The following is a 72089-nucleotide window of genomic DNA, read 5'->3' on the forward strand; positions in this document are numbered from 1 at the left end:
ATCGCACAGTGTTCTGCCTTGGGGCCTACACTTAATGTGTTGTCTGCTTGTATCTATAACTGATGATGAGAGAAACAGGTTGCTTTTCTGCAATCACTATTACATGACTAGGTGCAAGACAACTCTGATAAGACTGCAGCATTGGAACTCTGCCTGTTTCCTGTGCCCCCGGGCCCCTTAAACTCACTTGCTGTAGCAATGATATAATGGAAATTCATTGCAAAGGATACTCAACACATCTTCTCCTTATTAGAAACAAAAACAAATAATAAAAATATAACAGCAAACATGACAACAACAAATAACTAATAAATAAAAAACCTAACTGACAAGTTTAGATTGAATATTTCCAGTCTAATTCTCAACATCCTCAATGAGTCTTTGTGGCTTTCTGATAGCTCTGCCACTAGATGCATATCTGTTAACAATTGATGATTCTGACAGAGACTCTTCAGAGTCATTTAGATCATTGTGAATGCTTCTCTACTCTATCAAGTTCTTCCACGTCAGCTTCATGAACTGGCAATATGTCAGGTGGTGTTCTTTCATCTTCAGCCCCCAATATTTTGTCTGTATCACTAAACAATTCCATGACTGCTGGAAGCATTCTGGACCCTGCACATTTTGGTTTCTTCAGTAAATGTAAGATTTTGTATGAGGACTAAACCTTCTGTGGTTTTCACTTCAAATGACCGTACTGCCACTTTACACATTACAATAGCTTTATTGTCTCAGTTTTTGTCCTGTCCCGACTTTCACAACATCCCCAACATGCAGCTCACTGTGATCTTTTGCACCCCTGTCATAGCTTCTCTTCGGATGTTCTCTTTCTTTTTCCAATACATTTAGTGTAATTTGAAGTTTGGTACTGGGTAAGAGCCAACTGAGGTAATTTAGTTTTTATCTGCCTGCCAAAAAGCAGTCCTGCTGGAGACTTTCCCCATTCCAGTGGTGTAGCTTGATAGTTAAGTAAAGCTGTTTTTTGGATTCTCTCCTGAGTAACGAGCCTTTGCAAGCAACCTCTTTATAACTTTGACTCCAGCCTCTGCTAATCCATTACTCTGGCGATACCTGGGGCTGGATGTCATACGAGTAAATCCAAACTGCTCAGAAAAAAGCTTGAAAATGTTTACATGAAAACTAAGGGACATTGACGAACTTTAAGACATTTGGAATTGCATACCTTGAAAACACTGCTCGTAATTTGTTACATACCTTTTCTGAAGAAGTATTTCTCAGTTTGTAACTTCTGGGTATGTGGAGTAAGCTTCTAATATGGCTATGTAATCCTGGCCATTTGGTGAAGAGAGATCCACGCCCACTGTATGCCATGGAATCCTCCTCACTATTTCTTCCTGCATCAGAGTTTCTTTAGGGAGAGCAGATTGAAAGGACTGACAAGTGGGACATGCAGAGCTGAAGGTTGTGATATCATTCATATTTGGCCAGGAACTTCCCTAGCTCTCCTGCATTTTTTGTATTCCTAAATTCCCTTCATGTATTTTAGTTAACATTTTTTCTTCTCAGTGATACAGGAATTACCAGTCTATTGCCATTTAGAAGCACACCATCAACACACTGAAAGCTCTTCTCTATGTGGCAAATACTGCTTGTGCATGTATAACTTTTTACTTACACAATTAATGGTTTATATTACATTTGAACAGTTTCATCTGCAGCAGTTGCCTTTTGTAATCTCTGCATTATAGTTGATAAAAAGGCACCAGACTTTTTTTACACTATTGATATGCACCTAATATGAGTCTGTTTCATCATCGGGTGATCTGTGACTTTCTTTTTGTATGAAGTAATTATGATCAGTTTCATCTGTGAATAGAATACCATAAACAAAATTATGAAAAGCTTCACAGCCAAATGCAATGCCAAATATTTCTATCTGAGCATACTTGTATTCTGTGTCAGCATAAGCTCTGGCAGCATATGCAATAGGACTCCAGCCCTTGCCATCATGTTGTAGGACTGCTCCTAGTCCAGCTTTAGATGCATCTGTGGAAATCTTCATTTTGCGTGACACGTCAAAACAATGCAAAGTAGGTGCTGTGTTGAGCAGTTTTTTTTTAAGTAATACAAATTCTGCTTCATGTTATTTTTCCCATCACCATTCATCCTTCAATATTAAACATCTCATATGTTTTGTTTTTTGCAGATAGATTACCTATAAATTTGCCCAAGTAAGTTACCATGCCAAGAAATCTTGGAAATTATTTCTTGCTAGCAGGGGATTCCATTTTAAAACAATGGTTTTTATCTTATTATAGTAACAAATGCCTTCAAATCGTATCACAGTTCTTAAACGGAGCCAGTCAATAGCGACTGAAAACTTGCCACTCTATGACACACTCACCCCTTTACGATCGGCACTTGACTCTTCAACGGACCACAGTATATAGCCCGCTCCTAACGCTCTCATCTGTAACAACTCTGCTTTTGTTTTTTGTTCCTGTGAATACTTCACTTACAACTTTTAATGTTGGATTTAATAAAGTTTAGACCTTTACTTTTAACCTTCAGCAATCCTCCTTCCCTTTTGTTGCATTCTCAAGTCTGTTATGTTCAATTTCTGTAGTATCCCAAATTAGTTTAAAGGGACAGTATACTGTAAAATAGTTTTCCTTAATGTGTTTACAATTGCTTTTTTACCAACTGCAGAGTAAAACATTTATGAAAATTAGCTTTTTAAGGTTTATTTCTGTATATTAAAGCTCTGATTTTGTGTTATGAAGCCACAACCTAATAAAATGGGTTGAGCTTGTAGGTATAATTAGATCTCATTACTGTATCACATTGTGCACATATACCTGCTTCTTTATCTTATATCTGTACATAAAACAATCACCAATACTTTGAGAGAACAATGGAAAATCAACATTTTACTACCTTATCTCTGCTTTATCACACTGGGAGTTGTAATTTCTTCTGCTGGCTGTGTTTACAAAGCTTATTTATAGCTGGTACGCACGGCCACAAACTTTCAGAATAGGTGGGGATACCACATGCTAAATTAACAATTTCAAATGCCAATATAAGGGTAAAGGAGCTACTTGTAAACAATTTAATACACTCCAGCAGGTAAAGTGGATCATTGGGAACAAATTAAAGGGGAGAAATTTTTTGAGTAAACTGTCCCTTTAAGTGTAAACTTGTACACCTTTCCACCCCATCAAATAATCGCTGTATGGTTCGATGAAATATTTCAGGGGCTGAACATAGTCCAGAATGGAGACGTTTAAAACTGTACCTCCCAAATGGTGTATTAAAAGTGCAAATGCATGATTTATTTTGCTAAAGGTACCTGCCAAAATCCATTTGAGGCATCAAGGATTAAAAACATCTGGGCACCTTCCATCTCTCCTTGAATTTAATTTCTTGTTGCCATTGACTCGTTATAAATGCCTCCATAACAAGCTCACAGTTGTTACAATACGCTTATAATTGAAAAACGTTATAAATGTCTAGAACCTCTGGCCCAGCAACAGTTAAAAGCAACGCTACTTTCGGATCAACTGGGAGTGAAGAGGTGTTTGTGGCTTTTCATTTACAGTGTAAACCTTTGTTTAAACGTTCCCCACAAATATGAGCTTAGGTGGTGGTTTGAGGCTGGCAACACTGTGAAAATGTATTTGCTCTTGTGCTGGATGAAGTTGCCTTGTAACTGCTCTATGCTGCGTATCCATGTTTATTTTCTTGTATTATTGCTGGGAGAAACATCCACTCCTGGTACCATGTGTTGTCTGCTTGTATCTATAACTGATGACGACATGGAGAGGCTGCTTTTCAGCAATCACTTTACTACATGACAAGCTGCAAGACAACTCTGATAAGACTGCATTGGAACTCTTCCAGTTTCCTATACCCCGTGCAAATTCATTGCAAACGATACTCAACACGCTTAACGACCAATTAAACTGAAAACCACAAAAAACAGAGAACACACAACTGTGTGAACCAACTCCCCATTTAAACTTATGAGTGATTTATATGGATAAAATAATAATAGCCTCTATGCTAGGAAATAAAAGGCTATATATTTTAAAGCATTCAAGACTAACAAATAATATATAATAAATATAATAATTTGTTCTTTGCTACAGAAGCACCAGACAATTATCTAATAATTATGGTGAAATCTTTCATCACAGTTTGTTATCTCCAGTAACCCCTTCCTAAAAAAAATGTTTGCCAAGGATGTTATTCTGTTTTGTTTGAGGAGGATCCTTTAACAATCCATTGTGTTCTCCACTGCAAAGGAGAGACTGCTAGCAAAGCTTACATTTACATCAGAAGCTGATCACAACTTTATGAGATTCTTTTAAGAGAGACATTTTTATAATGTAATGAGCAGAAACACAAACACACAGGAACACCCATTAAATTGCAAAAGAAAAAAATAAGGAAACTCTATATGTTCAGAGGATGTAGATGCAATATATATATATATATTTTTAAACATTTGCAGACTTCAATTCTGAGGTCCTTTAACCACAAAACCCTGACAAAAAGTGAACGAACCAAAAGCTGCACAGTAACGCATAATAGATATATAGCTGTAAAAAAACTTAACTTCCTTCAGATTCTTAAGTCTAAGCTTTCTAATAATGAAGTCACTTAGTTCTGGCCAAGAAACCACAAGCTAGCCTAGAAACACAATATATACAGAAGCTAATTATTTTGTTATATTTTTGGTCAATTTAAAAAAAAAATCTATCATATCACAAGATACATGGACACTGGGCCATTTTCAGGCATAGTTTTATAATGCCCATGAGAAGAGAACACAAAACTTGTGGTTTGCCTGAAGCCCTATATACTCCCGATGCAATCATGATTCACACCTTTACATTACTAACCCTGTGGGTTTAATTTAGTTGGAGCTGCCAAGAATATTCATACTTAATTGTATAGCATAAGTACAGATTACCATGTAGAAGCGACAGATTTAAATACATTTCTTATAGGAGAATATAAAATTAATTCAGATGAAAAACAAACATATTGGAAAATGCTTCTGAACTAAATGTAATATTAATTACCACTTTGTTAATAATAATTAAAAAAAAACACAGGAGAAATAATACACTAGCTAGATCCATTTTTGGAACTAAATTCCAAATCTTGAAAAAAAATTAGCCGGACATGAAACAAGTCACTACAGGCCTGAGAAAAAAATGCCAAGGTTCTTTTCAAATATAAATAAAATAAATAATTCCTCCACAAGTGAGTGAAGCAAAAAGAAAACTAAAAATGACAGATTTTTAGACTTTGTGTTAAGCTTCTGCAATCCTCATAAAGCTCTTTTCTTGATTAATTGGTTTAAAATTAGCGTTTATTATCTGTTCCAAAGAAAAACATAATTTATGCTTACCTGATAAATTTATTTCTCTTGTAGTGTGTTCAGTCCACGGGTCATCCATTACTTATGGGATATATACTCCTTCCCAACAGGAAGTTGCAAGAGGATCACCCAAGCAGAGCTGCTATATAGCTCCTCCCCTCACATGTCATATCCAGTCATTCGACCGAAACAAGACGAGAAAGGAGAAACTATAAGGTGCAGTGGTGACTGGAGTTATAATTTTAAAATTTAGAACCTGCCTCAAAAAAAGACAGGGCGGGCCGTGGACTTAACACACTACAAGAGAAATAAATTTATAAGGTAAGCATAAATTATGTTTTCTCTTGTTAAGTGTGTTCAGTTCCACGGGTCATCCATTACTTATGGGATACCAATACCAAAGCTAAGTACACGGATGATGGGAGGGACAAGGCAGGAATATTAAACAGAAGGAACCACTGCCTGTAGAACCTTTCTCCCAAAACCAGCCTCTGAAGAAGCGAAAGTGTCAAATTTGTAAAATTTGGAAAAAGTATGAAGTGAAGACCAAGTTGCAGCCTTGCAAATCTGTTCAACAGAGGCCTCATTCTTAAAGGCCCAGGTGGAAGCCACAGCTCTAGTGGAATGAGCTGTAATTCTTTCAGGAGGCTGCTGTCCAGCAGTCTCATAGGCTAAACGTATTATGCTACGAAGCCAAAAAGAGAGAGAGGTAGCCGAAGCCTTTTGACCTCTCCTCTGTCCAGAGTAAACGACAAACAGAGAAGAAGTTTGTCTAAAATCTTTAGTTGCCTGTAAGTAGAACTTCAGAGCACGGACCACGTCTAGATTATGCAAAAGACGTTCCTTCTTTGAAGAAGGATTAGGACATAATGATGGAACAACAATCTCTTGATTGATATTCCTGTTAGAAACAACCTTAGGTAAAAACCCAGGTTTAGTACGCAGAACTACCTTATCTGAATGAAAGATCAGATAAGGAGAATCACAATGTAAGGCAGATAACTCAGATACTCTTCGAGCCGAGGAAATAGCCATCAAAAACAAAACTTTCCAAGATAAAAGCTTAATATCAATGGAATGAAGGGGTTCAAACGGAACACCCTGAAGAACTTTAAGAACCAAGTTTAAGCTCCACGGAGGAGCAACAGCTTTAAACACAGGCTTAATTCTAGCCAAAGCCTGACAAAAGGCCTGGACGTCTGGAAGCTCTGCCAGACGTTTGTGTAAAAGAATAGACAGAGCTGAAATCTGTCCCTTTAGCGAACTAGCGGATAAACCCTTTTCTAAACCCTCTTGTAGAAAAGCTAATATCCTAGGAATCCTAACCTTACTCCATGAGTAACTCTTGGATTCGCACCAATATAAATATTTACGCCATATCTTATGGTAAATTTTTCTTGTCACAGTTTCCGAGCCTGTATTAATGTATCAATAACCGAATCCGAAAACCCACGCTTTGATAGAATCAAGCATTCAATTTCCAGGCAGTCAGCCTCAGAGAAATTAGGTTTGGATGGTTGAAAGGGACCCTGAATTAGAAGATCCTGCCTCAGAGGAAGAGACCATGGAGGACAGGACGACATGTCCACTAGGTCTGCATACCAGGTCCTGCGTGGCCACGCAGGCGCTATCAGAATTACCGATGCCCTCTCCTGTTTGATCCTGGCAATCAGCCGAGGTAGCAACGGAAATGGTGGAAACACATAAGCTATGTTGAAAACCCAAGGGGCTGCTAATGCATCTACCAGCACCGCTCCCGGGTCCCTGGACCTGGATCCGTAACAAGGAAGCTTCGCGTTCTGGCGAGATGCCATGAGATCCAGATCCGGTTTGCCCCAACGACGAATCAGTTGAGCAAATACCTCCGCGTGAAGTTCACACTCTCCCGGATGAAAAGTCTGGCGACTTAGGAAATCCGCCTCCCAGTTCTCTACGCCTGGGATGTGAATCGCTGACAGGTGGCAAGAGTGAGACTCTGCCCAGCGAATTATCTTCGAGACTTCCAACATCGCTAGGGAACTCCTGGTTCCCCCTTGACGATTGATGTAAGCCACAGTCGTGATATTGTCCGACTGAAATCTGATGAACCTCAGCTTTGCTAACTGAGGCCAAGCCAGAAGAGCATTGAATATTGCTCTTAATTCTAGAATGTTTATTGGGAGGAGTTTCTCCTCCTGAGTCCACGATCCCTGAGCCTTCAGGGAATTCCAGACTGCTCCCCAGCCTAGAAGGCAGGCATCCGTTGTTACAATCGTCCAATCTGGCCTGCGAAAGGTCATTCCTTTGGACAGATGAACCGGTGACAACCACCAGAGAAGCGAATCTCTGGTCTCCTGGTCCAGATTTAGCAAAGGGGACAGATCTGAGTAATCCCCGTTCCATTGACTGAGCATGCATAGTTGCAGCGGTCTGAGATGCAGGGGCGCAAAATGGCACTATGTCCATTGCCGCTACCATTAAGCCGATTACCTCCATGCACTGAGCTACCGATGGGCTTGGAATGGAATGAAGGACACGGCAAGCATTGAGAATCTTTGATAACCTGGACTCCGTCAGGTAAATCTTCATCTCTACAGAATCTATAAGAGTCCCTAGAAAAGGAACCCGTGTGAGTGGTAACAGAGAACTCTTTTCCACGTTCACTTTCCACCCATGCGACCTCAGAAATGCTAGAACTATCTCTGTATGAGACTTTGCATTCTGAAAACTTGACTCTTGTATCAGAATGTCATCTAGGTACGGAGCCACCGCTATGCCTCGTGGTCTTAGTACCGCCAGAAGTGAGCCCAGAACCTTCGTAAAAATTCTCGGGGCCGTGGCTAACCCGAAGGGAAGAGCCACAAACTGGTAATGCCTGTCTAGAAAGGCAAACCTCAGGTACCGATAATGATCTTTGTGAATCGGTATAGGAAGGTAAGCATCCTTTAAGTCCACCGTGGTCATATATTAACCCTCTTGGATCATGGGTAGGATGGTTCGAATGGTTTCCATCTTGAACGATGGTACCCTTAGGAATTTTTTAAGATCTTTAAGTCCAAGATTGGTCTGAAGGTTCCCTCTTTTTTGGGAACCACAAATAGATTTGAGTAAAATCCTTGTCCCTGTTCCGATCGCGGAACTGAGTGGATCACCCCCATGATTAAGAGGTCTTGTACACATTGTAGAAATGCCTCTCTCTTTACTAGGTTTGTCGATAACCTCGAAAGATGGAACCTCCCTTGTGGAGGAGAGGATTTGAAATCCAGAAGGTATCCCTGAGATATAATCTTTAACGTCCAGGGATCCTGCACATCTCTTGCCCAAGCCTGGGCAAAGAGAGAAAGTCTGCCCCCCACTAAATCCGTCTCTGGATAGGGGGCCCTGACTTGATGCTGTCTTAGGGGCGGGAGTAGGCTTTCTGGCCTGCTTGCCCTTGTTTCATGACTGGTTGCCTTTCCAACCTTGTCTGTAACGAGCAGTAGTTCCTTCCTGTTTTGGAGCGGAGGAAGTCGATGCTGCTCCTGCCTTGAAGTTACGAAAGGCACGAAAATTAGACTGTTTGGCCTTTGGTTTGGCCCTGTCCTGAGGAAGGGCGTGGCCCTTACCTCCCGTAATGTCAGCAATAATTTCCTTCAAGCCGGGCCCGAATAAGGTCTGCCCTTTGAAAGGAATGTTAAGTATTTTAGACTTGGAAGTTACATCCGCTGACCAGGATTTAAGCCAGAGCGCTCTGCGCGCCTGTATGGCGAATCCGGAATTTTTAGCCGTAAGTTTGGTTAGATGTACTACGGCATCTGAAACAAACGCATTAGCTTGCTTAAGGGTTCTAACTTTGCTCAAGGCCTCATCCAACGGCTCTGTGCGAATCGCCTCTTCCAGAGACTCAAACCAGAATGCCGCTGCAGCCGTGACAGGCGCAATGCATGCAAGAGGCTGCAATATAAAACCCTGTTGAACAAACATTTTCTTAAGATAACCCTCTAATTTTTTATCCATTGGATCTGAGAAAGCACAGCTATCCTCCACCGGGATAGTGGGTACGCTTGGCTAACGTAGAAACTGCTCCCTCCACCTTAGGGACCGTCTGCCATAAGTCTCGTGTGGTGGCGTCTATAGGGAACATTTTTCTAAATATCGGGGGAGGGGAAAAAGGCACACCGGGTCTATCCCACTCCTTACTGATAATTTCTGTAAGTCTTTTTGGTATAGGAAAAACGTCAGTACACACCGGTACCGCATAGTATCTATCCAACCTACACAATTTCTCTGGAATTGCCACCGTGTCGCAATCATTCAGAGCCGCTAATACCTCCCCTAGTAACACACGGAGGTTCTCAAGCTTAAATTTTAAATTTCTGAATCCGGTCTCCCCGAATCAGAACCGTCACCGACAGAATGAAGCTCACCGTCCTCATGTTCTGCAAGTTGTGACGCAGTATCAGACATGGCTCTCGTGTCATCAGCGCGCTCTGTCCTTAACCCAGAGCTATCGCGTTTGCCCCTTAATTCGGGCATATTATATAATACTTCTTTCATAACATTAGCCATATCATGTAAAGTGATTTGTAAGGGCCTAGATGTACTAGGTGTCTCAATCCTACGCATCTCCCGAGCGGGAGACGCAGGTACTGACACGTGAGGAGAGTTAGGCGGCATAACTTCCCCCTCGTTGTCTGGTGATAGCTTCTTTATCGGTACAGATTGACTTTTATTCAAAGCAATATCAATACAATTGGTACACATCGTTCTATTGGGCTCCACATTGGCTTTTGAACATGATGAACAAACAGTTTCCTCTGAATCAGACATGTTTAAAACAGACTTAGCAATGAAACTAACAAGCTTGGAAATCACTTTCAATAAGTTTTACAAGCAATATAAAAAACGCTACAGCGCTTCAAAAATACAGATATAATTAAACAATTCTTAACAAGAAGTGTACTATTAGCAGAGGATTGCACCCATTAGCAAAAGGATGATTAACCCCTCGATACCCAAAACGGATAAAACAGATATCAATTAAGATTTAACGCTTTTAATCACAGTCAGCACACTGTCACAGATCTGCTGTGACTGATTACCTCCCTCACAAATGAAATTTGCAGACCCCTGAGCTCTCTAGAGACGTCCTGGATCAAGGAGGAAGAAGCAGAAAGACTGTGCAATAATTTTAACTGCGCAACAAGGCGCTAAAAAACAAGGGCCCTCCCACTCCAATCACAACAGTGGGAGCCCTGATATAACGGTTTCCATGCAGAAAAAGATTTATCACCAAAGTACCGCACAAAAAACGAATAACATGCCAGTAAACGTTTTATTAAAAAACAACATTTTTCAATGTCATGCAAAGCTATCACTAAACCTGCTACCAGTCGCTACCACTGCAGAGAAGGCTTAACTATTATTTCAGTGTTAACAGTATTTTCTCAGTCAAATTCAAGTCCCTAGAATATAACTCGACTGCGCATACATTTATCAGCCTGATACCAGTTGCTACTACTGCATTTAAGGCTGTACTTACATCATACGGTAACAGCAGTATTTTCTTAGTCAATTCCATTCCCAGAAAATAAAGTACCGCACATACCTCATTTGCGGAGGACCCCGCATGCTATTCCCAGTCTGAAGTTACCCCACTCCTCAGAATGTCGAGAACAGCCAGTGGATCTTAGTTACGCCTGCTAAGATCATAGATAAAAAACGCAGGCAGTTTCTTCTTCCAAATACTGCCTGAGATAGAAAAACAGCACACTCCGGTGCCATTTAAAATAACAAACTTTTGATTGAAGAATAGTTAATTAAAAACTCCAGCTCCTCTCGCGACCTCCTTCTTTGTTGAGGGTTGCAAGAGAATGACTGGATATGACATGTGAGGGGAGGAGCTATATAGCAGCTCTGCTTGGGTGATCCTCTTGCAACTTCCTGTTGGGAAGGAGAATATATCCCATAAGTAATGGATGACCCGTGGACTGAACACACTTAACAAGAGAAAAACAGGTTTTCAAACGTTTAACATAAAAGAGTATGAGGTCAATACTTTCTTACCCTTAAGTCCTTCTGATAAGTGCTTAGTTGCAGGAACGGAGTGATAAACCAAAAAAGAGGCCAACATACTTTGGTGAGATTCTTCAACTGGTTGGCCAGCTAAATAGGAATGCAGTGCTACATCACCACCAGCTGCAATGACACAAACCGTATACAGGCAAACATAAATATGTTATAAGGAAGTGTATATTACATTGCAGCTAAAAAGCTTTTCAAAACTTTACAAGAAAATTTGCCACCAAGATAAGTTATTTAACAGATTCCTTTATTATCCATGTGCAACATTTTGTTGTAAGACACAAAAAATTGTAACAATTATTTATACTGTGGTTGGTCTAAAAACTAAAATGCTTTAGCATTATAATACCATAGGGGCTTTCTTACCTTGCAACCACTGATCTAGAGTGTTATCAATGGCACATTTCATGACCGGTAAAAACTCTGAATTCATGAACAATTCACGATTCAGATTCTTCCTCATTCTTTCTTGCAAGAGTTTGGAGCTGAAGAAATCCAGAACCAGCTTTATCTGCCATAGTTCAAAAGTTTCAGAAGTTTCTCTTCTCTCTAACCTCCTTACAGCCTTTAAAAAGAACACAAACACTAGAACATAGACATACTACAATGGTACTGATATACATCCAATACAATAATGATTAAACTGCTAAACTTGATCTAGTTTATACTAATCATGGGCCAGCATCTCAGTACTCTTGTTGGCTTTAAATTTATCAACCTACCTAGTGGAGTCTTCATTCAGAGGGGCATTTGTTGGATTGGTCATGTGACACTATTCTGAGAAACACTGCTGCTGCCTAACATGCAGTATGCTGTAAAACTGTCCACTCATTACAGTAATTTGGAGGATTTAATTAAATAGTTTTTTTTTGTGTAAATATAAATACTGTGCACCTGTTAAAACAAAGTTGCAATCCTTAGTTCTCTAGCCTTGGTAATGGGAGGAAACCTCAAATGTTTAGGAGCAGATAACCAATTCACCAATTATTAAGTTTCATCATGCTAATCAAAAACATAATTTATGTAAGAAATTACCTGATAAATTCATTTCTTTCATATTGGCAAGATGAGCTAGTGACAAATGGATAATAATAACAACTGTTTTATCAGCTGCTTATTTGGTTAACTACGAGTGTAAGCACTGAAAAAGCATTTTTTTGTATCCTTCTGGGAGAAAAAACGCGATATAATTACTAGTTATTAGTCTGCATGAAGGTGCGGTTGTTGTGATATTGTCCGAGTGTAAGCACTGAAAAAACAGAATTTATGCTTACCTGATAAATTACTTTCTCCAACGGTGTGTCCGGTCCACGTCGTCATTCTTACTTATGGGATATTCTCTTCCCCAACAGGAAATGGCAAAGAGCCCAGCAAAGCTGGTCACATGATCCCTCCTAGGCTCCGCCTACCCCAGTCATTCGACCGACGTACAGGAGGAAATATGCATAGGAGAAACCATATGATACCGTGGTGACTGTAGTTAGAGAAAATAATTCATCAGACCTGATTAAAAAAACCAGGGCGGGCCGTGGACCGGACACACCGTTGGAGAAAGTAATTTATCAGGTAAGCATAAATTCTGTTTTCTCCAACATAGGTGTGTCCGGTCCACGGCGTCATCCTTACTTATGGGAACCAATACCAAAGCTTTAGGACACGGATGAAGGGAGGGAGCAAATCAGGTCACCTAAATGGAAGGCACCACGGCTTGCAAAACCTTTCTCCCAAAAATAGCCTCCGAAGAAGCAAAAGTATCAAATTTGTAAAATTTCGCAAAAGTGTGCAGTGAAGACCAAGTCGCTGCCTTACATATCTGGTCAACAGAAGCCTCGTTCTTGAAGGCCCATGTGGAAGCCACAGCCCTAGTGGAGTGAGCTGTGATTCTTTCAGGAGGCTGCCGTCCGGCAGTCTCATAAGCCAATCGGATAATGCTTTTAAGCCAAAAAGAAAGAGAGGTAGAAGTTGCTTTTTGACCTCTCCTTTTACCAGAATAAACAACAAACAAAGAAGATGTTTGTCTGAAATCTTTAGTGGCCTCTAAATAGAATTTTAGAGCACGGACTACGTCCAGATTGTGTAACAAACGTTCCTTCTTTGAAACTGGATTCGGACACAAAGAAGGTACAACTATCTCCTGGTTAATATTTTTGTTGGAAACAACTTTCGGAAGAAAACCAGGCTTAGTACGCAAAACCACCTTATCTGCATGGAACACCAGATAGGGCGGAGAACACTGCAGAGCAGATAACTCTGAAACTCTTCTAGCAGAAGAAATTGCAACCAAAAACAAAACTTTCCAAGATAATAACTTAATATCTACGGAATGTAAGGGTTCAAACGGAACCCCTTGAAGAACTGAAAGAACTAGATTTAGACTCCAGGGAGGAGTCAAAGGTCTGTAAACAGGCTTGATTCTAACCAGAGCCTGAACAAACGCTTGAACGTCTGGCACAGCTGCCAGCCTTTTGTGAAGTAGAACAGATAAAGCAGAGATCTGTCCCTTCAGAGAACTTGCAGATAATCCTTTCTCCAAACCTTCTTGTAGAAAGGATAGAATCTTAGGAATTTTTATCTTGTTCCATGGGAATCCTTTAGATTCACACCAACAGATATATTTTTTCCATGTTTTATGGTAAATCTTTCTAGTTACAGGCTTTCTAGCCTGAATCAGAGTATCTATTACAGAATCTGAAAACCCACGCTTTGATAAAATCAAGCGTTCAATCTCCAAGCAGTCAGTTGGAGGGAAACCAGATTCGGATGTTCGAATGGACCTTGAACAAGAAGGTCCTGTCTCAAAGGTAGCTTCCATGGTGGAGCCGATGACATATTCACCAGGTCTGCATACCAAGTCCTGCGTGGCCACGCAGGAGCTATCAAGATCACCGAAGCCCTCTCCTGATTGATCCTGGCTACCAGCCTGGGAATGAGAGGAAACGGTGGGAATACATAAGCTAGGTTGAAGGTCCAAGGTGCTACTAGTGCATCTACTAGAGTCGCCTTGGGATCCCTGGATCTGGACCCGTAACAAGGAACCTTGAAGTTCTGACGAGAGGCCATCAGATCCATGTCTGGAATGCCCCATAATTGAGTTATTTGGGCAAAGATTTCCGGATGGAGTTCCCACTCCCCCCGGATGGAATGTCTGACGACTCAGAAAATCCGCTTCCCAATTTTCCACTCCTGGGATGTGGATTGCAGACAAGTGGCAGGAGTGATCCTCCGCCCATTGAATTATCTTGGTCACTTCCTCCATCGCCAGGGAACTCCTTGTTCCCCCCTGATGGTTGATATATGCAACAGTCGTCATGTTGTCTGATTGAAACCTTATGAATTTGGCCCTTGCTAGATGAGGCCAAGCTTTGAGAGCATTGAATATCGCTCTCAGTTCCAGAATGTTTATCGGGAGAAGAGATTCTTCCCGAGACCATAGACCCTGAGCTTTCAGGGGTTCCCAGACCGCGCCCCAGCCCACCAGACTGGCGTCGGTCGTGACAATGACCCACTCTGGTCTGCGGAAGCTCATTCCCTGTGACAGGTTGTCCAGGATCAGCCACCAACGGAGTGAATCTCTGGTCTTTTGATCTACTTGAATCGTCGGAGACAAGTCTGTATAATCCCCATTCCACTGTCTGAGCATGCACAGTTGTAATGGTCTTAGATGAATTCGTGCAAAAGGAACTATGTCCATTGCTGCAACCATCAATCCTATTACTTCCATGCACTGCGCTATGGAAGGACGAAGAACAGAATGAAGTACTTGACAAGAGCTTAGAAGTTTTGATTTTCTGACCTCTGTCAGAAAAATCCTCATTTCTAAGGAATCTATTATTGTTCCCAAGAAGGGAACTCTTGTTGACGGGGACAAAGAACTTTTTTCTTTGTTCACTTTCCATCCGTGAGATCTGAGAAAGGCTAGGACGATGTCCGTATGAGCCTTTGCTTTTGACAGAGACGACGCTTGAATCAGGATGTCGTCCAAGTAAGGTACTACTGCAATGCCCCTTGGTCTTAGAACCGCTAGAAGGGACCCTAGTACCTTTGTGAAAATTCTCGGAGCAGTGGCTAATCCGAATGGAAGTGCCACAAACTGGTAATGCTTGTCCGGAAAAGCGAACCTTAGGAACTGATGATGTTCCTTGTGGATAGGAATATGTAGGTACGCATCCTTTAAATCCACCGTGGTCATAAATTGACCTTCCTGGATGGTAGGAAGGATCGTTCGAATGGTTTCCATTTTGAACGATGGAACCCTGAGAAATTTGTTTAGGATCTTGAGATCTAAAATTGGTCTGAATGTTCCCTCTTTATTGGGAACTATGAACAGGTTGGAGTAAAACCCCATCCCTTGTTCTCCGATTGGAACTGGATGAATTACTCCCATCTTTAACAGGTCTTCTACACAATGTAAGAATGCCTGTCTTTTTATTTGGTTTGAAGATAATTGAGACCTGTGGAATCTTCCCCTTGGGGGTAGTTCCTTGAATTCCAGGAGATAACCCTGAGAAACTATTTCTAGTGCCCAAGGATCCTGAACATCTCTTGCCCAAGCCTGAGCAAAGAGAGAAAGTCTGCCCCCCACCAGATCCGGTCCCGGATCGGGGGCCATCCCTTCATGCTGTTTTGGTAGCAGTGGCAGGCTTCTTGGCCTGCTTACCCTTGTTCCAGCCTTGCATCGGTCTCCAGGCTGGTTTAGGTTGAGAAGTATTACCCTCTTGCTTAGAGGATGTAGAATTAGAGGCTGGTCCGTTTCTGCGAAAGGGACGAAAATTAGGCTTATTTTTAGCCTTAAAAGACCTATCCTGAGGAAGGGCGTGGCCCTTTCCCCCGGTGATGTCTGAAATAATCTCTTTCAAATCAGGACCAACCAGTGTTTTACCCTTGAAAGGGATGTTAAGCAATCTTGTCTTGGAAGACACATCCGCTGACCAAGACTTTAACCAAAGCGCTCTGCGCGCCACGATAGCAAACCCTGAATTTTTCGCCGCTAATCTAGCTAATTGCAAAGCGGCATCTAAAATAAAAGAGTTAGCCAATTTAAGTGCTTGAACTCTGTCCATAACCTCCTCATACGAAGATTCTTTATTGAGCGACTTTTCTAGTTCCTCGAACCAGAAACACGCTGCCGTAGTGACAGGAACAATGCATGAAATTGGTTGTAGAAGGTAACCTTGCTGAACAAACATCTTTTTAAGCAAACCCTCTAATTTTTTATCCATAGGATCTTTGAAAGCACAACTATCTTCTATAGGAATAGTAGTGCGTTTGTTTAGAGTAGAAACCGCCCCCCTCGACCTTGGGGACTGTCTGCCATAAGTCCTTTCTGGGGTCGACTATAGGAAATAATTTCTTAAATATAGGGGGAGGAACAAAAAGGTATGCCGGGCCTTTCCCACTCCTTATTTACTATGTCCGCCACCTGCTTGGGTATAGGAAAAGCATCGGGGGGCACCGGAACCTCTAGGAACTTGTCCATCTTACATAATTTCTCTGGAATGACCAAATTGTCACAATCATCCAGAGTAGATAATACCTCCTTAAGCAGTGCGCGGAGATGTTCTAATTTAAATTTAAATGTTACAACATCAGGTTCAGCTTGTTGAGAAATTTTTCCTGAATCTGAAATTTCTCCCTCAGACAAAACCTCCCTCCTGGCCCCTTCAGATTGGTGTGAGGGTATGTCAGAACAGTTATCATCAGCGTCCTCTTGCTCTTCAGTGTTTAAAACAGAGCAATCGCGCTTTCTCTGATAAGTAGGCATTTAAACACCAAAAAACTCTTAACCATCTCCGTGGAGATGTTGCCGGTGCAACGGCAAAGAGAATGACTGGGGTAGGCGGAGCCTAGGAGGGATCATGTGACCAGCTTTGCTGGGCTCTTTGCCATTTCCTGTTGGGGAAGAGAATATCCCATAAGTAAGAATGACGCCGTGGACCGGACACACCTATGTTGGAGAAATTTTCATTTTGCTTTCAGACAGAGTTAACCAAATAAGCAGCTGACAAAACGGTTGTTATTATTACCCTAATAAATGGTACACAATAAATTGACCTCAAAAGGCCGAAGGGCTGTATTAACCCTGCCGGCATATGAATCTATGACCGTTGGATCTAGAACAAGCGTTTGTAGTCAGGATATTCACCAACTGATCTACATCACCGGACTAAAAGTAGGGCAGAAAAAACTCTAAACCTCCAAATAGTGGAGATAATAGAAATCAAACAAATTATTATCCTAACAAGCTAGAGATAATAAAAAATATTTGAAATCATAATAATAGATACAGTAAACATAATAAAATGAATACATCAGAAGTAAATAAACAGTTATATACTTGAGAATCTAAAACTGGTTATGCTAACTGTTCAACAAAAGGTTGAGAGAACAGTAATGTCAGCCACAGATAAAGCTGAGCTAAAAATATAAACAGTACATGAATATGCTCTACTAAGGTTATATTCAAACGCTAAAGAATCCTAAAAATAAGTACCAATTTCCATAGAAATAGTAGTACAGTCGCAAAAGGGAATTAGGATAAACCATTCTTTAGAACATAATACATATAGTATCTTGAATAGGAAAAAACCTCAGGAGCAAAATTAAAATCTTAAAATCCAGATTTTAAAATAACAGTTAATAGGAGGACAAGGCTCCTAAAAGCTAAAAATAACACATTTTCCTTAACAAAGAACAAAGTGTTCAAATGAGAAATAGCAAGAATTTTTAACAAAACGGTCTGTTATACAGGATCCTTTGAACCAAAGAAAACCTTCATCAGTAGAATAAACTTAAAAATGCTGTCAGTCAGAACAAAATTAATTAAATCTTAACAATTTCAAAAACACCTTGTAAGTTTATTTAAAGGCATAATAGCAGTCATAACCTTTTAAGATAAAAGCACTAACATGTGATGTCTGCAGATGAAATCAAGTACATAAACTGAGTAAGTAAAAACAGTTAATGTCATTGCACATGTAGAAACATTATTAGCATTAAATATAATAAATAAATGCCACATAACTGAGCTGAAGAAATAACAGCTTAATAATGAAAAGAACACACTTAGCTTTGTAGAATAGTGTTTCAGGGCATCATAGTTTCTACAGTAACATCAGAGTCAGGATCAGAATGAGACACCTCGCAAAATGTTACAGAAAAATAAAAATAACATTAGGCACAACATTCAATTTCCACTATATAACAGTTTCAGTAGATAGAAAAACAAAGATAGGATTATTATTATTTTTTTTAAACAAAAAATAAAATAAAAAAGCAGGCATAATAGCTTCCAAATTCATGAAAACAGCAAGCAATAGAGGGAGAGGGGTAAAATAACTAAATTTGGCGCTAAGAATGACGCATTACGCAAAAGAAAGTTAAATTTTTTTTTGCAGAAATCCAACACCAGAAAATGATACAACTTACGTCATAACAAATGCGATTTCGCGCCAAAACAACTAGCGTCAACAAAGACGCAGGAAATGACGAAATTTGCGCCATCAAAATTTTGTGCCAAGAATGACACAATAAAAAACAGCATTTTGCGTCCTCGCGAGCCAAGATTTGCCCGTGAAAAAAATTGAAAAACAAGTCAAATTAGAAAAAGACTGAGCCCCAGGTAAGAAAAAAGTTTAAGTAAACTTCCCAACATGATTCCTATACTGAAACTGTTTAGACTGCAAAGGGAAATATACATAGACCTGACTCATGGCAAATATAAGTAAAATACATATATTTAAAACTTTATATTAATACATAAAGCGCCAAACCATAGCTGAGTGTGTCTTAAACAATGATACATACTACCGAAAGACACTCATCCACATATAGAGGATAGCCAAACCAGTACTGAAAACTATCAGCAGAGGTATTGGTATATAAGAGTATATCGTTGATCTGAAAATGGAGGTAGGAGATGAATCCCTACGACCGATAATGGAGAACCCTTGAAAAGATTTCCTGTGAGAGAAACCACAAAATCAACAGGCGATACTTTCTTCACATCCCTCTGACAAATACTGTACTCAGAGAAATTGGGCTTCAGAATGCTTAGAAGCGCTTATCATAGAAGAAATCTTAAAAATCAAGCACAAACCTACTTCACCACCTCCATAGGAGGCAAAGTTTGTAAAAACTGAGTTGTGGGTGTGGTGGGAGGTGTATTTTATAGGCATTTGAGGTTTGGGAAACTATGCCCCCTCCTGGTAGGAATGTATATCCCATACGTCACTAGCTCATGCCAATTACATGAAAAAATTATGAAAATCAAAATGGTACTTACAACTACTTGGAGTTATGACTTGGCTCTCGGTATAAGTGCTTTACATTCACTCTTTTGGTTTTATTACGTAGACAGTGACCAGATACAGTGAATGAAAGTTTATTAAAACTTATAAAAGACTAAAAGGAAGGACACGAATGACAAAAGTACCTAAAGACTGAAACACCTGCTGTGGGCTCAAAGACTAAGAGAGAACCGACTGACACTTGCTTTACTCAGAGCGTTCCAATTACAGTGTATAAATAAAACAGGTAAGTTCCACCCTCTTGTGACATAATTGTCTGTATCTCTGTATCAAAACCTCCAATGTACGTTTCAACATTAACTTTTTCAAGGAACTGCCTGTATGGGGCTCTAGAAACTAGCCCTATATATTGCAAAGTTTAAAAACCAATGAATGGTTAAAGAACCAGTAAATACAGTACATTTGCATAATCAACAAAATGCACAATAAAAAGACAATGCAACAGCACTTAGTCTGAACTTCAAATTAGTAGTAATTTTTTTTTCTGATAAATTTCAAAGTGATGTCTATTTCCACTCCTCCTGTATCATGTGATAGCCATCAGCCAATCACAAATGCATAAATGTATATTCTGTGAATCCTTTCACATGCTCAGGTAGGATCTGGCAACTCAAAGTGTAGATATAAAAAGACTGTGCACATTTTGTAAATGGAAGTAAAATGGAAAGTTGTTCAAAATTGATTGCATGCTCTATATGAACCATGAAAGTTTAATTTTGCTACAGATGTAATATGTAAACGCTGGGCACTCCCCTTTATGGGAATTCAAAAATATTTTTTCGCAATAAATTTTAGGACACACTATATTTTGTTGGAAAAACAACAATAAATGTATGCTTACCTGATAAATTCATTTATTTCATGGTGGTGAGTGTCCACAATCCATATCAGAGACAAGGCAAGAGGCAGACAACATTTTCACACTACCAAAAGCTTTAACCCCTCACACTTCCTGAATCCCCTCAGTCTATCAAATAGCCAAGTAAATGGAGAAAAGCAGGAAAAACAAGCAGTAAATGAGGTGCATGCTAGAACCATCAATTGATATGTTGCACAGTAGGGAGGTTCTTGTGGACTCTCACCACCATGAAAAAACTAATGAATCAGGTAAGCATACATTTTAATTTCATAGAGTGGTAAGAGTCCACGAGCCATAAAATATGGGATCTAATACCCAAGCTGTGGAGTCCATGAAACCATAAAAAAACACACAAAAAAAAACACATCCAAATGATAAAATCTCGTAAAAATTTGAAGGTATAACCAAGTAGTACCCTTGCAAAATTGTTCAATTAAAGCCTCCTTTTTTAAGATCCAGGAGGTAGAGCCAAGAAGCCAAAGTAACTGCAGTAAGCCTTCTGACCTCTACGCAGTTGGGGAAAAAAAGAAAAAGAAAGAACCAGAATTTCCTGATTAATATGTTGAGAAGAGACAACCTTCGGAAAGAAATTATAGTGAGTCCTAAAAACCACATTGTACTCATGGAAAATCAGAAAATGGGTCTCGCAAGACAACGTTGAAAGTTTCAAGATTCTGGCTGAAGAAATAGCTAAAAGAAACAAAAAAATGGTCCATGACAAAAGCAGAGTATCCAACTTATACATAGGTTTAACCCCTTCGCTTCCAGGAATTTCAGAGAAAAACCAAAATACAGTGAATTTTTAGCATTTTTGCTATTACTCCATTTAAACAGAAAGAACTTTTTTTTTTTTTTTTTTTTTTTAAATGTACCTATCAAAAAAAATTTTTATAATAAAATATATATATATTTTAGTAGACAACTGAAGGTATTGAGCTAGCCCCATTTTGGTATATTTCATGCCACTGTTTCGCCGCCAAATGTGATAACATCAAAAATCTTTTTCAAACAGTGTTTCTCACTGAAATGTACATACCTCTTGTGTAGTTATAACACAAATGGAAGTAAAAGCTTCTATGGGACCACCTTTATACAAAAGTAGACATGCATGGCTTTGCTATTTTTTTGGTAATTATGAGGCAGCTAATTGTAGCTGTGCACCATACTTCTGAAATCCCTTGCAGTGAAGGGGTCAATTAATTAGCTGGCAAGGGTTATAGTATTATAGTCTAGGGATTATCCTCCCACCTCCCTGATCCTTTCTTAACAGCCCCCTACCACCACCTATACTCCTCACCACCATCTTAGGTACTGTCAGACAGTCTGCCAGTATTAGGTTTTAGGGCTTTTTATATTTGCAAAAATGTATTTGATAAATTTATTTATTTTCTGCAGTATAGAATCCCCCCTTCCTGATCTCTCCTAAACAGCTATCTAACCCCCCCCCCCCCTCCTAGTGGTGTCCACCAACTTATGTACTGGCAGCTGACTGCCTATACCCAGGTTAGGTATTTATTTATTTTTTCATTTTTTTTTTCAGTAGTGTAGCGGTCCCCCTACCTCCCCTCCTATCACCAAAGTAGGGCCCCCCACCCCGATTCCCCATTTTCTGTAGTGTAGAGGCCCCTGCCACTCCCTCCACCCTCTCTGCCGCCCACTTGCCTCCCTTCAGCACCTCCCACCAGCACTGAAGGAGATTGTTACAGAAAGTAGCACAGACCGTGTCACTGTCTGTAACGACATGGCAATCTCAACTCATATGGTAATGGAGCATCAGGCATGCTCTGTTACCATATGAGGAGAGATTGCAATACTCTCAATACTAATTTGAGACTCCACAGAGAATCTGGTCTAACCACAGGACTAATCCAGATAAGTGCCTGCACAAAAGATGATATATCAGGAAATCCTGCAAGATTATGTATCATACAAACCTGAAAAGGCAGAAATTTGACTCTTCAGTGAAGTGGCCGATAAACCCTCATTTAGTGCTTCCTGAAGAAATTGCAAAATCCTAAGAATACAAAGACTAAGAAATTCAAAATAATTTCCATATCTTAGGAGAGAGTCCAAAAAACCTCTTTGGTGCAAAAACCAAACATGCTATTCCCTCGCCATCAAACAGCAGCAGATGTGGAGGCAAGCAAGGATCTTGAGACATAAAAGCCTCCAAAATGGAAGAATCCAGTAATAAGAGCTGGACATCTGAAGTGGTCTAAAGCTGCAGGATTACCTGCTAGATCTTACCCACCACCCCCGTTTCCTGCCGATAACAGGATACGTCGGCTTCAGGTGCCAGGGGAGTACACAACATGGCACCGGAAGCCGACGTATCCTGTTATTAATGGTGGTGGGTAGGATCTAGCAGGTAATCCTGCAGCTTTTCTTTTTAATGTGTGCAATTATTAAAGGTTAAGTTTTAGCCTAAAGCTGTATTACGTTGAGGGTGAGTGCTATAAGCCCCCAACTTTGGCTCTCTCCTGTCTATGGGAGGGAGGGTGGGTGGATTCTACTATAGTGGGGTAGCACCGGATCTCTTAAGATCTTATACCTCAGTAATTCATTAGTCATAGTGCTAGCTTTTCATTTTTTCTGTGCATTGAAACTATACAAGGATAATAATAATGCAATCAACCTCCTTCATCGCTAGAGAACTCTTGGTTCTCCCCTGGTAATTGACATAAGCCACTGCTGTGACATTTGTCAGAATGAAACCTGATACAGGTCTCGCACTTAAGAGGGACCAACCCTGAAGAGCCCTGAAAATTGCTCTGTGGTTTAGAACATTGATTGGTAACCTCGCCTTCAGAGGAAGCCAAACACCTTGCACCTTTTGAGACTCCCAGACAGCTCTCCATTCTGGAAAACTAGTGTCACTTGTAATGACAGCCCAAGATGGACTTAGACACTCCTTGAATCAGAAACCTGAGAGATAACCACTAGGAAAGAGATTGTCTTGTTTTATAAACTAGACAAACTGACCGAGACAAGTTTAAATAATTCCCCTTTTACTGCATGAGCATACAGTGATGAAGAGGGAGCTAGTAAAAACTTGCAAAGAAATGGCAGCTGAAGCTACAACCATCAAACCGATAAGTTCCATGCACTGAGCAACTGGTGGATAAGATGTTATTTAAAGTGCTTCACAGGTACTCTGGAACGTTGCTCTGCGAATCTCTATCAGATTAAAGGGACAGTCTACTGTTATTGTTTAAAAAGATAGATAATTCCCTTATTACCCATTCCCCAGTTTTGCAGAACCAACACAGTTATATTAATACACATATCTCTGTGATTACCTTGTATCTAAGCCTCTGCAGACTGCCCCCTTATCTCAGACATGCAGTTTAGCCAATCAGTGCAGACTCATAAATAACACCAAAGGAGTGAGCACAATGTTATATATATATATGAAACACATGAACTAGCACTGTCTAACTGTGAACATTTTCAAAATGCTCTGAGCTAAGAGGCGGTTTTAAATTTTGTTAGAAATCAGTTTGAGTTTACCTAGGTTTAGCTTTTCAAAAAATACCACCAAGGGAACAAAGCAAATTTGATGATATAAGTAAATTAGAAATTTATTTACAATTGCATGCCCTATCTGAATCATGAAAGTTTAATTTTGACTAGACTGTCCCTTTAAGATGCATAGGCCCTGAGACTAGGAAAGGAATTCTGGAGAGTGGAATTAAAAATCTTTGGAAAATTGATCTTAGGTACAAAGTCCTATAAATTGAATAATGGGTACCGGGGGAAGAGACGCTAAATGCAAGAAGCAACAGATATGCCCTGTGCTTAGATTACAGACAGAACCTTTGTGAACATCCTGTGAGCCAACGCCAGCCGAAACAGCTTAAAGGCAAACCAGAGGAATTTGTATGATGCCTTAGAATGGGATCATGAAAATATGTGCCCAAGTCAATACTGGTCATGAACTGACCTGGCTGTTAAATTAGTGCAAATTGTTTCCATTGTTTAGGTAGAAACCCTCAGAAATTTGTTCAGAGATTTTATATTGTTCTGAACGTGCCTTCCTTGTTTGGCATTATAAAAGTATTGGAGAAGTAGCCAAGGCAATTACTCACCATGCATCCTGTATACATTAAAAAAGGCATCTGCCTCTCAAGCATTTTAGTGAACATAAAGCAAAAGAAACCTTACTCAAAGGTGGCCTAATTCTGAAATCCTCTGATACTATACTTAGAATACAGGGATACTGGACAGATCAGCACCAATCCTGCATAAACAAACTTAATCAGTTCCCTACCGCCCCATCAAGCTGCCTTAGAGAAAATGGACAATTTCTGTGTCTGCTTGGACTTGTTCCAATAAGTTCCTGGCTTCCAAAAGGACTTTGGAAGATTTGATTTCTGAGCACACAATAGCACAGATTTTTGGATTAGGCGTTCTCTTAGAACATTTGTTGCATCTTTCCCCTTTGTACTGTACCAGGACAAACTACTCTGACACCATATTTGCAGACCAGGACATCAATCAAAAGGCACAGCTGGCCAGTACCGCTAAAGCAGCATTATTTGCAGTCCTGAATTTCTTCTAAGGAAACTCTGCAGACCCCATCTCCAAAAAAGGGTTACACTAAACAGTTATTGCTCCAGTCACAGGCAATACTCACTGCAGAATAGAATAAAAAATCCCACCTGCAGAAACGCTCATGATAGGGTTAACATTTCCAGTCAATAGAATCTTTGAAGGATGTGCTGTACCCAAACGGAATATTAGGATGTCTTGCCAGTGTAAAAATGGCACCATCCACCTAGGGAGCCTACTCCCAAACCTCAGATTTTGAGATTAGCTCAGGAAACATCTGTTTGAGAAGGAAGAAACGGTTTACCAAGTCTATTCAAATGCCTTGGAAATCACCTCTGAAATGGTGTCAAGTACTGGAAAGACTGCCACAGACTTAGCAGCAGGCTTAACCAATAAATCCAGTTGATTAACAGATTGATTCTCAAAGGAAGGGGACTCACGGACACCCAGAGTCACTGAAACCTCTAGCAAAAGTGACTATAAAAGATCCAACTTAAATAGGAAAAGGGAAGACTCTGAATCCTGTTCTAAGGACAAATATGATCCTCATACAAAAAAAGTATAGGACGCAATAGAAACCGCTATTAATATTCTATTTGTAAGCGGTCCAAAAGAAGAATCTTCTACTGCAGAGAACATTACTCTGGTCACAGACGTTTGTGCTTACCAGCAGGTGGCACAGCCCCTAACACCTCTACAATAGAAGAACAAAGATAAATCCTAAAGGTCAGAAAAAAAAATCCATCTTACCTCCCTGAGTAGTATGCAATGGAGAGGGACACTGCCATTACAAGGGTACTGGGTGACAAACTTGATTAGAGTTGGTAACATTGTCCACGCAACCATACATAGTTACAAAGTAAGACCGACACAAGTATGCAAAGCATACACTTAGTCCAAAAGGGACTGAAAATGTTCCCCAATCCCCCCTCTAAAGGGTCAGAATGAATACTAAGAGAGGGTACAGTTCTAGTCTGCTCTAAAATATACCAATAAGGAGACTGCAACAAAAGAGAGAATATGCCAGTAACAGACTTGCATAAACATGAACTGATATGTAGATAAAATACAAGTACTCTGAGATTACATGTAAAATGCGTATAAACAATAACACACAGACAAAGACTACTGTGGAAAAATGATATAAACAGAAGCTGATATAAGTTTAAAAATGTAAACTTGTAATCAGTGTAAATGAGACAGAAAAAAAAGCCCAAACCAAGTTCTTGATGTGTGGTACAATAATGGTCACCACCACTCTGAGGGAAAGAGGAGGGAGCAGGAATGCAAGGCAGCTACAACGCGTGAAAAATGTAACTCTGATAACAGTGATAACTCTCTTCAGACTGGCGACAGAAACTGTGTGAGTGTAGGTTGCGTACTGTGTTTAACCAGCTGTATATATCCAGTGTCTGCTAGAAGAGCCCATCTAAATTGGTGACACTAACTAGGAAGTTGGGGGGATTAAAGCTTCTGGTGATGGGAAATTGTTTACCTGCCTCTTTGTGGAGAGGAGCGTCATATGTTATGCATGTGGACTCTCACCACCCTATGAAAGAAAAGGTATGGACACATTGTGGTAAATTTCTACAGTGCCAGTGAAAACTAATTTCTGAACTATTTGTAATAAATCCAATAGGTTACATCATTATGAAGTAAAATAAAATTGCATTATATTCAGCATAAGGGTATGGATTAAATTAATTTACCGTTGCTTATATACACACAACAAATTTACACACACACAGTGAATACAGTTCTTTACAATTGCATTTATGTATAATAGATGGCATAAATATTTTATTAGGATCTACATATTGTACCTTGGATATTGGCAAAGAACATTTGTTTCCATGATGAACTAAGACAATTACAGGATTATCTAAGAACTGTATTTAACTTAAAGGGTGTATTTTAAACTAAACACTGCTGTATAATTAACTACAGGAAGCCTGGCACGTGAAATGTTGCTGTTTTCATCTCTTTAAAAGAAAATCTTTAGTAGCAGTGGGGGGGGGGGGGGACGACAACTTGTGTTGGTTCATACATTGATATAACAGAACACTGAATATAATTTACCTGATCAATTGCAATGTAGGCTGGAAGCATTTCAGGATTCTCTTGTGTCACACATTCATATAGTATGGAAGAAAACAGGTCTAGGATTTCTTGTTTCTGAAATAATAATGAAAGCTATCAAACAGAACTAGATAAGAGCACATTTGTATTTCAGTATGTGAAATTAGTATAGAATTTATACCTGACATTAATTTCTTCATATTCTGAGTAACAGCAACAATAGAAAAAATAGAATGAGAAAGAATCACCAAAATATAGGGAAGTACCCCAGGAGAGTTACTCTTGTAACATGTGGAAATTAATGTGAGATTTCTGTTATTTTGTCCCATGCTAAAAGTTTAGATTTTGTTTTGACATGTATATACACAGATATATATATATATACACACACACATATACATACATACATATATATATATATATATATATATATATATATATATATATATATATATATACATACATACACACACACATATATATTTACACATATATGCAATTTATGCTTGATGTTCTTTATAACCCACCCTTAAGTTTCATTATTAATGGTCTTCACTGCTGGGTATTAGTTCCCAAGAGTAATGGATTGTGGACTCTCATCATCTGTATGGAAAAAAACATTTATGCTTACCTGATAAATTTATTTATTTCATGGTGATGCGAGTCCACAATCCATTACTCATGTAAATTACTCTTCCCTGCCATTAGGAGGTGGCAAAGATTCCCTATACCCCAAAAGCTCTATGAAGCCTCTCCCACTTTAGTAGACACTAGTCTGTTATATAGCCAAGCAAAAAAGGTAGGAAAAGAATTAAGAGCAAAAAAATAGGAGCAGGAAAAAAAGATGTGCAAAGAAAAATGAAACCATCACTAAACAAAAATAACAGGGTGGGGTCTCGTGGACTCTCACCACCATGAAAATAATTTATCAGGTAAGCATAAATTATGTTTGTTTGTTTTTTTTAATACAGGTGATGAGAGTCCAAGATCCATTACTCTTGGGAACTAATAACCAGCAGTGAAGTCCATGAATAATGAAAACTAAGGGTGGGATATAAAGAACATCTTTTTTTCAAAGACAAACTAAATCCACAACCCAAATTAAACCCATAGAAAAAAAAACAATTTATGTAAGAACTTACCTGATAAATTAATTTCTTTCATATTGGAAAGAGTCCATGAGCTAGTGACGTATGGGATATACAATCCTACCAGGAGGGGCAAAGTTTCCCAGACCTCAAAATGCCTATAAATACACCCCTCACCACACCCACAATTCAGTTTAACGAATAGCCAAGTAGTGGGGTGATAAAGAAAGGAGTAAAAAGCATCAACAAAGGAATTTGGAAATAATTGTGCTTAATACAAAAAAATCATAACCACCATAAAAAAGGGGTGGGCCTCATGGACTCTTGCCAATATGAAAGAAATGAATTTATCAGGTAAGTTCTCACATAAATTATGTTTTCTTTCATGTAATTGTCAAGAGTCCATGAGCTAGTGACGTATGAGATAGCAATACCCAAGATGTGGAACTCCATGCAAGAGTCACTAGAGAGGGAGGCATAAAAATAAAAACAGCCATTTTTTGTTGAAAAAAATTAATCCACAACCCAAAATATAAGTTTATTCTCATAAATGAAAAGAAAAACTTAAAACATAAGCAGAAGAATCAAACTGAAACAGCTGCCTGAAGAACTTTTCTACCAAAAACTGCTTCCGAAGAAGCAAATACATCAAAACGGTAGAATTTAGTAAATGTATGCAAAGAAGACCAAGTTGTTGCTTTGCAAATCTGATCAACTGAAGCTTCATTCTTAAAAGCCCACGAAGTGGAGACTGATCTAGTAGAATGAGCTGTAATTCTCTGAGGCGGGGCTTGACCCGACTCCAAATAAGCTTGATGAATCAAAAGCTTTAACCACGAAGTCAAGGAAACAGCAGAAGCATTCTGACCTTTCATAGAACCAGAAAATATAACAAATAGACTAGAAGTCTTCCTGAAATCTTTAGTAGCTTCAACATAATATTTCAAAGGTCTTACCACATCCAAAGAATGTAAGGATCTCTCCAAAGAATTCTTAGGATTAGGACACAAGGAAGGGACAGCAATTTCTCTATTAATGTTGTTAGAATTCACAATCTTAGGTAAGAATTTAAATGAAATCCGCAAAACCGCCTTATCCTGATGAAAAATCAGAAAAGGAGATTCACAAGAGAGAGCGGATAATTCAGAAACTCTTCTAGCAGAAGAGATGGCCAAAGGAAACAACACTTTCCAAGAAAGTAGTTTAATGTCCAAAGAATGCATAGGCTCAAATGGAGGAGTCTGTAAAGCCTTCAAAACTAAATTAAGACTCCAAGTAGGAGAGATTGATTTAATGACAGGCTTGATACGAACCAAAGCCTACACAAAACAATGAATATCAGGAAGTTTAGCAATCTTTCTGTGAAATAAAACAGAAAGAACAGAGATTTGTCCTTTCAAGGAATTTGCAGACAAACCTTTATCCAAACCATCCTGAAGAAACTGTAAAATTCTAGGAATTCTGAAAGAATGCCAAGAGAATTTATGTGAAGAACACGATGAAATGTAAGTCTTCCAAACTCGATAATAAATCTTTCTAGAAACAGATTTACGAGCCTGCAACATAGTATTAATCACTGAGTCAGAGAAACCTCTATGACTAAGCACTAAGCGTTCAATTTCCATACCTTCAAATTTAATCATTTGAGATCCTGATAGAAAAATGGACCTTGAGATAAAAGGTCTGGCCTTAGAGGAAGTGGCCAAGGTTGGCAACTGAACATCCGAACAAGATCCGCATACCAAAACCTGTGAGGTCATGCTGGAGCTACCAGCAGCACAAACGATTGCTCCATGATGATTTTGGAGATCACTCTTGGAAGAAGAACTAGAGGCGGGAAAATATAAGCAGGTTGATAACACAGAGGAAGTGTCAATGCATCCACTGCTTCCGCCTGAGGCCTGGACAGGTACCTGGGAAGTTTTTTGTTTAGATGAGATGCCATCAGATCTATTTCTGGAAGCCCCCACATCTGAACAATTTGAGACCACAATCATCAACTTTAGAAGTTTCAAACAATTTTGAAAATCTTCATCCACAGAAACTTCTGAGATTTGAAACACCAAAAAGCAGAAGCAACTTCTACAGTAGAAATGCTTGCTGAAAAAGGCTTTTCGAAGAAAGGTTACCAATTTCAGGTGTCAAGTCCAGCGGGAACGCATGGGAACAGAGTTCCTGCACTATTTTTGCAGGAGGAACTAAGTTCCCCCTGGACAGAGAACAGAAACAATTCAGTAAACATTGCTGCTGGTGAGAGGACCTGGAGCACAGTCTGCTTAGAGGGATAGTGAGGTCCTTTAGTAATGATTAGTAATGAGCAGTAGCACTTCCTACAGTACACTAAAATGCAAGTTTGTTAGCAGTCCTGCTGTGTATGAAGAGCACTAGAAGCAGAAATTTGACCCTTCAAAGAACTTGTAAATAAAACCTTATCTAATCGATCCTGAACATATTGGAGAATTCTAGGAATTCTAAAGGCATGGCACTGAAACTTTGAGATTCACAGCAACAAAAATATATCTTCCATATTTTATGATATTTTTCTCAATACTGGCTCTCACCTACAAAAGAGTATCACCTATCACATCTGAAAAACCTCTGTGCTTCAAAATTCCTCCCTGATGATTGATGTATGTCTGACTGGAATCAAATATATTTAATTTGCTTTAGAAGAGGCCACGACTGAAGAGCTTGAAGAATTGCTTAGAGTTCCAGAATGTTTATAAGAAACCTTATCTCCTGAGGAAACCAAACTTCTTGTGCTCTCCCAGCTTCCCAGACCGCGCCCCCAGCCTGAAAGACTGGCATCTGCTGTCACTATAGCCTAAGATGGATGAAGAAAGGAAGCCTTAAGGGCTAAGAACGGATTGTCTATCCACCATCATAGGGATTGTTTTACTGAAGAGGACATAAGTGAAAGCGAGCAAAATTAAGCACGTTCGATACCACCACCATAAGACCCACACCTTCCATACATTGAGCTACTGTTGGAGAAGCAGTACCCTGAAGAAAAAATGCGTTCTGAAATTTCAGTCTGCTGGAGTCTTAAAGATGGGCGCATGGAAACAGAGTCTATGGAAACTCCCAGAAAACAAACTGTGGTACTGGGGAACAAAGAGCTCTTTAGAACATTTATCTTCCATCTGTAATCTTGTAGGAAAGATAGGAGACTCAGAGTCTGAGAAAACACTAGAGAAAGGGATGGAGCCTTAACAAAAATATTGTCTAGGTATGGGTCTACCGAAATGTCATGAGTTCTGAACACAGCCAACAAAGTATCCAAAACATGGTGAATACGCATGGGGTGGTGGCCAACCGAAATGTAAGGTAATAAACTGGTAATGTTGTTGTGAAATTCAAAGCTGAGGAACTGATAATACTACTTGTGAATAGGGTAATGAAGGTATGCATCTTTCAAGTCTATTGTAAACATAAACAAACCCTGTTGGACTAGAGGTATAATTGTACAAATGGTTTCCTTTTTGGAGGTTGGAATGCTCAAAAACTTGTTTAGAGTCTTCAAATCCAATATGGGTCTGAAAGTTCTCTCCTCTTTTGGAACAATAAAGAGATTGGAATAGAACCCCTGAACCTGCTCTGAAACACGGACAGGATGAATAATCCCCATATGCTCCAGATCTGACTCATTGAAAGGAGTCAGCTGCCTTCAAATAATTTTTTTGACATTGGACAGAAGGGAACGTTCCTTGATAAGGCCTCGCTTGAAAACCTATCCTGTAAACCTGGGAATGACCTTTAAAACACAGGGATCCTGAACTGAATGAAACCAGGCCTTCTGAAAGAGATTTTTTCTACCCCATAGCAGAACAGAATCTGGAATGGGGGCCGCACATTCATGCAGATTTAATGTTCAAAGTGGTGCACAAGTCCTCCTCAAATTAGTTTTGTAATAAAACAATCTAATCGGTCTAAAATCAGAAAAATACAAAGTGTCTGTGATATAAAATATTGAGTGTCTGTGAGGGTTATCTGGGTCCCCAGGCTATGCTATACCTAAAAAGTGGATCTACAAATAGCCTCTGGGCTAGGTGAGTGCATATCACTTAACTGAAAGCAGCACCCACTCCACTGAGCTTACCAGTAAAGAAGAAGCTGTATCCAGTAGAGAGCCGATCTAGTGCTGTTAAGGTAACAGCAGAGTATATAGGAGAGGTGTACACAATGATCCCACATGAGGCGGCTAAGGGAGGTTATGGCTGAAATCCAATAAGAAAGTACTGTGCCAATAACCAAGTACCCCTATACCCCAGAATCCAGAAATCAGCAATGCAGAGGGGTAACAGGTCTCACACATTGGTCTCAGCACCCATGTTAATGTAGAAACTGGAACACCTCTAATCTTCGTCTTCCTCCTGGGAGGCAAAGAACAAAATAATACAGGAAGGTGGGAGGACTTAAAAGCTCTTGTTGTTTGGGGATCTTTGTCTCCCCTTAGTGGCAGGAATTCAATCCCACACGTCAAGCCAACTTGACTCTCACCACCATATTAAAGAAATAATAAAAAATAAAAATCAATTTTAAATTGGCATGAGAAACATAATTTATGTAAGAACTTACCTGATAAATTCATTTCTTTCATATTAGCAAGAGTCCATGAGCTAGTGACGTATGGGATATACATTCCTACCAGGAGGGGCAAAGTTTCCCAAACCTCAAAATGCCTATAAATACACCCCCTCACCACACCCACAATTCAGTTTAACGAATAGCCAAGAAGTGGGGTGATAAAAAAGTGCGAAAGCATATAAAAATAAGGAATTGGAATAATTGTGCTTTATACAAAATCATAACCACCACAAAAAAAGGGCGGGCCTCATGGACTCTTGCTAATATGAAAGAAATGAATTTATCAGGTAAGTTCTTACATAAATTATGTTTTCTTTCATGTAATTAGCAAGAGTCCATGAGCTAGTGACGTATGGGATAATGACTACCCAAGATGTGGATCTTTCCACACAAGAGTCACTAGAGAGGGAGGGATAAAATAAAGACAGCCAATTCCTGCTGAAAATAATCCACACCCAAAATAAAGTTTAACGAAAAACATAAGCAGAAGATTCAAACTGAAACCGCTGCCTGAAGTACTTTTCTACCAAAAACTGCTTCAGAAGGAGAAAATACATCAAAATGGTAGAATTTAGTAAAAGTATGCAAAGAGGACCAAGTTGCTGCTTTGCAAATCTGGTCAACCGAAGCTTCATTCCTAAACGCCCAGGAAGTAGAAACTGACCTAGTAGAATGAGCTGTAATTCTCTGAGGCGGAGTTTTACCCGACTCAACATAGGCAAGATGAATTAAAGATTTCAACCAAGATGCCAAAGAAATAGCAGAAGCTTTCTGGCCTTTTCTAGACCCGGAAAAGATAACAAATAGACTAGAAGTCTTACGGAAAGATTTCGTAGCTTCAACATAATATTTCAAAGCTCTAACAACATCCAAAGAATGCAACGATTTGTCCTTAGAATTCTTAGGATTAGGACATAATGAAGGAACCACAATTTCTCTACTAATGTTGTTGGAATTCACAACTTTAGGTAAAAATTCAAATGAAGTTCGCAACACCGCCTTATCCTGATGAAAAATCAGAAAAGGAGACTCACAAGAAAGAGCAGATAATTCAGAGACTCTTCTGGCAGAAGAGATGGCCAAAAGGAACAAAACTTTCCAAGAAAGTAATTTAATGTCCAATGAATGCATAGGTTCAAACGGAGGAGCTTGAAGAGCTCCCAGAACCAAATTCAAACTCCAAGGAGGAGAAATTGACTTAATGACAGGTTTTATACGAACCAAAGCTTGTACAAAACAATGAATATCAGGAAGAATAGCAATCTTTCTGTGAAAAAGAACAGAAAGAGCAGAGATTTGTCCTTTCAAAGAACTTGCGGACAAACCCTTATCTAAACCATCCTGAAGAAACTGTAAAATTCTCGGTATTCTAAAAGAATGCCAAGAAAAATGATGAGAAAGACACCAAGAAATAAAAGTCTTCCAGACTCTATAATATATCTCTCGAGATACAGATTTACGAGCCTGTAACATAGTATTAATCACAGAGTCAGAGAAACCTCTTTGACCAAGAATCAAGCGTTCAATCTCCATACCTTTAAATTTAAGGATTTCAGATCCTGATGGAAAAAAGGACCTTGTGACAGAAGGTCTGGTCTTAACGGAAGAGTCCACGGTTGGCAAGAGGCCATCCGGACAAGATCCGCATACCAAAACCTGTGAGGCCATGCCGGAGCTACCAGCAGAACAAACGAGCATTCCTTCAGAATCTTGGAGATTACTCTTGGAAGAAGAATTAGAGGCGGAAAGATATAGGCAGGATGATACTTCCAAGGAAGTGATAATGCATCCACTGCCTCCGCCTGAGGATCCCGGGATCTGGACAGATACCTGGGAAGTTTCTTGTTGAGATGGGACGCCATCAGATCTATTTCTGGAAGTTCCCACATTTGAACAATCTGAAGAAATACCTCTGGGTGAAGAGACCATTCGCCCGGATGCAACGTTTGGCGACTGAGATAATCCGCTTCCCAATTGTCTATACCTGGGATATGAACCGCAGAGATTAGACAGGAGCTGGATTCCGCCCAAACCAAAATTCGAGATACTTCTTTCATAGCCAGAGGACTGTGAGTCCCTCCTTGATGATTGATGTATGCCACAGTTGTGACATTGTCTGTTTGAAAACAAATGAACGATTCTCTCTTCAGAAGAGGCCAAAACTGAAGAGCTCTGAAAATTGCACGGAGTTCCAAAATATTGATCGGTAATCTCACCTCCTGAGATTCCTAAACTCCTTGTGCCGTCAGAGATCCCCACACAGCTCCCCAACCTGTGAGACTTGCATCTGTTGAAATTACAGTCCAGGTCGGAAGCACAAAAGAAGCCCCCTGAATTAAACGATGGTGATCTGACCACCATGTTAGAGAGTGTCGAACAATCGGTTTTAAAGATATTAATTGAGATATCTTCGTGTAATCCTTGCACCATTGCTTCAGCATACAGAGCTGAAGAGGTCGCATGTGAAAACGAGCAAAGGGGATCGCGTCCGATGCAGCAGTTATAAGACCTAGAATTTCCATGCATAAGGCTACCGAAGGGAATGATTGTGACTGAAGGTTTCGACAAGCTGCAATCAATTTTAGACGTCTCTTGTCTGTTAAAGACAGAGTCATGGACACTGAATCCATCTGGAAACCCAGAAAGGTTACCCTTGTCCGAGGAATCAAAGAAGTTTTTGGTAAATTGATCCTCCAACCATGATCTTGAAGAAACAACACAAGTCGGATTGTATGAGATTCTGCTAAATGTAAAGACTGAGCAAGTACCAAGATATCGTCCAAATAAGGAAATACCACAATACCCTGTTCTCTGATTACAGACAGAAGGGCACCGAGAACCTTTGTAAAATTTCTTGGAGCTGTAGCTAGGCCAAACGGCAGAGCCACAAACTGGTAATGCTTGTCCAGAAAAGAGAATCTCAGGAACTGATAATGATCTGGATGAATCGGAATATGTAGATATGCATCCTGTAAATCTATTGTGGACATAAAATTCCCTTGCTGAACAAAAGGCAAGATAGTCCTTACAGTTACCATCTTGAACGTTGGTATTCTTACATAACGATTCAATATTTTTAGATCCAGAACTGGTCTGAAGGAATTCTCCTTCTTTGGTACAATGAAGAGATTTGAATAAAACCCCATCCCCTGTTCCAGAACTGGAACTGGCATAATTACTCCAGTCAACTCTAGATCTGAAACACATTTCAGAAATGCTTGAGCTTTTACTGGATTTACTGGGACACGGGAAAGAAAGAATCTCTTTGCAGGAGGTCTCATCTTGAAACCAATTCTGTACCCTTCTGAAACAATGCTCTGAATCCAAAGATTGTGAACAGAATTGATCCAAATTTCTTTGAAAAAACTTAACCTGCCCCCTACCAGCTGAGCTGGAATGAGGGCCGCACCTTCATGTGGACTTAGAAGCAGGCTTTGCCTTTCTGGCTGGCTTGGATTTATTCCAGACTGGAGATGGTTTCCAAACTGAAACTGCTCCTGAGGATGAAGGATCAGGCTTTTGTTCTTTGTTGAAACGAAAGGAACGAAAACGATTATTAGCCCTACTTTTACCTTTAGATTTTTTATCCTGTGGTAAAAAAGTTCCTTTCCCACCAGTAACAGTTGAAATAATGGAATCCAACTGAGAACCAAATAATTTGTTACCCTGGAAAGAAATGGAAAGTAAAGTTGATTTAGAAGCCATATCAGCATTCCAAGTTTTAAGCCATAAAGCTCTTCTAGCTAAAATAGCTAGAGACATAAACCTGACATCAACTCTGATAATATCAAAAATGGCATCACAGATAAAATTATTAGCATGCTGTAGAAGAATAATAATAATATCATGAGAATCATGATGTGTTACTTGTTGCGCTAAAGTTTACAACCAAAAAGTTGAAGCTGCAGCAACATCAGCCAAAGATATAGCAGGTCTAAGAAGATTACCTGAACACAGATAAGCTTTTCTTAGAAAGGATTCAATTTTCCTATCTAAAGGATCCTTAAACGAAGTACCATCTGACGTAGGAATAGTAGTACGTTTAGCAAGGGTAGAAATAGCCCCATCAACTTTGGGGATTTTGTCCCAAAATTCTAATCTGTCAGACGGCACAGGATATAATTGCTTAAAACGTTTAGAAGGAGTAAATGAATTACCCAATTTATCCCATTCTTTGGAAATTACTGCAGAAATAGCATTAGGAACAGGAAAAACTTCTGGAATAACCACAGGAGCTTTAAATACCTTATCCAAACGTTTAGAATTAGTATCAAGAGGACCAGAATCCTCTATTTCTAAAGCAATTAGTACTTCTTTAAGTAAAGAACGAATAAATTCCATTTTAAATAAATATGAAGATTTATCAGCATCAACCTCTGAGACAGAATCCTCTGAACCAGAAGAGTCATCAGAATCAGAATGATGATGTTCATTTAAAAATTCATCTGTAGGGAGAGAAGTTTTAAAAGATTTTTTACGTTTACTAGAAGGAGGAATAACAGACATAGCCTTCTTTATGGATTCAGAAACAAAATCTCTTATATTATCAGGAACATTCTGCACCTTAGATGTTGAAGGAACTGCAACAGGCAATGGTACTTTACTAAAGGAAATATTATCTGCTTTAACAAGTTTGTCATGACAATCAATACAAACAACAGCTGGAGAAATAGCTACCAAAAGTTTACAGCAGATACACTTAGCTTTGGTAGATCCAGCACTAGACAGCGATTTTCCTGTAGTATCTTCTGACTCAGATGCAACGTGAGACATCTTGCAATATGTAAGAGAAAAAACAACATATATATAAAGCAAAATTGATCAAATTCCTTAAATGACAGTTTCAGGAATGGGAAAAAATGCCAAAGAACAAGCTTCTAGCAACCAGAAGCAATGAAAAATGAGACTTAAATAATGTGGAGACAAAAGCGACGCCCATATTTTTTTGCGCCAAATAAAACGCCCACATTATTTGGCGCCTAAATGCTTTTTGGCGCCAAAATGACGCCACATCCGGAACGCCGACACTTTTGGTGCAAAATAACGTCAAAAAAATGACGCAACTTCCGGCGACACGTATGACGCCGGAAACGGAAACAAATTTTTGCGCCAAAAAAGTCCGCGCCAAGAATGACGCAATAAAATGAAGCATTTTTAGCCCCCGCGAGCCTAACAGCCCACAGGGAAGAGTCAAATTTTTGAAGGTAAGAAAAAATGATTAAATCAAATGCATTATCCCAAATATGAAACTGACTGTCTGAAAATAAGGAAAGTTGAACATTCTGAGTCAAGGCAAATAAATGTTTGAATACATATATTTAGAACTTTATAAACAAAGCGCCCAACCATAGCTTAGAGTGTCACAGAAAATAAGATTTACTTACCCCAGGACACTCATCTACATGTTTGTAGAAAGCCAAACCAGTACTGAAACGAGAATCAGCAGAGGTAATGGTATATATAAGAGTATATCGTCGATCTGAAAAGGGAGGTAAGAGATGAATCTCTACGACCGATAACAGAGAACCTATGAAATAGACCCCGTAGAAGGAGATCACTGCATTCAAATAGGCAATACTCTCCTCACATCCCTCTGACATTCACTGCACGCTGAGAGGAAAACCGGGCTCCAACTTGCTGCGGAGCGCATATCAACGTAGAATCTAGCACAAACTTACTTCACCACCTCCATCGGAGGCAAAGTTTGTAAAAACTGAATTGTGGGTGTGGTGAGGGGTGTATTTATAGGCATTTTGAGGTTTGGGAAACTTTGCCCCTCCTGGTAGGAATGTATATCCCATACGTCACTAGCTCATGGACTCTTGCTAATTACATGAAAGAAAAGCTATTTTTATGTATAACCCCCCCCCCAAAAAAAAAAAAACAACAACAAAAAACAAAGGGTGCTTAGAAACTACTAAAAGTATTATTATTTATTATAAACGCATGTTAAAATCAATCAGGCATCATCCTGATAACCTAGCTCCTTTTTGGAGGGCAATTGAGAATTTTCTCCAACATCTAACTGGTAAAGATATACCTCTTTTCCCTGAATTAGCCCTACTCTATATCACTCCGCTAAATTTACTTGCAAAACAAGACACTCTTAATTCCATATTGACCTGAATAAAGCCAGGTCCATTATTGCTCAACGATGGAAGTCCCAATCTGCTCCAACAGAGCAGGAATGGCTCAATAGAACAAATGAGCTCCTCATTCTGGAGAAATATAGTTTTTATAAAAAGTTAGATGTGTTCTATGTAGGGTTGCACCGATACTAGTATCAGTATCGGTACTGATACCAAGTACTTGCACCAGTACTTGTACTCGTGCAAATGCTTTGATACTTAAACAGATACCCATGTTCCCATTTAATTTTAAGTTGGAATGGAGACTAAAAATTGTTCACTTCTGTTCTGCCAATAAAAATTGCTGTTATTGTATTTTGTACGTTTGAAAGGAGTGCTTCAAAAGCTGCTACTATACAGCTGGAAGCCTACCTAGGAGAGATCTCTGTACCTCATTCAGACAAACTCCTGAAGTACTGGGCAGTTAATAAACTGAGATTTAATGGCCCAAAAACAGAATTTATGCTTACCTGATAAAGTACTTTCTCCAACGGTGTGTCCGGTCCACGGCGTCATCCTTACTTGTGGGATATTCTCTTCCCCAACAGGAAATGGCAAAGAGTCCCAGCAAAGCTGGCCATATAGTCCCTCCTAGGCTCCGCCCACCCCAGTCATTCGACCGACGGACAGGAGGAAATACATATAGGAGAAACCATATGGTACCGTGGTGACTGTAGTTAGAGAAAATAATTCATCAGACCTGATTAAAAAACCAGGGCGGGCCGTGGACCGGACACACCGTTGGAGAAAGTAATTTATCAGGTAAGCATAAATTCTGTTTTCTCCAACATTGGTGTGTCCGGTCCACGGCGTCATCCTTACTTGTGGGAACCAATACCAAAGCTTTAGGACACGGATGAAGGGAGGGAGCAAATCAGGTTACCTAAACGGAAGGCACCACAGCTTGCAAAACCTTTCTCCCAAAAATAGACTCCGAAGAAGCAAAAGTATCAAATTTGTAAAATTTGGCAAAAGTGTGCAGTGAAGACCAAGTCGCTGCCTTACATATCTGGTCAACAGAAGCCTCGTTCTTGAAGGCCCATGTGGAAGCCACAGCCCTAGTGGAGTGAGCTGTTATTCTTTCAGGAGGCTGCCGTCCGGCAGTCTCATAAGCCAATCGGATAATGCTTTTAAGCCAAAAGGAAAGAGAGGTAGAAGTCGCTTTTTGACCTCTCCTTTTACCAGAATAAACAACAAACAAGGAAGATGTTTGTCTGAAATCTTTTGTAGCCTCTAAATAGAATTTTAGAGCACGGACTACGTCCAAATTGTGTAACAAACGTTCCTTCTTTGAAACTGGATTCCGACACAAAGAAGGTACAACTATCTCCTGGTTAATATTTTTGTTAGAAACAACTTTAGGAAGAAAACCAGGCTTAGAACGCAAAACCACCTTATCTGCATGGAACACCAGATAGGGCGGAGAACACTGCAGAGCAGATAACTCTGAAACTCTTCTAGCAGAAGAAATTGCAACTAAAAACAAAACTTTCCAAGATAGTAACTTAATATCTATGGAATGTAAAGGTTCAAACGGAACCCCTTGAAGAACTGAAAGAACTAGATTTAGACTCCAGGGAGGAGTCAAAGGTCTGTAAACAGGCTTGATCCTAACCAGAGCCTGAACAAATGCTTGAACATCTGGCACAGCTGCCAGTCTTTTGTGTAGTAAGACAGATAAAGCAGAGATCTGTCCCTTTAGAGAACTTGCAGATAATCCTTTCTCCAAACCTTCTTGTAGAAAGGAGAGAATTTTAGGAATTTTTATCTTATTCCATGAGAATCCTTTGGATTCACACCAACAGATATATTTTTTCCATATTTTATGGTAAATTTTTCTAGTTACAGGTTTTCTGGCCTGAACCAGAGTATCTATAACCGAATCTGAAAACCCACGCTTTGATAGAATCAAGCGTTCAATCTCCAAGCCGTCAGTTGGAGGGAGACCAGATTTGGATGTTCGAATGGACCCTGAACAAGAAGGTCCTGTCTCAAAGGTAGCTTCCATGGTGGAGCCGATGACATATTCACCAGGTCTGCATACCAAGTCCTGCGTGGCCACGCAGGAGCTATCAAGATCACCGAGGCCCTCTCCTGATTGATCCTGGCTACCAGCCTGGGAATGAGAGGAAACGGTGGGAATACATAAGCTAGGTTAAAGGTCCAAGGTGCTACTAGTGCATCTACTAGAGTCGCCTTGGGATCCCTGGATCTGGACCCGTAGCAAGGGACCTTGAAGTTCTGACGAGACGCCATCAGATCCATGTCTGGAATGCCCCATAATTGAGTTATTTGGGCAAAGATTTCCGGATGGAGTTCCCACTCCCCCGGATGGAATGTCTGACGACTCAGAAAATCCGCTTCCCAATTTTCCACTCCTGGGATGTGGATCGCAGACAAGTGGCAGGAGTGATCCTCCGCCCATTGAATTATTTTGGTTACTTCTTTCATCGCCAGGGAACTCCTTGTTCCCCCCTGATGATTGATATATGCAACGGTCGTCATGTTGTCTGATTGAAACCTTATGAATTTGGCCTTTGCTAGTTGAGGCCAAGCTCTGAGAGCATTGAATATCACTCTCAGTTCCAGAATGTTTATCGGGAGAAGAGACTCTTCCCGAGACCATAGACCCTGAGCTTTCAGGGATTCCCAGACCGCGCCCCAGCCCACTAGACTGGCGTCGGTCGTGACAATGACCCACTCTGGTCTGCGGAAGCTCATTCCCTGGGACAGATGGTCCAGGGTCAGCCACCAACGGAGTGAATCTCTGGTCTTTTGATCTACTTGAATCATTGGAGACAAGTCTGTATAATCCCCATTCCACTGTTTGAGCATGCACAGTTGTAATGGTCTTAGATGAATTCGTGCAAAAGGAACTATGTCCATTGTTACAACCATCAATCCTACTACTTCCATGCACTGCGCTATGGAAGGACGAGGAACAGAATGAAGCACTTGACAAGAGCTTAGAAGTTTTGATTTTCTGACCTCTGTCAGAAAAATCCTCATTTCTAAAGAATCTATTATTGTTCCTAAGAAGGGAACTCTTGTCGACGGGGACAGAGAACACTTTTCTTTGTTCACCTTCCATCCGTGAGATCTGAGAAAGGCTAGAACGATGTCCGTATGAGCCTTTGCTTTTGACAGGGACGACGCTTGTATTAGAATGTCATCCAAGTAAGGTACTACTGCAATGCCCCTTGGTCTTAGAACCGCTAGAAGGGACCCTAGCACCTTTGTGAAAATCCTTGGAGCAGTGGCTAATCCGAATGGGAGGGCCACAAACTGGTAATGCTTGTCCAGAAAAGCGAACCTTAGGAACTGATGATGTTCTTTGTGGATTGGAATATGTAGGTACGCATCCTTTAGATCCACGGTAGTCATAAATTGACTTTCCTGGATGGTGGGTAGAATCGTTCGAATGGTTTCCATTTTGAACGATGGTACCCTGAGAAATTTGTTTAGGATCTTCAAATCCAAAATTGGTCTGAACGTTCCCTCTTTTTTGGGAACTACGAACAGATTGGAATAAAATCCCATTCCTTGTTCCTTTATTGGAACTGGGTGTATCACTCCCATCTTTAACAGGTCTTCTACACAATGTAAGAATGCCTGTCTCTTTATTTGGTTTTAGGATAAGTGAGACCTGTGGAACCTTCCCCTTGGAGGTAGTTCCTTGAATTCCAGGAGATAACCTTGAGAAACTATTTCTAGCGCCCAAGGATCCTGAACATCTCTTGCCCAAGCCTGAGCAAAGAGAGAGAGTCTGCCCCCCACTAGATCCGGTCCCGGATCGGGGGCTACTCCTTCAAGCTGTTTTGTTAGCAGTGGCAGGCTTCTTGGCCTGCTTACCCTTGTTCCAGCCTTGCATTGGTTTCCAGGCTGGTTTGGGTTGTGAGGCATTACCCTCTTGCTTAGAGGATGCAGAATTAGAGGCTGGGCCGTTTCTGCGAAAGGGACGAAAATTAGGCTTATTTTTAGCCTTAAAAGACCTATCCTGTGGAAGGGCGTGGCCCTTTCCCCCAGTGATGTCTGAAATAATCTCTTTCAATTCTGGTCCAAATAAAGTTTTACCTTTGAAAGGGATGTTAAGCAATTTTGTCTTGGATGACACATCCGCTGACCAAGACTTTAGCCAAAGCGCTCTGCGCGCCACGATAGCAAACCCTGAATTTTTCGCCGCTAATCTAGCTAATTGCAAAGCGGCATCTAAAATAAAAGAGTTAGCCAATTTAAGTGCGTGAACTCTGTCCATAACCTCCTCATATGGAGTTTCTCTAATGAGCGACTTTTCTAGTTCCTCGAACCAGAACCACGCTGCTGTAGTGACAGGAACAATGCATGAAATTGGTTGTAGAAGGTAACCTTGCTGTACAAAAATCTTTTTAAGCAAACCTTCCAATTTTTTATCCATAGGATCTTTGAAAGCACAACTATCTTCAATAGGAATAGTAGTGCGTTTGTTTAGAGTAGAAACTGCCCCCTCGACCTTGGGGACTGTCTGCCATAAGTCCTTTCTGGGGTCGACCATAGGAAATAATTTCTTAAATATAGGGGGGGGGAACGAAAGGTATGCCGGGCTTTTCCCACTCCTTAGTTACTATGTCCGCCACCCGCTTGGGTATAGGAAAAGCGTCGGGGGGCACCGGAACCTCTAGGAACTTGTCCATCTTGCATAATTTCTCTGGAATGACCAAGTTGTCACAATCATCCAGAGTAGATAACACCTCCTTAAGCAGTGCGCGGAGATGTTCTAATTTAAATTTAAATGTCACAACATCAGGTTCAGCTTGATGAGAAATTTTTCCTGAATCTGAGATTTCTCCATCAGACAAAACCTCCCTCATGGCCCCTTCAGATTGGTGTGAGGGTATGACAAAACAATTATCATCAGCGCCCTCTTGCTCTTCAGTGTTTAAAACAGAACAATCGCGCTTTCTCTGATAAGTAGGCATTTTGGATAAAAGATTTGCTATGGAGTTATCCATTACAGCCGTTAATTGTTGCATGGTAATAAGTATAGGCGCACTAGATGTACTAGGGGCCTCCTGCATGGGCAAAACTGGTGTAGACACAGTAGGAGATGATGTAGTATCATGTTTACTCCCCTCATTTGAGGAATCATCTTGGGCAATATTATCTGTGGCAGTACTGTCCTTACTTTGTTTGGACGCTATGGCACAATTATCACATAAATTTAAATGGGGAGACACATTGGCTTTCATACATATAGAACATAGCTTATCTGAAGGTACAGACATGTTAAACAGGCTTAAACTTGTCAACAAAGCACAAAAAACGTTTTAAAATAAAACCGTTACTGTCTCTTTAAATTTCAAACAGAAAACACTTTATTACTGAATATGTGAAAAAGTATGAAGGAATCGTTCAAAAATTACCAAAATTTCACCACAGTGTCTTTCTAGAAGCTTTTTCAGTGATTTTTAGATCCTCACACATGCATCTGCATGCCCTGCTCTCAAAAAACAACTGCGCAGTAATGGCGCGAAAATGAGGCTCAGTCTATAACTAGAAAGGCCCCCTGACTGAAAAAGGTGTCTAACACAGTGCCTGCCGTTTTATAAACGTTCCCCAAGATTATAAATGCCAATTGTTAGCCTAAATCTGAATAATATGCCCAAATAAAGCAATCGATTTAGCCCATAAAAATGTCTACCAGTTTTTTAGCCCATATTAAGCCCTTTATTCTGTTTGTTTGACTAAGAAAATGGCTTACCGGTCCCCATGAGGGGAAATGACAGCCTTCCAGCATTACACAGTCTTGTTAGAAATATGGCTAGTCATACCTTAAGCAGAAAAGTCTGCTAACTGTTTCCCCCAACTGAAGTTACTTCATCTCAACAGTCCTATGTGGAAACAGCAATCGATTTTAGTTACTGTCTGCTAAAATCATCTTCCTCTTACAAACAGAACTCTTCATCCTTTTCTGTTTCAGAGTAAATAGTACATACCAGCACTATTTTAAAATAACAAACAATTGATAGAAGAATAAAAACTACATTTAAACACCAAAAAAACTCTTAACCATCTCCGTGGAGATGTTGCCTGTGCAACGGCAAAGAGAATGACTGGGGTGGGCGGAGCCTAGGAGGGACTATATGGCCAGCTTTGCTGGGACTCTTTGCCATTTCCTGTTGGGGAAGAGAATATCCCACAAGTAAGGATGACGCCGTGGACCGGACACACCAATGTTGGAGAAAATATCTTTCTGCCCCATAAAGTAGTGTGAAAAGTGAAAGACTGTTCAAATGTCCTAACTGATAAAAGAAATTAAAGCTGAACATGCAGAGATGATTCTGTTCCTTAAAAAGAACTTGCCACTAACTTTTGAAAAATGTATTCTAATTGCTAGATTGCCTGTTATACTGCTAGTTCTCATCTTGCACAATTATGCTCAAAACATACTGTATACTCTGAGGAACATCCTTAGCTTATATAATTGCAGGAAGAGTGTTCATAGGACCAATTAAGTTAATTCCTATGAACACTCATCCTACAATTATATGACAAGATTTAGATTACATTTGATTGGTAAGTGTTACCAATGCTCTGTTCACATTTCCAACTCCATAGACTTTAATGGAGTTGGACATGTAATGAGAGCATTGGTAAAGCTTACCAGTCAATGTAATATATCCCATAGTGTTGTCCCCATGATTAAACGGTGCACTGTTATATTTTTTTTACTGTAATGCACTTTCAGTTGGTTGTGATTTTACATTTCTTATGTATTGTCATTAGTAATATATTTTATTGTAATATTTTTATTTATAAACATGTTCTGTGAAATTTCTTCAAGTTTTTAAAACTTTGTGACAACAAGCAAAGAAACCTGTTTTATTCTTTCATAATGTCTTTTGAGTTACAGTTCTTCATAATTATAAAAAAGCTATCTTAAATCAGTCTGTATTGCGCTTCTATTGGGCACAGTATAAAAGGAACTTCAGATAGTAGGGTATCACAAGATGGGGGGATGCCCGTTCCTCTACACTTTCATAATCCCTTATGTATGGCATCTTTTTATATGTTCCTGAACTTTCCACCGCCTACTTCCCTATTTTTCTCTGTAGTAGTCTATACCTGCTGCATTTTTTCCTATCATTACTCACTCTACTTGCTTTGTTATACTAATTATTCAAACTTGTTGAATATGATTAACTTTGACCATTATTGTCTTAAGGGACAGGCCCCCCATAATGCAATAATGCTCACTTGCTTTCACAATCTCAGTTTACTTGTTATTTACGTTGCGGTTTGTTTAAAAACATAATTTAAGCTTACCTGATAAATTTATTTCTCTTGTAGTGTGTTCAGTCCACGGGTCATCCATTACTTATGGGATATATTCTCCTTCCCAACAGGAAGTTGCAAGAGGATCACCCAAGCAGAGCTGCTATATAGCTCCTCCCCTCACATGTCATATCCAGTCATTCCACCGAAACAAGACAAGAAAGGAGAAACTATAGAGTGCAGTGGTGACTGGAGTTTTAATTAAAATTTAGAACTGCCTTAAAAAAAGACAGGGCGGGCCGTGGACTGAACACACTACAAGAGAAATAAATTTATCAGGTAAGCATAAATTATGTTTTCTCTTGTTAAGTGTGTTCAGTCCACGGGTCATCCATTACTTATGGGATACCAATACCAAAGCTAAAGTACACGGATGATGGGAGGGACAAGGCAGGAACATTAAACAGAAGGAACCACTGCCTGTAGAACCTCTCTCCCAAAAACAGCCTCCGAAGAAGCAAAAGTGTCAAATTTGTAAAATTTTGAAAAGGTATGAAGTGAAGACCAAGTTGCAGCCTTGCAAATCTGTTCAACAGAGGCCTCATTCTTAAAGGCCCAGGTGGAAGCCACAGCTCTAGTGGAATGAGCTGTAATTCTTTCAGGGGCCTGCTGTCCAGCAGTCTCATAGGCTAAACGTATTATGCTACGAAGCCAAAAAGAGAGAGAGGTGGCCGAAGCCTTTTGACCTCTCCTCTGTCCAGAATAAACGACAAACAGAGAAGAAGTTTGCCGAAAATCTTTAGTTGCCTGTAAGTAGAACTTCAGGGCACGGACTACGTCCAGATTATACAAAAGACGTTCCTTCTTTGAAGAAGGATTAGGACATAATGATGGAACAACAATCTCTTGATTGATATTCCTGTTAGAAACTACCTTAGGTAAAAACCCAGGTTTAGTACGCAGAACTACCTTGTCTGAATGAAAAATCAGATAAGGAGAATCACAATGTAAGGCAGATAACTCAGAGACTCTTCGAGCCGAGGAAATAGCCATCAAAAACAGAACTTTCCAAGATAACAGCTTAATATCAATGGAATGAAGGGGTTCAAACGGAACACCTTGGAGAACTTTAAGAACTAAGTTTAAGCTCCACGGCGGAGCAACAGTCTTAAAAACAGGCTTAATCCTAGCTAAAGCCTGACAAAAAGCCTGAACGTCTGGAACTTCTGCCAGACGTTTGTGTAAAAGAATAGACAGAGCAGAGATCTGTCCCTTTAACGAACTAGCAGATAAACCCTTTTCTAAACCCTCTTGTAGAAAAGACAATATCCTAGGAATCCTAACCTTACTCCATGAGTAACTCTTGGATTCACACCAATATAAATATTTACGCCATATCTTATGGTAAATTTTTCTGGTAACAGGTTTCCGAGCCTGTATTAATGTATCAATAACCGACTCCGAGAAACCACGCTTTGATAGAATCAAGCGTTCAATCTCCATGCAGTCAGCCTCAGAGAAATTAGGCTTGGATGGTTGAAAGGAACCTGAATTAGAAGGTCCTGCCTCAGAGGCAGAGACCATGGTGGACAGGACGACATGTCCACTAGGTCTGCATACCAGGTCCTGGGTGGCCACGCAGGTGCTATCAGAATCACCGATGCTCTCTCCTGTTTGATCTTGGCAATCAGTCGAGGCAGCAAAGGAAACGGTGGAAACACATAGGCCATGTTGAAAACCCAAGGGGCTGTTAGTGCATCTATCAGCACCGCTCCCTGGACCTGGATCCGTAACAAGGAAGCTTGGCGTTCTGGCGAGATGCCATGAGATCCAGTTCCGGTTCGCCCCAACGAAGAATCAGTTGGGCAAAGACCTCCGGGTGAAGTTCCCACTCCCCCGGATGAAAGGTCTGGCGACTTAGAAAGTCCGCCTCCCAGTTCTCCACGCCTGGGATGTAGATCGCTGACAGGTGGCAAGAGTGAGACTCTGCCCAGCGAATTATCTTCGAGACTTCTAACATCGCTAGGGAACTCCTGGTTCCCCCTTGATGGTTGATGTAAGCCACAGTCGTGATGTTGTCCGACTGAAATCTGATGAACCACGATCCTTCAGGGAGTTCCAGACTGCGCCCCAGCCTAGTAGGCTGGCATCTGTTGTTACAATTGTCCAATCTGGCCTGCGAAAGGTCATTCCTTTGGACGGATGGACCCGAGACAACCACCAGAGAAGAGAATCTCTGGCCTCCTGGTCCAGATTCAGTAGAGGGGACAGATCTGAGTAATCCCCATTCCACTGACTTAGCATGCATAATTGCAGCGGTCTGAGATGTAGGCGCGCAAATGGCACTATGTCCATTGCCGCGACCATTAAGCCGATTACTTCCATGCACTGAGCTACTGACGTGCTTGGAATGGAATGAAGGACACGGCAAGCATTTAGAATTTTTGATAACCTGGACTCCGTCAGGTAAATCTTCATCTCTACAGAATCTATAAGAGTCCCTAGAAAGGGGACCCTTGTGAGTGGTAATAGAGAACTCTTTAGCTAGCTTAAGTGCTTTAAGCTTGTTCATAATCTCATCCAATGGTGCTGTGCGAATAGCCTCTTCCAGAGACTCAAACCAGAATGCCGCCGCAGCGGTGACGGGCGCAATGCATGCAAGGGGCTGTAATATAAAACCTTGTTGAACAAACATTTTCTTAAGGTAACCTTCTAATTTTTTATCCATTGGATCTGAGAAAGCACAACTATCCTCCACCGGGATAGTGGTACGCTTAGCTAAAGTAGAAACTGCTCCCTCCACCTTAGGGACCGTCTGCCATAAGTCTCGTGTGGTAGCGTCTATTGGGAACATTTTTCTAAATATCGGAGGAGGGGAAAAAGGCACACCGGGTCTATCCCACTCCTTGTTAATAATCTCTGTAAGCCTTTTAGGTATAGGAAAAACGTCAGTACACACCGGTACCGCAAAGTATTTATCCAGCCTACATAATTTCTCTGGGATTGCAACCGTGTCACAATCATTCAGAGCCGCTAACACCTCCCCTAGCAATACACGGAGGTTCTCAAGCTTAAATTTAACATTTTAAATTTCTGAATCCGGTCTCCCTGGATCAGATCCGTCACCCACAGAATGAAGCTCTCCGTCCTCATGTTCTGCAAATTGTGACGCAGTATCGGACATGGCTCTCGTGTCATCAGCACGCTCTGTCCTTAACCCAGAGCGATCGCGCTTGCCTCTTAACTCAGGCAAGTTAGATAATACTTCTGTCATAACATTAGCCATATCTTGCAAAGTGATTTGTAAGGGCCTTGATGTACTTGGCGCCACAATATCACGCACCTCCTGAGCAGGAGGCGAAGGTACTGACACGTGAGGAGAGTTAGCCGGCATAACTTCCCCCTCGTTGTCTGGTGATAATTTCTTTACCGGTAAAGACTGACTTTTATTTAAAGTAACATCAATACAATTGGTACACATATTTCTATTGGGCTCCACATTGGCTTTTAAACATAATGAACAAGCAGATTCATCTGTATCAGACATGTTTAAACAGACTAGCAATGAGGCTAGCAAGCTTGGAAAATACTTTCAATAAATTTACAAGCAATATAAAAAACGCTGCTGCGCTTTTTAAAACCACAAAAAAACTGTCATAGTTGAAATAACAATGAACTAATTCAGTTATAGCAACCAAATTTTAACAGTAAATGTATGAAATTAGCAGAGGATTGCACCCACTAGCAAAAGGATGATTTAACCCCTTAATACCCAAAACGGATAATCAATTTAACAGTTAACGTTTTTATCACAGTCAAACACACTGTCACAGGTCTGCTGTGACTGATTACCTCCCTCAAAAATAAATTTTGAAGACCCCTGAGCTCTCTGGAGACGTCCTGGATCAAGGAGGAAGAAGCAGGAAGACTGTGATTGAATTTTAACTGCGCAACAAAAACAAAAAAACAAAAAAAAAAGGCCCCTCCCACTCATATTACAACAGTGGGAGACCTGATTTAACGGTTTCTATGCAGAAATATACGTTAGCCATGTGGAAAAAAATCATGCCCCAAAAGATTTATCACCAAGTACCTCACAAAACGATTAACATGCCAGTAAACGTTTTAAAAACAAACATTTCAAATGTTATGTAAAGTTATCACTAAGCCTGCTACCAGTCGCTTCTACTGCAGTTAAGGCTCATACATTATTTCAGTATTAACATTATTTTCTCAGTCAAATTCCATTCCCTAGAAAATAACTCTACTGCGCATACATTTATCAGCCTGATACCAGTCGCTACTACTGCATTTAAGGCTGTACTTACATCATATGGGTATCAGCAGTGTTTTCTTAGTCAATTCCATTCCTTAGAAAATATTTTACTGCACATACCTCATTTGCAGGGGACCCCGCATGCTATTCCCTTTTCTGAAGTTACCCCACTCCTCAGAATGTACGAGAACAGCCAGTGGATCTTAGTTACGTCTGCTAAGATCATAGAAAACACAGGCAGATTCTTCTTCTAAATACTGCCTGAGAGAAAAAACAGCACACTCCGGTGCCATTTAAAATAACAAACTTTTGATTGAAGAATAATTAAGTAAAAAAACTCCTAACTCCTCTCACGACCTCCTTCTTTGTTGAGAGTTGCAAGAGAATGACTGGATATGACATGTGAGGGGAGGAGCTATATAGCAGCTCTGCTTGGGTGATCCTCTTGCAACTTCCTGTTGGGAAGGAGAATATATCCCATAAGTAATGGATGACCCGTGGACTGAACACACTTAACAAGAGAAAAGGTATGTAACATGATTATCTTTAATGAAATAACTAATAAATAAATAAATAAATAAATAAAATCAAACAGGCATAATACATACACATATTTTGGCCATGGTGCAGCCTTAATCAAGTCTATATCAGCTAGTGAATAGAACGTACTTACTAATACAGCTGTATTTGTTTCAAATTATGATTTAAGAGGTTTTACGGGCAAGACGGCGTGATTTGCAGCATTTTCCCTTTAATATCAAGCATGTGCTTACCTGGCCCATATCAGCAGTTGCTTTGCAAAAGTAGTCAGCAAATGATAGCAGGGCTGGATCGGATGTGAAAGCAGATATCGCCTCCGGCTGACAAAAAGAAAGCAAAAATGACTCATTTGATTTGTTATTTATTGTAAAGCTCTTTCAATAATAAAAAAGAATAATCAATAACCTTAATTTATAGTAAAAGAGCTCATAATTCAGCTTATTAATTTAGATAGGTATAAAGTGCAATAACACTTTGTAAAACTGTTACACAATTCTGACTTTGATTTCTATTTTTGCAAAAGGGCTTGCATTAATTAATTTGAATATTATATTTCCAAGATAAACTACTATTAAAAAAGGGAACATAACAGAAAAGATTAAAGTAAAAAACACACTAGGGAGGATTATCAAAAAGAGTCTAAAAATCCCCCCTATTGATATCCCTTTATATATTAGATGAGACAATCCGTAGATCAAACTAGACTGTTTACAAACAAAAAGCAATAGGGCGAATGTGAACATTAATCCAGCGTTGCCGTTTATTTCCAACAGTAAATAGCATTTACCTGATTTGTATAGATAGCAAGGAGAAGAAAAACTCTATTAGTAAGGTCGTCAGCTCAGTATAAATGTCCAATCTCATCTATTTATTTATTTTCCCTTGTGCTCAATTTTTTTTTATAAGCCATTATGGTATGAGCAGAGATGTGTTTTGTTTATAGACTAAAAATGGAACATGGAATATATCATCTTTTATTTCACAGTAAATGTGTAGCAGTGAAGTCCAAAGGAGGAAAACCTATGTAACTATATTAACATGTATATACAAAAAACAGTGCTACAAATACAGATCCAATAATATATTTATGTTTAAAAATACGAGATAAAAAAAAAAAAAAGTATAAATCCGGAAATTCAAAATCCAAACTTAATTCTGAAATACAGACTTTTAAATTAATATTTTATTAAAAATAAAATGTTAAAAAAACATTTCCCCCCAAATCTGCAAATAGTCTATATATATTTTAAACAAAAACTTTTACCTTGCTGATTACAGTACTGTACTATCTTTCTGAGGGTACTAAGTATACAAAAGTAGCTTGGGTATTGAATTTTAGCCAAAAAGAGTAGTCTTAGTGGCTTTTCGACCCCTGCACTTACCAGTATACAAAGCGAATAAGGAAGAGGATTGCTTAAAATTCTTGGTAGTATGAAGATAGAATTTTAATACTCGCACCACATCCAAATTGTGTAACAAACGTTTCTTCTGAGGAGGAGGATTAGGACAAAAAAAAGGAACTACAATTTCCTGATTGATATTGCGGGTAGAGACAACCTTAGGTAGAAAACCTAACTTTGTATGTAAGACAGCTTTATCCGCATGGAAAATAGGGGGAAAAAGGGAGGATGGCACTGTAAGGCAGATAATCAAGAAACTCTGCAAGCAGAAGAGATAGCTAGATAGCTAACAAAAACAAAACGTTCCAGGGCAACAATTTAATGTCGACAGAATGCATAGGCTAAAACAGAGCGTGTTGAAGAACAAGATTAAGGCTCCAGGGGGGAGCAACAGGTTTAAACACAGGCCTAATCCTAACAACGGCCTGAACAAAAGACTGACATTCAGGAAGGTTAGCAAACCGTTTATGAAACAGAAAGAGCAGAAATCTGCCCCTTGAGAGAACAGGCCTACAAACCTTTCTCCAAACCTACTTGGAGAAACAAAGGAATCCGAGGGACTTTCACCTTGTGACAAGGGAAACCTCATTCCTCGCACCAAGCCAGATAGGTGAGCCACACCTTGTGATAAATATGACGAGTAACCAGCTTATGAGCCTGAATCAGAGCATCAATGACTCTGAGAAAAACCTCTTTTGGACAGTACTAGGTGTTCAATCTCTACGCAGTCAGCCTCAGAGACTCTAGATTTTGGTAAAGAAACGGACCTTGAAGAAGAAGGTCCTCCCGCTGAGGTTACCTACAAGGAGGAGATGAGGACATCTTCACGAGGTCTGCAAACCAAGTTCTGCATGGCCACGCTGTTAGAATCACTGAGGCCCACTCTTGTTTGACGCAGGCGATCACCCGGGGAAGGAGAGCAAATGGAGGAAACAAATAGATAAGCTTGAATCTCCACAGAACCGCTAACGCGTCCACCAATGTTGCTTGAGACTTGCTGGACAGTTTGGTATTGAGACAAGACGCCATGAGTTCTATCTCCGGAACTCCCCACCTGAGAGTTATCTCGGAAAAAACTTCCTGATGAAGAGACCACTCCACAGGATGGAAGGTTCATCTGCTTAGGTTGTCTGCTTCCCAATTGTCCACCCCGGTATATGAATGGCCGAGATGTGGCAATTGCAGGACTCTGCCCACTAAAGGATGTGAGACACACCTCTCATTGCCAGGGAACTTGTCGTTTCCCCCTGATGTTTGATATAGGCTACAGATGTAATGTTGTCTGACTAGAATCTGATAAAGCGGACAGAACGAAGTTGAGGCCACGCCATCAGAGCATTGAAGATGGCCCTCAGTTCCAGAATGTTGATGGGAAGGGAAGACTTAGCGAACAGGTTCCCCGTGCCCTCAAGGAGCCCCAAACAGCACCCCAGCCAATTAGACTGGTATCCATTGTCACAAACTTTAAATGATCCTTGTGGATCGGAACATGTAGGTATGCCTCCTTCAGATCTATAGTGGTCATGAATTGACCCTTCTGGACTAACAGAAAGGATGGATCTGATTGTCTCCATCTTGAAGGAATGAACCTTCAGAAACTTGTTGAGACACTTTAAATACAGAATGGGACAAAAAGCTCCCTTTTTCTTGGGAACAACAAAGAGATTTGAATAAAACCCCTGACCCTGATCTGAGGGGGGCACTGGAACATTCAACCCCATGGAAGCTAGGTCTCTTATGCAATTTAAAAAGGCTGTCTTCTTTTCTGGTTTTGAAAAAAGCCTTGACAGAAGGAATCTGCCTCTTGGAGGTCGAGATCAACAACCTATCTAGTACCCGTGGGAAACTATGTATAAGACCCAGGGGGGTCCTGAACATCCCGCAACCAAGCGTCCCGGAAAAAGGATAGTCTGCCCCCTATACACTCCGATTCCAGGTCGGAGCTACCCCTCCATGCAGATTTGTTGTCAGCGGAGGGCTTCTTGGACTGCTTGCTCTTGTTCCAGGATTGACTAGGTATCCAGGTATTTTTAGATTGGTCCGACTTGGAGGAGGCAGAGGATCTCTGTCCCTAGTTAGTATGAAAGGGATGAAAATTTCCCAACTGGCGACCCTTAGAGCTAGATATCTTGTCCTGAGGGAGGAAGGCACCATTCCACCCGGTCACAGTGGAAATAAAAGAATTAAGGCCTGGACCAAATAAAATCTTCCCCTTAAACGCTAAGGAAAGAAGTCTTGATTTAGAGACCATATCAGCTGACCATGATTTTAGCCAGAGAGCTCTCCCTGAAAGGACAGCAATGCCGGAAGACTTAGCATTAAGATGGATGATCTGCATGATAGCATCACAAATAAAACAATTGGCTGTCTTGAGGGCCTTAATCCGATCCTGGATGTCCTCCAATGGAGTCTCAACTAGCACCATCTCAGATAAAGCGTTGCACCAGAAGGTTGCGGCTGTAGCGACCACCGCTATGCCCGCAGCAGGTTGAAAGAGCAGGCCCGATTGATTAAACAGTCTCCTTAAGTACCCCTCCATCTTTCTGTCAATGGGGTCTCTGAAGGAGGTACTATCTTTAAGAGGAATAGTTATACGCTTAGCCAGAGCGAAGATGGCACCATCCATCTTGGGAATGGTACTCCATAATTCCAGATGACAGTCAGGTACTGTGAACAGCTTCTTAAAATGATAAGACAGGGAAAAGGGAATCCCTGGATTCTCTCATTCTTTGGAAATAATGTCCACCATGCAAACCGGTCCACCATGCAAACCTCCGGAGCTTTAGGCCTGGTTTGATATACCATATACAGCTTAGGAAGTTTGGTTCCTCAGAAGACTTCGGCTCAGGGACATCCAGAGTCGATAAGACCTCCTTGAGTAAAAAACAAAGATGTTCGAGTTTAAATCCCCTCCGCTATTTGTTTCCTCCACTGAGAGTCAGAAGAGGAGAGTTCACCCTCAGAAGCTACTGAGGAATGATCATCCTCAGAATGCTGAGAGCGACCAACGCAGTCTCCACAGGAGTACTGATTACCCTGTCAGGGGTAACAAGCTTGACCTTTCTCTTGCCTGTTACAGGGAAGGCACTTAACGCAGCAGAAATAGCTGACTGCAGCTGTGCTGCAGTCTACTGGTAGACAAATCACAGAAGAAGACTGTGCTGAAGCACAGGGTAATGCATGTGCAGTGTTAGGAGACAGGGACTGAGGAAAAAGTTGTGGCATATCCTGGAGTCCTGAGAGGTGGAGGGCTCTGAAGAGTTAATTCCCTTAGAGAAAACAGGGATTAACTTAAGAGTCTCTGAATTTAGACTTAAGAACAGAGGACAAGTAAATGAAACAACATTGTGCAGATGGCCAAACCTTGGTCTCCCACAAAACATGCATATATCAGACTGGATAATAGGATATTGACCATCCTCGAAAGAAAAATTTAAATTGTCCTCCATGATTTTGGTATAGGACCCTAACCCGTGTGTGAGATATTAAAAACAAATCCAACCAGGAACACAAACCCCTTACACAGCACCTCTATCCTGCTCTGCACAGTTTATATTCGCAGAACAGCCTTCACTAACAGCTCCCTAAACCTCCAACCACGATGGGAGCTGAAGACAGAGTGAGAGAGTGTGCCTGACAACGTGAAGCGATGCCCTGTAAAGCCCACCCTTGGAAATACAGAGAAAGGGCGCAATAGAAAAGTTTCACACAGTCATAAATCGTCCTCCCGGAAAACATATATAGCCCTTAAAGAAAATAAAGGCTAAGAGCTTTCCATAAAGGATTGCCACATAGATTGTCTCCCACATAATACAGAGGTAAGGTCTGGTCCTCAGAACATACCCTGCTGAAGATAAGTAAATTCCCTACTGCCCTCAAAATGATATCCTGAATAAAGGTTATAACAAAGTGTCCCCAGACCGCTTTATGAGGGCAAAGTGGTGCCAGATGGACACCATAAGTCCCCCTTTCCACTGATGTGTTAATATAACATAGGTCCCCATAGGGAAAGGTCTAGATATAAGTATAAAGGACTTACCCTCCAGGGTCTCTGCTGTGGAGCAGACACGGCACCTTCAGGTCTAATAGTATCATCCATTTCTGACAGGGACCCGAGACATAAAGGAAAGCAGTGTAAGCTTACACCTGTTTCCAGAAGGGGTGCTAGCAAATATACTCTGGAAGGAGGCTAGAGAAGCTTCCCTGAAATATCCAGAAGCTAACTTTTACCACAACTCTTACTAAGTGGATTGCATGGTTACTTTCAAAACCCCAGTCCTGTCTTGCAAGGAAACCACCCATTAAAGGACTTAAAGGGACAGTGAACACCAGAATTTTTGCTGTTTTAAAAGATAGATAATCCTTTAATTACCCATTTCCCAGTTTTGCATAACTAACAGTTATAATAATACATGTTTTACCCCTGTGATTACCTTGTATCTAAGCCTCTGCAGACTGCCCCCTTATTTTAGTTATTTTGACAGACTTGCATTTTAGTCAATCAGTGTTCACTCCTCGGTAAATTCACATGCATGAGTTCAATGTTATCTATCTGAAACATGAAATAACGCCCTCTAGTGGTGAAAAACTGTCAAATGCAGAGGCGGCCTTTAAGTTCTAAGAAATTTCAACTAAGAATACCAAGAGAATAAAGAAAAATTGGTGATGAAAGTAAATTGGAAAGTTGTTTAAAATTACATACTCTATCTGAATCATGAAAGTTTTTTTGGGACTTGACTGTCCCTTTAAGATTCAATTTCTTCAGAGCATGTTCTCTGCCTAACTCATTTTAGTAAACAAGGCAAAGACTTAGTGGGGAATTAGGGGAATTTGGCTGGGGTGTCTATGCCCACTCCTGGTGGCCAGGTGTTGTATTTCCAACAGTAATGAATTAATTCATGGACTCTCTCTGCCAATAGAAATTGAGAAACCAACTGACACACACATAAAAAATAGCTGTTTCACACATATTATTGTTACATTACAGTTCTTTTGACTTAACCCCTTTGTATGGTGTGTAAAGGAAATAATGTACATGTTTTAAATGGCTAATATTTTTAACGTATTGTTTCTTTTCAATATTTTTAATTATTGATCGAGAAAGTACTGTTTTCCGTTTAGGAAAGATAAACATCTGAAATCAAGAACAACACTATTAGTAAAAATATAGTTATAGTGACCCTTTAAACAAACTCTTCTTTTATAACCAACGCATGAGTTAGAGTCACCTAAGGAGAAATTAACATTATCAAAAACGAGGGGAATTAAAGGAATAGTCTAATCAAAATGAAACTTTCAGGATTCAGATAGAGCATGCAATTTTAAGCAACTTTCTAATTTACTCCTATTAACAATTTTTTATTCGTTCTTTTGGTATCTTTATTTGAAAAAGCAGGAATGTAAGCATAGGAGCCGGCCCATTTTTGGTTCAGCGTCTACCCAAGCAAGCGCTACCCAAGTGCTGAACCAAAAAAAAAAAAAACATAATTTATGTAAGAACTTACCTAATAAATGAATTTCTTTCATAGTGGCAAGAGTCCATGAGCTAGTGACGTATGGGATATACATTCCTACCAGGAGGGGGCAAAGTTCACCAAACCACAAAATGCCTATAAATACACCTCCCACCACACACAAACTTTAGTTTAACGTATAGCCAAGTAGTGAGGTGTAAAAAGGAGTAAAAAAGCATACAAAAAGAGGAACTGGAAAAAATAATGTGCTTTCACATTATAAAAAACATAATTTATGTAAGAACTTACCTGATAAATTCATTTCTTTCATATTAGCAAGAGTCCATGAGCTAGTGACGTATGGGATATACATTCCTACCAGGAGGGGCAAAGTTTCCCAAACCTCAAAATGCCTATAAATACACCCCTCACCACACCCACAAATCAGTTTAACGAATAGCCAAGAAGTGTGGTGATAAGAAAAAAAGTGCGAAAGCATATAAATAAGGAATTGGAATAATTGTGCTTTATACAAAAAAATCATAACCACCACAAAAAGGGTGGGCCTCATGGACTCTTGCTAATATGAAAGAAATGAATTTATCAGGTAAGTTCTTACATAAATTATGTTTTCTTTCATGTAATTAGCAAGAGTCCATGAGCTAGTGACGTATGGGATAATGACTACCCAAGATGTGGATCTTTCCACGCAAGAGTCACTAGAGAGGGAGGGATAAAATAAAGACAGCCAATTCCTGCTGAAAATAATCCACACCCAAAATAAAGTTTAATGAAAACATAAGCAGAAGATTCAAATAGAAACCGCTGCCTGAAGTACTTTTCTACCGAAAACTGCTTCAGAAGAAGGAAACACATCAAAATGGTAGAATTTAGTAAAAGTATGCAAAGAGGACAAAGTTGCTGCTTTGCAAATTTGATCAACCGAAGCCTCATTCCTAAACGCCCAGGAAGTAGAAACTGACCTAGTAGAATGAGCTGTAATCCTTTGAGGCGGAGTTTTACCCGACTCGACATAGGCATGATGAATTAAAGATTTCAACCAAGATGCCAAAGAAATGGCAGAAGCTTTCTGGCCTTTTCTGGAACCGGAAAAGATGACAAATAGACTAGAAGTCTTTCGGAAAGATTTAGTAGTTTCAACATAATATTTCAAAGCTCTAACAACATCCAAAGAATGCAACGATTTCTCCTTAGAATTCTTAGGATTAGGACATAATGAAGGAACCACAATTTCTCTACTAATGTTGTTGGAATTCACAACCTTAGGTAAAAATTCAAAAGAAGTTCGCAACACCGCCTTATCCTGGTGAAAAATCAGAAAAGGAGATTCACAAGAAAGAGCAGATAATTCAGAGACTCTTCTGGCAGAAGAGATGGCCAAAAGGAACAAAACCTTCCAAGAAAGTAATTTAATGTCCAATGAATGCATGGGTTCAAAAGGAGGAGCTTGAAGAGCCCCCAGAACCAAATTCAAACTCCAAGGAGGAGAAATTGACTTAATGACAGGTTTTATACGAACCAAAGCTTGTACAAAACAATGAATATCAGGAAGATTAGCAATCTTTCTGTGAAAAAGAACAGAAAGAGCAGAGATTTGTCCTTTCAAGGAACTTGCGGACAAACCTTTATCTAAACCATCCTGAAGAAACTGTAAAATTCTCGGAATTCTAAAAGAATGCCAGTAAAAATGATGAGAAAGACACCAAGAAATATAAGTCTTCCAGACTCTATAATATATCTCTCTAGATACAGATTTACGAGCCTGTAACATAGTATTAATCACAGAGTCAGAGAAACCTCTTTGACCAAGAATCAAGCGTTCAATCTCCATACCTTTAAATTTAAGGATTTGAGATCCTGATGGAAAAAACAGAATTTATGTTTACCTGATAAATTACTTTCTCCAACGGTGTGTCCGGTCCACGGCGTCATCCTTACTTGTGGGATATTCTCTTCCCCAACAGGAAATGGCAAAGAGCCCAGCAAAGCTGGTCACATGATCCCTCCTAGGCTCCGCCTACCCCAGTCATTCGACCGACGTAAAGGAGGAATATTTGCATAGGAGAAACCATATGATACCGTGGTGACTGTAGTTAAAGAAAATAAATTATCAGACCTGATTAAAAAACCAGGGCGGGCCGTGGACCGGACACACCGTTGGAGAAAGTAATTTATCAGGTAAACATAAATTCTGTTTTCTCCAACATAGGTGTGTCCGGTCCACGGCGTCATCCTTACTTGTGGGAACCAATACCAAAGCTTTAGGACACGGATGAAGGGAGGGAGCAAATCAGGTCACCTAAATGGAAGGCACCACGGTTTGCAAAACCTTTCTCCCAAAAATAGCCTCAGAAGAAGCAAAAGTATCAAACTTGTAAAATTTGGTAAAAGTGTGCAGTGAAGACCAAGTCGCTGCTCTACATATCTGATCAACAGAAGCCTCGTTCTTGAAGGCCCATGTGGAAGCCACAGCCCTAGTGGAATGAGCTGTGATTCTTTCAGGAGGCTGCCGTCCGGCAGTCTCATAAGCCAATCTGATGATGCTTTTAATCCAAAAAGAGAGAGAGGTAGAAGTTGCTTTTTGACCTCTCCTTTTACCAGAATAAACAACAAACAAGGAAGATGTTTGTCTAAAATCCTTTGTAGCATCTAAATAGAATTTTAGAGCGCGAACAACATCCAAATTGTGCAACAAACGTTCCTTCTTTGAAACTGGATTCGGACACAAAGAAGGCACGACTTTCTCCTGGTTAATGTTTTTGTTAGAAACAACTTTCGGAAGAAAACCAGGTTTAGTACGTAAAACCACCTTATCTGCATGGAAAACCAGATAAGGAGGAGAACACTGCAGAGCAGATAATTCTGAAACTCTTCTAGCAGAAGAAATTGCAACCAAAAACAAAACTTTCCAAGATAATAACTTAATATCAACGGAATGCAAGGGTTCAAACGGAACCCCCTGAAGAACTGAAAGAACTAAGTTGAGACTCCAAGGAGGAGTCAAAGGTTTGTAAACAGGCTTGATTCTAACCAGAGCCTGAACAAAGGCTTGAACATCTGGCACAGCTGCCAGCTTTTTGTGAAGTAACACAGACAAGGCAGAAATCTGTCCCTTCAAGGAACTTGCCGATAATCCTTTCTCCAATCCTTCTTGAAGAAAGGATAGAATCTTAGGAATCTTTACCTTGTTCCAAGGGAATCCTTTAGATTCACACCAACAGATATATTTTTTCCATATTTTGTGGTAAATTTTTCTAGTTACAGGCTTTCTGGCCTGAACAAGAGTATCAATAACAGAATCTGAGAACCCTCGTTTTGATAAGATCAAGCGTTCAATCTCCAAGCAGTCAGCTGGAGTGAGACCAGATTCGGATGTTCGAACGGACCTTGAACAAGAAGGTCTCGTCTCAAAGGTAGCTTCCATGGTGGAGCCGATGACATATTCACCAGATCTGCATACCAAGTCCTGCGTGGCCACGCAGGAGCTATCAAGATCACCGACGCCCTCTCCTGATTGATCCTGGCTACCAGCCTGGGGATGAGAGGAAACGGCGGGAATACATAAGCTAGTTTGAAGGTCCAAGGTGCTACTAGTGCATCTACTAGAGTCGCCTTGGGATCCCTGGATCTGGACCCGTAGCAAGGAACCTTGAAGTTCTGACGAGAGGCCATCAGATCCATGTCTGGAATGCCCCACAATTGAGTAATTTGGGCAAAGATTTCCGGATGGAGTTCCCACTCCCCCGGATGTAATGTCTGACGACTCAGAAAATCCGCTTCCCAATTTTCCACTCCTGGAATGTGGATTGCAGACAGGTGGCAGGAGTGAGTCTCCGCCCATTGAATGATTTTGGTCACTTCTTCCATCGCCAGGGAACTCCTTGTTCCCCCCTGATGGTCGATGTACGCAACAGTCGTCATGTTGTCTGATTGAAACCGTATGAACTTGGCCTTTGCTAGCTGAGGCCAAGCCTTGAGAGCATTGAATATCGCTCTCAGTTCCAGAATATTTATCGGTAGAAGAGATTCTTCCCGAGACCAAAGACCCTGAGCTTTCAGGGGTCCCCAGACCGCGCCCCAGCCCATCAGACTGGCGTCGGTCGTGACAATGACCCACTCCGGTCTGCGGAAGGTCATCCCTTGTGACAGGTTGTCCAGGGACAGCCACCAACGGAGTGAGTCTCTGGTCCTCTGATTTACTTGAATCGTCGGAGACAAGTCTGTATAGTCCCCATTCCACTGACTGAGCAAGCACAGTTGTAATGGTCTTAGATGAATGCGCGCAAAAGGAACTATGTCCATTGCCGCTACCATCAAACCTATTACTTCCATGCACTGCGCTATGGAAGGAAGAGGAACGGAATGAAGTGTTTGACAAGAGTTTAGAAGTTTTGTTTTTCTGGCCTCTGTCAGAAAAATCCTCATTTCTAAGGAGTCTATTATTGTTCCCAAGAAGGGAACCCTTGTTGACGGAGATAGAGAACTCTTTTCTACGTTCACTTTCCATCCGTGAGATCTGAGAAAGGCCAGGACTATGTCCGTGTGAGCCTTTGCTTGAGGAAGGGACGACGCTTGAATCAGAATGTCGTCCAAGTAAGGTACTACTGCAATGCCCCTTGGTCTTAGTACCGCTAGAAGGGACCCTAGTACCTTTGTGAAAATCCTTGGAGCAGTGGCTAATCCGAAAGGAAGTGCCACGAACTGGTAATGCTTGTCCAGGAATGCGAACCTTAGGAACCGATGATGTTCCTTGTGGATAGGAATATGTAGATACGCATCCTTTAAATCCACCGTGGTCATGAATTGACCTTCCTGGATGGAAGGAAGAATTGTTCGAATAGTTTCCATTTTGAACGATGGAACCTTGAGAAACTTGTTTAGGATCTTGAGATCCAAGATTGGTCTGAACGTTCCCTCTTTTTTGGGAACTACGAACAGATTGGAGTAGAACCCCATCCCTTGTTCTCCTAATGGAACAGGATGAATCACTCCCATTTTTAACAGGTCTTCTACACAATGTAAGAATGCCTGTCTCTTTATGTGGTCTGAAGACAATTGAGACCTGTGGAACCTCCCCCTTGGGGGAAGCCCCTTGAATTCCAGAAGATAACCTTGGGAGACTATTTCTAGTGCCCAAGGATCCAGAACATCTCTTGCCCAAGCCTGAGCGAAGAGAGAGAGTCTGCCCCCCACCAGATCCGGTCCCGGATCGGGGGCCAACATTTCATGCTGTCTTGGTAGCAGTGGCAGGCTTCTTGGCCTGCTTTCCCTTGTTCCAGCCTTGCATTGGTCTCCAGGCTGGCTTGGCTTGAGAAGTATTACCCTCTTGCTTAGAGGACGTAGCACTTGGGGCTGGTCCGTTTCTACGAAAGGGATGAAAATTAGGTTTATTTTTGGCCTTGAAAGACCTATCCTGAGGAAGGGCGTGGCCCTTACCCCCAGTGATATCAGAGATAATCTCTTTCAAGTCAGGGCCAAACAGCGTTTTCCCCTTGAAAGGAATGTTAAGCAATTTGTTCTTGGAAGACGCATCCGCTGACCAAGATTTCAACCAAAGCGCTCTGCGCGCCACAATAGCAAACCCAGAATTTTTCGCCGCTAACCTAGCCAATTGCAAAGTGGCGTCTAGGGTGAAAGAATTAGCCAATTTGAGAGCACGGATTCTGTCCATAATCTCCTCATAAGGAGGAGAATCACTATCGATCGCCTTTTCTAGCTCATCGAACCAGAAACACGCGGCTGTAGTGACAGGGACAATGCATGAAATTGGTTGTAGAAGGTAACCTTGCTGAACAAACATCTTTTTAAGCAAACCTTCTAATTTTTTATCCATAGGATCTTTGAAAGCACAACTATCTTCTATGGGTATAGTGGTGCGTTTGTTTAAAGTAGAAACCGCCCCCTCGACCTTGGGGACTGTCTGCCATAAGTCCTTTCTGGGGTCGACCATGGGAAACAATTTTTTAAATATGGGGGGAGGGACGAAAGGTATACCGGGCCTTTCCCATTCTTTATTTACAATGTCCGCCACCCGCTTGGGTATAGGAAAAGCTTCTGGGGGCCCCGGGACCTCTAGGAACTTGTCCATTTTACATAGTTTCTCTGGGATGATCAAATTCTCACAATCATCCAGAGTGGATAACACCTCCTTAAGCAGAGCGCGGAGATGTTCCAACTTAAATTTAAATGTAATCACATCGGGTTCAGCTTGTTGAGAAATTTTCCCTGAATCTGAAATTTCTCCCTCAGACAAAACCTCCCTGGCCCCCTCAGACTGGTGTAGGGGCATATCAGAACCATTATCATCAGCGTCCTCATGCTCTTCAGTATCTAAAACAGAGCAGTCGCGCTTACGCTGATAAGTGGGCATTTTGGCTAAAATGTTTTTGATAGAATTATCCATTACAGCCGTTAATTGTTGCATAGTAAGGAGTATTGATGTACTAGGGGCCTCCTGAGTGGGCAAGACTGGTGTAGACGAAGGAGGGAATGATGCAGTACCATGCTTACTCCCCTCACTTGAGGAATCATCTTGGGCATCATTTTCAGTGTCACATAAATCACATCTATTTAAATGAGAAGGAACCTTGGCTTCCCCACATTCAGAACACAGTCTATCTGGTAGTTCAGACATGTTAAACAGGCATAAACTTGATAACAAAGTACAAAAAACGTTTTAAAATAAAACCGTTACTGTCACTTTAAATTTTAAACTGAACACACTTTATTACTGCAATTGCGAAAAAGTATGAAGGAATTGTTCAAAATTCACCAAAATTTCACCACAGTGTCTTAAAGCCTTAAAAGTATTGCACACCAAATTTAGAAGCTTTAACCCTTAAAATAACCGGAACCGGAGCCGTTTTTATCTTTAACCCCTTTACAGTCCCTGGTATCTGCTTTGCTGAGACCCAACCAAGCCCAAAGGGGAATACGATACCAAATGACGCCTTCAGAAAGTCTTTTTTATGTATCAGAGCTCCTCACACATGCGACTGCATGTCATGCTTCTCAAAAACAAGTGCGCAATACCGGCGCGAAAATGAGGCTCTGCCTATGATTAGGGAAAGCCCCTGGAGAATAAGGTGTCTAAAACAGTGCCTGCCGATATTATTTTACAAAAATACCCAGATTAAATGATTCCTCAAGGCTAAATATGTTTATATATGAATCGATTTAGCCCAGAAAATGTCTACAGTCTTAACAAGCCCTTGTGAAGCCCTTATTTACTCTGTAATAAAAATGGCTTACCGGATCCCATAGGGAAAATGACAGCTTCCAGCATTACATCGTCTTGTTAGAATGTGTCATACCTCAAGGAGCAAAAGTCTGCTCACTGTTCCCCCAACTGAAGTTAATTCCTCTCAACAGTCCTGTGTGGAACAGCCATCGATTTTAGTAACGGTTGCTAAAATCATTTTCCTCTTACAAACAGAAATCTTCATCTCTTTTCTGTTTCAGAGTAAATAGTACATACCAGCACTATTTTAAAATAACAAACTCTTGATTGAATAATAAAAACTACAGTTAAACACTAAAAAACTCTAAGCCATCTCCGTGGAGATGTTGCCTGTACAACGGCAAAGAGAATGACTGGGGTAGGCGGAGCCTAGGAGGGATCATGTGACCAGCTTTGCTGGGCTCTTTGCCATTTCCTGTTGGGGAAGAGAATATCCCACAAGTAAGGATGACGCCGTGGACCGGACACACCTATGTTGGAGAAAAGGACCTTGCCACAGAAGGTCTGGTCTTAACGGAAGAGTCCACGGTTGGCAAGAGGCCATCCGGACAAGATCCGCATACCAAAACCTGTGAGGCCATGCTGGAGCTACCAGCAGAACAAACGAGCATTCCTTCAGAATCTTGGAGATTACTTTTGGAAGAAGAACTAGAGGCGGAAAGATATAGGCAGGATGATACTTCCAAGGAAGTGATAATGCATCCACTGCCTCCGCCTGAGGATCTCGGGATCTGGACAGATACCTGGGAAGTTTCTTGTTTAGATGAGAAGCCATCAGATCTATTTCTGGAAGTTCCCACATTTGAACAATCTGAAGAAATACCTCTATGTGAAGAGACCATTCGCCCGGATGCAACGTTTGGCGACTGAGATAATCCGCTTCCCAATTGTCTATACCTGGGATATAAACCGCAGAGATTAGACAGGAGCTGGATCCCATCCAAATCAGAATTAGAGATACTTCTTTCATAGCCAAAGGACTCTGAGTCCCCCCCCTGATGATTGATGTATGCCACAGTTGTGACATTGTCTGTCTGAAAACAAATGAACGATTCTCTCTTCAGAAGAGGCCAAGACTGAAGAGCTCTGAAAATTGCACGGAGTTCCAAAATATTGATCGGTAATCTCACCTCCTGAGATTCCCAAACCCCTTGTGCCGTCAGAGACCCCCACACAGCTCCCCAACCTGTAAGACTTGCATCTGTTGAAATTACAGTCCAGGTCGGAAGAACAAAAGAAGCCCCCTGAACTAAACGATGGTGATCTGTCCACCACGTCAGAGAGTGTCGTACAATCGGTTTTAAAGATATTAATTGAGATATCTTTGTGTAATCCCTGCACCATTGGTTCAGCATACAGAGCTGAAGAGGTCGCATGTGAAAACGAGCAAAGGGGATCGCGTCCGATACAGCAGTCATAAGACCTAGAATTTCCATACATAAGGCTACCGAAGGGAATGATTGTGACTGAAGGTTTCGACAAGCTGAAATCAATTTTAGACGTCTCTTGTCTGTCAAAGACAGAGTCATGGACACAGAATCTATCTGGGAACCCAAAAAGGTTACCCTTGACTGAGGAATCAATGAACTTTTTAGTGAATTGATCCTCCAACCATGATCTTGAAGAAACAACACAAGTCGATTCGTATGAGATTCTGCTAAATGTGAAGACTGAGCAAGTACCAAGATATCGTCCAAATAAGGAAATACCACAATACCCCGTTCTCTGATTACAGACAGAAGGGCACCGAGAACCTTTGTAAAAATTCTTGGAGCTGTAGCTAGGCCAAACGGCAGAGCCACAAACTGGTAATACTTGTCCAGGAAAGAGAATCTCAGAAACTGATAGTGATCTGGATGAATCGGAATATGCAGATATACATCCTGTAAATCTATTGTAGACATATAATGCCCTTGCTGAACAAAAGGCTGGATAGTCCTTATAGTTACCATTTTGAATGTTGGTATCCTTACATAACGATTCAATATTTTTAGATCCAGAACTGGTCTGAAGGAATTCTCCTTCTTTGGTACAATGAAGAGATTCGAATAAAACCCCAGCCCCTGTTCCAGAACTGGAACTGGCATAATTACCCCAGCCAACTCTAGATCTGAAACACATTTCAGAAATGCTTGAGCTTTCACAGGGTTTACTGGGACACGGGAAAGAAAAAATCTCTTTGCAGGAGGTCTTATCTTGAAACCAATTCTGTACCCTTCTGAAACAATGTTCTGAATCCAAAGATTGTGAACAGAATTGATCCAAATTTCTTTGAAAAAACGTAATCTGCCCCCTACCAGCTGGGCTGGAATGAGGGCCGCACCTTCATGTGGACTTAGAAGCTGGCTTTGCTTTTCTAGAAGGCTTGGATTTATTCCAGACTGGAGATGGTTTCCAAACTGAAACTGCTCCTGAGGATGAAGGATCAGGCTTTTGTTCTTTGTTGAAACGAAAGGAACGAAAACGATTATTAGCCCTGTTTTTACCCTTAGATTTTTTATCCTGTGGTAAAAAAGTTCCTTTCCCTCCAGTAACAGTTGAGATAATAGAATCCAATTGAGAACCAAATAATTTATTACCCTGGAAAGAAAGGGAAAGTAGAGTCGATTTAGAAGACATATCAGCATTCCAAGTTTTAAGCCATAAAGCTCTTCTAGCTAAAATAGCTAGAGACATAAACCTGACATCAACTCTGATAATATCAAAAATGGCATCACAGATAAAATTATTAGCATGTTGAAGAAGAATAATAATATTATGAGAATCATGATCTGTTACTTGTTGCGCTAAAGTTTCCAACCAAAAAGTTGAAGCTGCAGCAACATCAGCCAATGATATAGCAGGTCTAAGAAGATTACCTGAACACAGATAAGCTTTTCTTAGAAAGGATTCAATTTTCCTGTCTAAAGGATCCTTAAAGGAAGTACCATCTGCCGTAGGAATAGTAGTACGTTTAGCAAGGGTAGAAATAGCCCCATCAACTTTAGGGATTTTGTCCCAAAACTCTAATCTGTCGGACGGTACAGGATATAATTGCTTAAAACGTTTAGAAGGAGTAAATGAATTACCCAAATTATTCCATTCTCTGGAAATTACTTCAGAAATAGCACCAGGAACAGGAAAAACTTCTGGAATAACCACAGGAGATTTAAAGACCTTGTCTAAACGTTTAGATTTAGTATCAAGAGGACCAGAATCCTCAATTTCTAATGCAATTAGGACTTCTTTAAGTAAAGAACGGATACATTCCATTTTAAATAAATATGACGATTTATCAGCATCAACCTCTGAGACAGAATCCTCTGAATCAGAAGAATCATTAGAATCAGAATGATGATGTTCATTTAAAAATTCATCTGTATAAAGAGAAGTTTTAAAAGACTTTTTATGTTTACCAGAAGGAGGAATAACAGACATAGCCTTCTTAATGGATTCAGAAACAAAATCTCTTATGTTATCAGGAACACTCTGAACATTAGATGTTGATGGAACTGCAACAGGTAATGGTACTTTACTAAAGAAAATATTTTCTGCATTAACAAGTTTGTCATGACATTTAATACAAACAACAGCTGGAGGAACAACTACCAAAAGTTTACAGCAGATACACTTAGCTTTGGTAGTTCCAGCACCAGGCAGCGATTTTCCAGTAGTATCTTCTGACTCAGTTGCAACGTGTGACATCTTGCAATATGTAATAGAAAAAACAACATATAAAGCAAAATTGATCAAATTCCTTAAATGACAGTTTCAGGAATGGGAAAAAATGCCAGTAAACAAGCTTCTAGCAACCAGAAGCAAAAAATAATGAGACTTAAATAAAGTGGAGACAAAATTGATGCCCACATTATTTGGCGCCTAAATGCTATTAGCGGCAAAAATTACGCCACACCCGGAACGCCGACATTTTTGGCGCGAAAAACGTCAAAAATGACGCAATTTCCGGCGACACGTATGACGCCGGAAACAGAAAAAAAAATTTCGCGCCAAGAAAGTCCGCAATAAAATTAAGCATTTTCAGCCCCCGCGAGCCTAACAGCCCACAGGGAAGTCAATTTTTAAGGTAAGATAAAAATGATATATTCAAATGCATTATCCCAAATATGAAACTGACTGTCTGAAATAAGGAAATGTTGAACATCCTGAGTCAAGGCAAATAAATGTTTGAATACATATATTTAGAACTTTATAAAAAAGTGCCCAACCATAGCTTTAGAGTGTCACAGAAAATAAGACTTACTTACCCCAGGACACTCATCTACATGTTGTAGAAAGCCAAACCAGTACTGAAACGAAAATCAGCAGAGGTAATGGTATATATATATATATATATATATATATAAGAGTATATCGTCGATCTGAAAAGGGAGGTAAGAGATGAATCTCTACGACCGATAACAGAGAACCTATGAAATAGACCCCGTAGAAGGAGATCATTGAATTCAAACAGGCAATACTCTCCTCACATCCCTCTGACATTCACTGCACGCTGAGAGGAAAACCGGGCTCCAACCTGCTGCGGAGCGCATATCAACGTAGAATCTAGCACAAACTTACTTCACCACCTCCATAGGAGGCAAAGTTTGTAAAACTGATTTGTGGGTGTGGTGAGGGGTGTATTTATAGGCATTTTGAGGTTTGGGAAACTTTGCCCCTCCTGGTAGGAATGTATATCCCATACGTCACTAGCTCATGGACTCTTGCTAATTACATGAAAGAAAATCATAACCACCAAAAAAAAGGGTGGGTCTCATGGACTCTTGCCACTATGAAAGAAATGAATTTATCAGGTAAGATCTAACAAATTATGTTTTCCTTCATGTAAGTGGCAAGAGTCCATGAGCTAAAGACGTATGGGATATAATACCCAAGATGTGGAAAATCACAGTCACTAGAGAGGGAGGAATAAAATAAAAAAAAAAAAGCTATTTTTGCTGATTTTTTTTTTAATTCAAATAATAATTAAGTTTTCTTACATTTTTTTTAAAAAAAAAAACATAAAATCAAAGGCAAAGGAATCAAACTGAGACAGCTGCCTGAAGATTTTTTTTTACCAAAGACTGCTTCTAAAGAAGCAAATACATCAAAATGGTAACATTCAGTAAATGTATGCAAAGAAGACCAAGTTGCTGATATGCAAATCTGATCAACTGAAGCTCCATTCTTGAAAGCCCAAAAAAGTGCAACTGATTTAGTAGAATGAGCTGTAATTCTCTGAGGCGGAGACTGCCCCGCCTACAAATAAGCCTTGTGAATCAAAAGTTTCAACCAAGATGCCAAAGAGGAGGAGCCTGCAAAATCCTTAAAACCAAATTGAGACTCCAAGGAGGAGAAATAGACTTAACAGGTTTAATATGAACCAAAGCCTGAACAAAACAGTGAATATCAGGAAGTTTAGCAATATTTTTATGAAATAAGACAGAAAGAGCAGAGATTTGTCCATTCAAAGTATTAGCAGACAAACCCTTATCCAAACCATCCTGAAGAAACTGTAAAATCAGAGGAATTCTAAAAGAATGCCAAGAAAAATTATAAGAGGAGCACCATGAAAACAAGAATTTATGCTTACCTGATAAATTACTTTCTCCAACGGTGTGTCCGGTCCACGGCGTCATCCATAACTTGTGGGAATATTCTCTTCCCCAACAGGAAATGGCAAAGAGCACAGCAAAAGCTGTCCATATAGTCCCTCCTAGGCTCCACCCACCCCAGTCATTCGACCGACGGACAGGAGAAAAACAGGAGAAACCATAGGGTGCCGTGGTGACTGTAGTTAAAGAAAGAAATTCATCAAACCTGATTAAAAAACCAGGGCGGGCCGTGGACCGGACACACCGTTGGAGAAAGTAATTTATCAGGTAAGCATAAATTCTGTTTTCTCCAACATTGGTGTGTCCGGTCCACGGCGTCATCCATAACTTGTGGGAACCAATACCAAAGCTTTAGGACACGGATGAAGGGAGGGAGCCAATCAGGTTACCTAAACAGAAGGCACCACGGCTTGCAAAACCTTTCTCCCAAAAATAGCCTCCGAAGAAGCAAAAGTATCAAATTTGTAGAATATGGCAAAAGTGTGCAGGGAAGACCAAGTCGCTGCCTTACATATCTGATCAACAGAAGCCTCGTTCTTGAAGGCCCATGTGGAAGCCACAGCCCTAGTAGAGTGAGCTGTGATGCGTTCGGGAGGCTGCCGTCCGGCAGTCTCGTAAGCCAATCGGATGATGCTTTTCAGCCATAAGGAAAGAGAGGTAGCAGTAGCTTTTTGACCTCTCCTCTTGCCAGAATAAACGACAAACAGAGAAGACGTTTGTCTGAAATCCTTTGTTGCTTCTAAATAGAACTTTAAAGCACGAACTACATCTAAATTGTGTAACAAACGTTCCTTCTTTGAAACTGGATTCGGACACAAAGAAGGCACAACTATTTCCTGGTTAATATTCTTGTTGGAAACAACCTTTGGAAGGAAACCAGGTTTAGTACGCAAAAACAGAATTTATGTTTACCTGATAAATTACTTTCTCCAACGGTGTGTCCGGTCCACGGCGTCATCCTTACTTGTGGGATATTCTCTTCCCCAACAGGAAATGGCAAAGAGCCCAGCAAAGCTGGTCACATGATCCCTCCTAGGCTCCGCCTACCCCAGTCATTCGACCGACGTTAAGGAGGAATATTTGCATAGGAGAAACCATATGGTACCGTGGTGACTGTAGTTAAAGAAAATAAATTATCAGACCTGATTAAAAAAACCAGGGCGGGCCGTGGACCGGACACACCGTTGGAGAAAGTAATTTATCAGGTAAACATAAATTCTGTTTTCTCCAACATAGGTGTGTCCGGTCCACGGCGTCATCCTTACTTGTGGGAACCAATACCAAAGCTTTAGGACACGGATGAAGGGAGGGAGCAAATCAGGTC

General features: G+C 40.4%; 1 protein-coding gene across 1 annotated transcript; it reads right to left on the bottom strand.

Moving 5' to 3' along the window:
• Positions 1-187: 187 nt before the first annotated feature.
• Positions 188-51380, bottom strand: LOC128644306 (anaphase-promoting complex subunit 1-like; the record flags this gene model as incomplete). The annotated part of the gene is made up of 5 exons (XM_053696973.1): positions 188-245; positions 11378-11509; positions 11762-11960; positions 27191-27286; positions 51294-51380. Coding segments are annotated over 5 exons (572 nt in total), but the record flags the coding sequence as incomplete, so codon positions are not given.
• Positions 51381-72089: the final 20709 nt, after the last annotated feature.

The sequence above is a fragment of the Bombina bombina genome, unplaced genomic scaffold (assembly GCF_027579735.1).
Source record: "Bombina bombina isolate aBomBom1 unplaced genomic scaffold, aBomBom1.pri scaffold_1021, whole genome shotgun sequence".
NCBI classification, from domain to species: Eukaryota; Metazoa; Chordata; class Amphibia; order Anura; family Bombinatoridae; genus Bombina; species Bombina bombina.